The 72,089-nt window shown below is 38.5% G+C and overlaps 2 protein-coding genes, 1 non-coding gene and 1 pseudogene across 3 annotated transcripts; 3 read left to right on the top strand and 1 right to left on the bottom strand.

Annotated features, from left to right (window-relative positions):
• The first annotated feature begins 9,229 nt into the window (after positions 1-9,229).
• LOC122903790 lies at positions 9,230-9,335 on the top strand. The gene has a single exon (XR_006384017.1). It is a non-coding gene; the product is annotated as a U6 spliceosomal RNA (small nuclear RNA).
• A 4,113-nt stretch (positions 9,336-13,448) lies between these two features.
• Positions 13,449-15,637, top strand: LOC122901917 (dynactin-associated protein-like). The gene is made up of 2 exons (XM_044240984.1): positions 13,449-13,652; positions 14,582-15,637. Exons 1-2 carry the CDS (start codon positions 13,629-13,631, stop codon positions 15,050-15,052), a joined length of 495 nt encoding a protein of 164 aa, XP_044096919.1. The 5' UTR covers positions 13,449-13,628; the 3' UTR covers positions 15,053-15,637.
• Positions 15,638-15,778: 141 nt separating this feature from the next.
• On the bottom strand, positions 15,779-15,877 carry LOC122903811 (annotated as a pseudogene).
• A 32,349-nt stretch (positions 15,878-48,226) lies between these two features.
• Positions 48,227-53,341, top strand: LOC122901916 (dynactin-associated protein-like). The gene is made up of 3 exons (XM_044240983.1): positions 48,227-48,656; positions 51,586-51,666; positions 52,488-53,341. Exons 1-3 carry the CDS (start codon positions 48,603-48,605, stop codon positions 52,812-52,814), a joined length of 462 nt encoding a protein of 153 aa, XP_044096918.1. The 5' UTR covers positions 48,227-48,602; the 3' UTR covers positions 52,815-53,341.
• Positions 53,342-72,089: the final 18,748 nt, after the last annotated feature.

The raw sequence follows: 72,089 nt of genomic DNA, 5'->3' as shown, positions 1-72,089 counted from the left end.
GGAAAAAACAAAGTAAATAACACAAAAATTTCCATAATAAACATCTATTGTATAGCTCAAAAACAAAGAAGACCTATAAACTCCAACATACATGTACGTAGGGTGAAAAAAAGTTAAATCAGCAGAATATTTGTTGTACACATGCTAGCAAAATTAGAAGTTTGACAACATGAAGTGTTAGCACTTGTGAAAAAATGAGAATGCTATTATGGGAGTGGGTATTCATACCCACTTTGAAACAATTTTAGGAAGATGTGGTGAAGTTGAAAAAATACATACCTGATGATCCAGGAATTTCACTCTACATTATACATCTTGAAAAAAAATTTTTTTTAAGATTTTATTTTTTTATTTGAGAGAGAGGGAAAGAAAGAGAGAGGGTGGGAGGAAGGAAGAGGAAGGGGAAAGAATTTCAAGCAGACACCAAGCTGAGTGTGGAGCCTGATGTGGGGCTCCATCCCATGACCCTGAGATTTTTACCTGAGCTAAAACCAAGAGTCAGACACTTAACTGACTGAGCCACTCAGATGCCCCTCCACATCCTTTAGAAAAAAAATTTTTTTAGAAAAATTATTATAAATGTTTCTAAGAAGACATATACTAGAATATTCATAACATCATTGTTTATAGTAATGGAACCAAACGCAATTTCTATCTCTAGGAGAACAGAATAATAATTGTGTTATCGTCAATCAATGAAATACTACAAAACAGTGAAAATGAATGGGATAGAGTATCAGTGTCGTTGCATTTTATAAACGTACTCTGGGCCAAAAAAACCCATATTGTCAAAAAACACACTATGATAGGTTTCATATACCTTTTAAAACATGCAAAAAATTACATATTTTTTGGAATATGTTAAAACATAGAAAAATATAAAGGAAATATAAACATCAAATTGAGAAGAGTGGTTACCTCTGGTAGGAAGAAAGGGGACATGGGGATAAAGACAGAGAGATGACCCTAATGAAATATAAAACATTTTTATTTCTGTGATATCATGGGAAGATATTTGTTCTAGAGCTTCCTCAGTCCCATAGAGTCCCCATCTTCATCACCCATTCAACACCATGTAAGGCTGATGACATGAGCAAAGCCCCACCTTGGAACTCTGGGCCTGCTGGTTCTGCCCTGTCCACCGTACTCTGAGTAGGACTATGATGTTCCATCGCTCAGCTCTTAGGTCTTATTCTAATCCCAGGTATAGGGTTGACCCAAAACTTCCATATGTTGTGCCTGAGTTTTCGCGTCCGAGAGACCACCAAGGGGCCAAGCACCGATGCAATCACACGAGGGTTTATTCGACAAGCTTAAGCTTGGGCCCAAGTATACCCGTCACAGCTGAGTAGGGACTTGGACCCCGAGCTTAGTTAAGGCAGGGGTATTTATGGGTTCCTGTTACTAAAGCAGGGTGGGATTCCTGCAACCAAAGCAGGGTGGGGGGGGTCTCTGGAATCAAAGCAGGGCGGGGCTCCCTGGAACCAAAATAGGGTAAGGGTTACTAAAGCAGGGTGGGGGAAAGTTCAGCCGTTGGGCACAGGGGTCTGAGACGGCTGCCAGAGCTAAGATGGCTGTACTTATGCTAAGGCTAAACCTGAGGTGGGATGGCCTTGATTTTCTTGGCCTCCACATTTTCCCCTGAACAATTTTGACCCTTAAATCTTTAAGGTTGTTGAAGGTGGAAGGTCTCCTCTTCTGCGTAACTTCTTCCTGCTGAGTAGGGGCATAGAGTTGTCCCTAATTACTCGGGTCAACATTGATAAGTTGGGGAATGTATAGGGGAGTTATGAAAGACAGAGGCAGCTGAGTCCAGGGGTTTAAATCAATCATTAAAGGAGAGAGGGACTGTTTAAAGTGCTAACCTGAGTAGGTCAGAATCCAAGAAATATTTTGTAATAATCTGGAACATCAAGATGGCTGCACTTATGTCAGGGCTAGACTCGAGATGGGTACAGCCTTGTTTTTCTTGGCCTCCACACATAGGCCCCATTTCTGACAAGGTATGATTCCAGACCTTACAAGTCCCAATTTCTCTCCTTGCCTGACTAGGTAGACCTGAGATTTTCTTAAATTATGATTCTGAGTTCCCACTCTAATAACTGGTCTATTTCTTGCAATTGCTTAATGAAGCCTGGAGCCCTAGGCTGTTCTTTCATGTCCATGCCTGCAGACTGAAGACCTTTTAGTAAACCTCAACTCCTAGGTCCAAGGCCCTGCTGGACATATGTCTGCACAGATGCTAGCAGCTCCCAACTTTGAATCTCTTAGATGCCTGAGTCCGGCTATTTGTCTGATGTTTGGCTAGAATGTGCAGGGTCATGGACATTGAGCTGTGTCTCCACCCTGGGAATTACCAAGTGGTACTTGGAACCTGATTTCCAGCAACTCTATCCTTCTGGGCAGGTCTAATTCCAGATGATAGCACCACCCTGGTGTTGCTTACAGTAAACATCCATATTTCCCTAATTATCTTGACATATGTCACCAGAGTCTCTAAAGGTTCAACAGTTGTATGATCTTCCCAATAAATTTAGCCTCAAATATTCTTTCACCTTTTCTCTGCAACCTTCTTTTGGCACAGTATGGTATATATTAAGCAATCAACAATGGCTATAGATAACAGAAGAATGGGAAGTCTGAGATTCTGAGGTCCACACACTCTAATTTATTTTTTAAGAGATAATGCTTGTGAGCAGAGCGGGTTGGGGGGAGAGGGTGGTACAGAAGGAGAGGGAGAGACAATCTTAAGTAGGCTCCACACTCAGCATGAAGCCCCATGTAGGGGCTTGATCTCATGATCCTAAGATCATGACCTGAGCCGAAATCAAGAGCCTGTTGCTTAACTGACTGAGCCATCCAGGCTCCCCTATACCCTCTAATCTTAACTTGGATTTATAAAAGTTCACTTAAAGCATATGTGTCTCATCAGGAAAGTGAGAATAATAATACCTAATTCTTGTAGGTATTATAAGAATTGGCTATGAGCAGTGTGGTATACCTACTGGAATAGGCATAAATATCCCTGTAACATGAATAATATTATATTAATAAAATCTTATGTCAGGGGCTGTCCAAGATACCATTGCTTGCTGCAGTCCAGCAAAAATTGAAATTTTTAAATTCTTTTATTCATTCTTTTAGTCTTCTCTTCATTTAAAAAAAGTCAGTTACAAGAGTCAGTTTACCAACTGAAGACTTTATAAATTAGTATTTCAGAGCAATAAGAATAAGAAAGGATATATTTGTTATCTTTAAAAAATTATAAAATTTCGGGGCACCTGGGTGGCTCAGTGGGTTAAAGCCTCAGCCTTCGGCTCAGGTCATGGTCCCAGGGTCCTGGGATTGAGTCCCACATCGGGCTCTGCTCAGCGGGAAGCCTGCTTCCTCCTCTCTCTCTGCCTGCCTCTCTGCCTCCTTGTGATCTCTGTCTGTCAAATAAATAAACAAAATTTTTAAAAAAATTATAAAATTTCTACAAGCCACATATATAGTCCCTCATAAGAAGTGCTTAGGTGAGATGTGTTTTATAATTCAGATTTTTAGAAGTCTTATAAAGGCAATATGAAACATTATACAATACCCCCATCAGGACCGTGATAGAAAACCTGCAATAGATATTGATATTTTTGTAATTAAACTTGTGACTTATCATGCCAAATTTATTAAAGGCTAAAAATAGCCTTGTTAGTTTTGATTAACTTTTGCTGCCAAACAAATTAATGCCAAATATTCAAAATAATGTTTTCAAAGGCTTTTCAATTTCGGAATTGTGAATTAAGGATTGCAGACCCATATTTTGAAGAAAGAATGGTTTAATTTTGGGTGTCTCCAGACATAGCAGGACCAGAGTTTAAGGCTGTTGAAGGAATAAGAAAAATTTTGGCTTGGTAAAAAAAGAGAACTTGAGGGGCGCCTGGGTGGCTCAGTGGGTTGGGCCTCTGCCTTCGGCTCGGGTCATGATCCCAGGGTTCTGGGATCGAGCCCCGCATCAGGCTCTCTGCTCAGTGGGGAGCCTGCGTCCCCCTCTCTCTCTGCCTGGTCTCTGCCTAGTTGTGATCTCTTCTTTCTGTCAAATAAATACATAAAATCTTTTTTTTTTTTTTTAAAGATTTTATTTATTTATTTGAGAGAGACAGTGAGAGAGAGCATGAGAGGGGAGAAGGTCAGAGAGCGAAGCAGACTCCCCATGGAGCTGGGAGCCTGATGTGGGACTCAATCCCGGGACTCCAGGATCACGCCCTGAGCCGAAGGCAGTCGTCCAACCAACTGAGCCACCCAGGCGTCCCAAAATACATAAAATCTTAAAAAAAAAAAAAAAAGAGAGAGAGAGAACTTCTGAACCGTGAAGGTCACCATAAAATGGAATACCAGACCTTACAAAAGCCATAAATTCCCAGTCCCTATGGTCAAACAGAGATGCGTTATGCAGTTTCTGTTTACTCTGTAGAAGCTGATGTATTTACTGTGATGGAAACAACATCCCATCATACAAAACACACATATCTTCAAATAAATAAAAAAGAACATTCTTTGTTTAAACAAAGCTATTACAATTTAAATAAAATTGAAAGTTTAAAGCCAAACATTTAATAAATGAAGGGTAGGGGTTCAATAAGGGTCTTTTCTGTCTGAATCAATACTGTCTGGATCCCCACGTTTGAGACATGTGTTAGGTGCTTAATAAACAGTTGGGAATAAGTTAATGAAAGACCATGTTTGTCAGTATAAACATATTTAAAATTTGTAAGTACATTTCAAATCTATAATTAAGAAATTCAGTGGCATGCATTAAAGCATGGTTTTCTCCTGAAGTTTCTATTTTTAAGTAAGGCTAATTATTCTAACTCCATTGTTCTACTGAAATACTTTTTAACTACTTTTGATTCAGGGAAGGAACTTTTGCTATGGAGATTGAGTCAGCTTTGATAACTGTAATAAAGAACACCCTGATAGTGTTATGATCACTATATATAAAACACATTTGCTTAAATTTTCAGTGTTCATTTTTAACTTTAAATGATTGCTTCTGATTGCTTTGATAATAAATATGATAGGGCACTTTGGAAATATATTTTTGTCCCTTTTTTTTTTTACAATGGTCTTTCATACTTTTGAATTATTTGGGTTATATATCTGTATTTTACTTGGGCTTGAAATCCTGCCTGATTGCTTATTTTTTTTTTAAAGATTTTATTTATTTATTTGACAGAGAGAGATCACAAGTAGGCAGAGAGGCAGGCAGAGAGAGAGGAGGAAGCAGGCTCCCTCCTGAGCAGAGAGCCCGATGCAGGACTCGATCCCAGGACCCTGAGATCATGTCCTGAGCCGAACGCAGCGGCTTAACTCACTGAGCCACCCAGGCGCCCTCTGATTGCTTATTTTTAATGCCAACAACAGAATGGAAAACAAAATGTAACAATCCCTTTCCCTAAAATATCCAACATATTGGATCTCGTATTATAAACTGGCCAAAGAAGTAATAATCAAAGCATAGTGAAATTTTAGGCAAGAAAGATTTGTTAGAGTAACATGATTTAAAAAAAATACTTTTGACTTAGACTCTCAGATAACAATGCAATTCACCTATTAGATGAATGAGGAATAGAACTTTCCCCTAAAGATTGGTCAGCTATCAAACAATTCCCTCAACTACTGTCAGTCAGGGAGAATTTCAGGGTTTTTTTTGGCGATAAATCCTGTGAATGAAGACTTTTTATAGGAGATTTTGACAGAATGAGAGATACCCATGCTTTCTTTCTTTATAACAATCCAGATGTGTTTTGTTTTCTTCTGTTGACCTTTGGATGGAGGCATTCATGAGAATTGTTAATAATCCATGCTGAAGAATTGTTTTCCACAAAATAAACAAAATTCTAATATTTACACGGTAAATTTAGCTTTGGGACAATGTGTTGTTAATTTTGTGGCTATTTTAAATAAATTTAATATTTTCTATGTTTTTCTTCCAAACTTTGGAACCGAGCCTTGCTGCTACTCGTAGATAGATTAAAGATTGTGAGCATGAGATCAAGGGATAGAGTAAACTTTCACTCTCTGTGCCATTGCTATAATGTGCAGATGCTGTCCAAAATAATGGAGTTCTTCCTACACCCCAGCTATGTTGCATTAGTACCAAATTAAAGTAAGTGTCTCCTAAGAATATAAGTATAGTGATATTTTGAAGCAAATACAGTCAAGTTTATACCCCTTGTTTGGTAATTTTATCATTCTGATTTTCAAAGAAATCAGTTCACTAGAAGGTCATGTTTAGTATTATTAACATCTTTGACCCAGGTATATCCTTTGTAGTCCATGGCCATACATAGGCATCCTTGGTTTTGTTTCAACAGGAGTAAGAGTAGTCATTATGTTTTTACTCCTCCTTAGAACAAATCCCTTCCCAGCTTTTCAAATCTTTGGTTGTTTTTCTATGATTTCTATGTCTTAAGGTTTGATGCTATGTCATTTCAGATCCTGTAAAGCTACTTAAGCTGAAGGTGTTGAATACGTTTATAAGATAAATTTCAAAGGATCAAAGAATCCAGAATCTAGAAGTGTCAGATACAGAATACACAGTGGTATGGTCTGTTTTGTTTGCTACTCAACCTTTTGTACTAGGAAAAGTCCCTGGCAAACTTTAGAAACTCAGTACTCTCAACTGTTGAGTGAATAAATCAATAAAAGTTCATCCTTTTTCAATTTGAGACAAACTAGATTTCTTGACAAAATGACAACAAAACTCTTCCTCAAGATTTTCAACATTCTATCATTCCTTTGGCATCATTGCCTAGGGTAGGAAGCAGATTTTAATAATTTTTAAATGCATGTTAATTCCTGAGTAACTGCCCAAGTAGACTTCCAGACACCAGCCTTGGGACTGAAAAGGTGAAGCCATCCTAAGGTCATGGGTGACTAAGAGATGGTGCCCACAAAGGCAAGAAAGCATTCATGCGTGGGTAAAGAGAAAACAATGGGAAACTTCCAACTCACAATTTTTTTTCTTTGGTTGGTCCTAAAATAGAAGACATGTCTCTGAAAGACGGGGCCAAAGGGAAGAAAAAAAATTTGATTATGTAAGATTTTCAAAGTTTCTTTCTCTCGTGAGTGTCGTTGAGGGAGTAATCACAGTAGCGCTCAGAGGCTGTATTGGTTTTCTGTGATTAGCACTTCATTTCCTTCTGTAAAGTAGATTCCACTTTAATGCATAACTACTTATTACTTAGTTTAATCCTCACCTGCATTGATGCATCAGAGTTGATTTTCCACTAGTCATTTAAATTATTTCTCAGGTCGCAGATATAAAGAGCTACACAGGAATTGAGATATATCCTTGGAGTTAAGCCTGTGGTGGAAGCACAAGAATGGACAGGAAGCATGGAAAATATATAGTAAATGTTGAACGCTCTGAAAACCAGTCTGTGAGTATTGCTGCCCTATTTTAATACATTGCTTATATTGCCATCTGATTTTCAGTCTTTAGAATCAAGGAAATCTCTTTACTACTACATGGTCAATGTCATAATTTTGCATTATTCTCTAAAATGAAGAGTAGCCATGTATTAAATTCTTCTGTTTCAACTTTACATGTTACATTCTTCTGTGTTTTACTTTAGAAATTGTTTTGTATATTTGCTAATTTAAAGCATTGCCAATGTTTCCATTACCACGTGATACACAAATAAAGCCATCTAACTTTCTGTATTCACCATCGTGGAAACCTGAAGCTCCAGTGATATCTTTGGTTTGGGTTTGAAGTAATATTTTTACAATTTGAATCTTCGCTTTTACAGACTAAACCTGTTAGAACTTAGATATCTAAATATGCTGAAAATCCAGATATTAATCTTGGATCTTGTCATTAGGCCTAAAAAAGAAATCCTCTAAAAATCCTCACTTTGTATAAAAATGTGGTTATATTATCTGTCTTCCAATGTTTTACATCAAGAATCAAGCCTTCGGGCGCCTGGGTGGCTCAGTGGGTTAAGCCGCTGCCTTTGGCTCAGGTCATGATCTCAGGGTCTTGGGATCGAGTCCCACATTGGGCTCTCTGCTCAGCAGGGAGCCTGCTTCCCTCTCTCTCTCTGCCTGCCTCTCTACTTGTGGTCTCTCTCTGTCAAATAAATAAATAAAATCTTTAAAAAAAAAAAAAAGAATCAAGCCTTCACTGTATAGCTGCAAGTGCTTTTCATATCTGAACAAGTAACCTTTGATATGAGAACGAAGGATGGAAGTGTGCTACAAATTAAAAGAGTAAGTTAAAATTCACTGCCTGAAGAATGAATGAAATATTTTTGCTTTGCAATTTGGAGCTATGGCAATTAGCCTGTATTAATTGCCTATAAGATAAGCCAAAGAAGAAAGTCTTGGTTCTGTAAGTGTTAGGTGAACAAAAGACTCCCCTGGAGAATTTCTGGTGTACCAAAAGAAAAGGGGCTTGTCCCTTGAGTCATCATACAGAGGTCTCTCCTGAAGCTGTTCTCCTTGTCACTCGGAGTTTGACACTCTATGATTGGATCTTCAGGATGCCTGAGTACTCAGATGGGAAAAAAGAATCTGTTTCACAGGTACTCATCATCTGCATAGCTTCTCTAGATAAAAACAGACTTGAAGATGTTTACAAATATTATTTTGAGTTGTTTTTAGAGCATATATCTAGATAGGTGGCTATTTCACTTATTATGGATATTTAAAGTACAGTTATAAAAGTATTTTTCCCTTAAGACCAAATTCAGTAATGAAGTTTAAGAATTATTTGAAGATTATAAGCAAAAACAAAATAAATTTTGGTGTTTGGTTTTTCTGTTGGGATATATGAGATCTGAAGTCAGTCCTTATGAAGTCAGGAGGAAAACCCAAAGAACTCTTTTTGTTTACTATAGCTAATTCACTTCAGTTGCCTGTGGCCATTAGCTAATTGCCTGTGGCCATTTAACTAAGGCTGATTATCTGATTAAACATTTGCAGCTCTTTAACTGTTCCAATTTTGTGTAGAGACTCCACCTCTACTAAGAGCCAGAGCAACATAACACAGTAAAAATTATTACTTGGGTTGCAATATTACTGCAAAGCTGAGCCTAGCTCATAGGTTCTCCACCCTAGTATAAACACCACCCATCATTTTTCTTCTTTGAAAGGACTGATTCCATCAGGGCCAGAAAATTCTGGAAAACTGGCCTGGTGAGTGAATTTTACTTTGTTTACAAAGTTCATTAAAACATTTAAGTTTGTGCTCACTTTGGCAGCACATATACTAAAATTGGAACGATACAGAGAAGATTAGCATGGTCCCTGTGCAAGATGACATGCAAATTTGTGAAGCATTCCATATTAAAAAAAAAAAAATATATATATATATATATATATATATATATATATATATTTCAGTTCATCAACCACAGGCAAGCTGGATAATAACTAAGGCATTGGTACTTAGCAAAATAAGCAAGGTTGTTATTAAAGGTAAGTCCAACATTGCTCAAATTTATCTATTGAATAACATGGAGTTTGTTCAGTTTTATTCAGTAACATGTATGGTTGTTTTCTTTATTTCTTTGATATATCAGAAAAATATAACTTTGCAATCTCTTTACTGCCAGAGTGTTCCATCTTACCTACATTTAATAGCAATCATATTTATTTTTTGTGTTGTTCATGGTTGTTCTCAATGGACCAGTACGTGCATAAAATACAATTCTAATCTGACAGTTTTATGGAACTCATGGATTGATGGATCAGCAATTTTTATAGCTATTTAGTAATGGATTATAAATCAACATGACCCAAGACAACTAGTTGTAGCAACAGTAGGAATAAAAATGCTGCTGCTACGACCACCACTACTACCACTGACAGCCAACACTTCCAGAGTACATACAGACATTGCTCTAACCCTCTTCCAGTATCTACTCACTAACCCTCATAGCAAATCTACAGTGGGTAGTTTTAGGTTTTGCCTTTGGAAAATGAACAAGGAGTGGCAGAGATACCCTTGACTCACAACAGAAAGCAACATGATTCTATGAGACGAAGATCCCTCAACAGTCCTATGTAGTTTTTGAGGTGTAAAAAACTCTTGGCCCAGTTCCATAATTCCTGAGCTTAATCCTCTCCCATTGTTGTTTCACCTTGTTCTTTCCCTTTCTAAAACACCTCTTCCCCCAAATCTTTCCTACTGAGCTCAACCCATTTTTGATCCTTATTGCCCCCTTTCTCAACAATATTTTGCAATTGTTATGCCTCCCTGTTATATTAGCATATAAACTTCCTAAGAGTAGAGACATTTTTGTTGTTGTTGAGAACTGCATTTATACAACTATATGTTCAAGAGGAAGTCAGCATAAACATATCACAAACTGACAAATAATTTGTCTTCTGTCTTTGTCATGGGCATACAGGTTCCATTGCATAGATGGAAGGAGTCTTTTTGTTTGAGAATTTTTCATTAGTATAGTGTAGATTAGTAATCACTATATTAATATCTTGCCATAGTTTGGTATAATAACATACTATATGCAATAGAGTGGAGTGGAAAGCACACTGGACTTAAGACTGGAAAGTTTGAGCTCCGATGCTCACTATTATGTCATTATGGGATGATAGTGATGATAATAATAATAATAATAATAACCTCACCTCTTTTGGCTCTAATATTTTCATTTCCCAAATGACCTAAACAGGTTGTACCTGATAAACTGCAAGAATTTGGCTCTAACATTCTATTCCTTATAGGAATAGAGGCTTCCTAATATATGCTTCACCTACAGCAGCTTACAACATGAGGGCATTTAATAATGCAAATAATATTGTAGAGAAGACGGGATGACATACATTCCTGATCTGGAACATTGGTAATGTTTTTATAATGCAACATGTAATAATCTGTCTAGATTTTTTTGGTCTTCAGAATATAAGAAGAAAACATTCCTCTTAAAAGTTTTGTTATGCTTTATCCCTTTTAAAAGTGATACTCTTGATTATGTTTGATAGAAGAATTTACTTTAGAAATGCAACACCATGGCTTCCTATTCCCTTGTGCTTTATTTCTCTAGCCAATCACATGTTCAGATGACCAAGAGGCTCACAGCTCTGCATGCTGGCACCGACCTTCAAATGACACAACCGGTCATGTCTCTTCCAACTTAACTGGACTGTATGTGAGCCCAGGAGTCCTTGTACACTCACGATGCCCACACATAGAATTATCCAATACACAGGTATTGTTTGATATAGCAGCTTCTACCCAGGTTGGAATGTGTTCTATACAGGGACGTATTAGTTCTATTCTTTCTCAGGAAATATATTCGATCATTTAATTCACCTGCATTCATGTTAAGCATCTGCTGTATTCTCAATATCATTATAAGTCACTGTGAGGCAACTTATAAGAATAGTAATATTCGATATTCCTGTTTTCTAAGAGCTAATGTTCTAGTTGGGGACTCAGATATTTGCACAGATAGAAAATATATGACAAAAGAGCATAAATGTGAAGTATAAATGTAGGTGGGGAGAGGCAGAGGAGCATATATGCTGGCAATGTAGGGTTTATACACAAACTAGAGTGTGATGGGAGATTGTGTCATATTCAGAGTTTCAAGGGTCTTTCTCAGTTGGGGATCTCCTTATTTTCTTCTGCTATTCTAGCCTCCAGATCTGTATGTTGCACATTCTATAAGTTTCTTTAATCTGACCTCTGATGCACTTGACCTTAACATAGAAACCTGACTCTGTTCTCTAGATACCTTCCCCTAGCTTTGGAGACTAGATCCAGCTCTCTTTGGCTCCTGACCTTATCCATTGGCTGAATTAACTTTACCTCAGGACTTCAATCCTGTTATAGAAATTTGACCTCGACTATAAATTACGTATTCTACTTGAAAGTTTGTTTGGGTTTCCCTGAGTCTGGAATTGTACCCTCTGTTGCTTAATCTTGCCGTAGAGAGTCTGAACCTTGTTTCGTGATTCTGGATAAAAATATAAACTCTTGGGCGCCTGGGTGGCTCAGTGGGTTAAAGCCTCTGCCTTCAGTTCAGGTCATGATCCCAGGGTCCTGGGATCGAGCCCCACATTGGGCTCTCTGCTCGGCAGGGAGCCTGCTTCCCCCTCTCTCTGACTGCCTCTCTGCCTACTTGTGATCTCTCTCTGTGTGTCAAGTAAATAATTAAAATCTTTAAAACATATATAAACTGTTCATACTGTTGCTGAGACAATGTACAAGAATGGATGAGCTCAGTAAGATGGAGTTAGAACATGTTCCTTCTTATTGGCAGAGGCAAACTAATTTATGTAATCATAGTATTGAGAAGTCTTAAATAACATCTAGTCTGCTACCTTTTAACCCCAGCTGCATTTTAGAGTTTTTTAAGAACTACCAATGCCTGAGCTCCACTCATTTGGTTAATGTCTATGGCTGCTTTAAGACTCCATTGACAGGTTGCAGTAATTGTGACCAAAATTGTATGGCTCACAAAGATGAAACTATGCACTATCTGGCCCTTTTGCTGACCCTAAACCTAGAGTAAAAGAGACAAGGACCTGGGAATGTGAACAATAAAAGCTGAGCATGGATATTGAGTCTATACAAGAAACTGGGAAGATTCTGGTGGGGGGTGGGCGGGGGTTAGGAAGAAACCAACGAGAATGGAATATCATAGAAGCCAAAGAAGGAGACTATTCAAGACAGGAAGGATGGTCTTCAGAGGCAAATGTTACTGAGGGCTTGCATATGGTGCAGGCTAAAATATGTCAGTTAGATCTGAGTGAATGAATGTCATCGGTGACTTTAGTAAGAGGTATTTCAGTGGCATGGCAGAGGCAGAAGCCAGAGAGGATTGGGTTGAAAGGTATGCAATGGAGATATTGCATTTAGATGAGTCTCAAGAAATTTCATTTTCCAGAGAAAGAGAAGTGGAAGAAGCTAGAGAGGAATTTGGAATCAAAGGAAATTTTTTGTTTGAGATGGAAGAGATTTGACTGTATATAAATGTTAAAAGGAAGAAGCCATTTAATAGGAAAGTGGTGAAGTATTTAGTCCCAGAGGAAGAATGAAAAAAAAATGTTGCTGATAAGAGTGGAGATGGAGGGCTGAGGGTGGGCAGAGGATGGGGAGGGGCGGGATCCAAGGACAGATTGGTAGATCTGCTTTAGGCAGGAGGATGGGACAGCTCCTCTGTGTCAGTCAGGGAGGGAAGAGAGGTGGGGCCCAGGCATACTTAGATTTGCAGATTTGGTACCTAGTGGGGCTTTCAGAGACTTTCCATTTGATGGTTTCAATGAAGTAGAAAAGAGGTGAAGTCATTTAATGGGAACGAAGGGGTCAATTTGTGTGCAAGGGTTGGTGAGTGGAGGTTATAAGTTTGAAGAGAGAGAAGATTGAGAAAGATTTATGATACAAGAGAGTATCTTAGATAAATGTAATAGGATGATGGAGCCAGTAGAGAAAATCTATTCAAGAATGGTAATCATACATTTATTTTGACTCTGATTTGCCCAGGTACTTGACTTTCCCTGACAGTGTGGCTGCTCAAGGCAAGTCCAGAGAAAACAATCATTTATTTGCCAGATGGAGGAATGATGAGGGAAGTGCAAGAGATTTTAGGGAATTAGTGGTATTGAAATAATGGACTATGGAACAAAAGGTGGATAAGGAGGTATGTGAGTGAAACAAGATCTGCTGGGCCAATATTTTTGAGTTATTACTAACGATTGTATTTATTTATTTTAGAGAGAGAAAGAGACAATGAATGCGAGCAGAGGGAGGGGCAGAGAGAGAGGGAGAGAGAGGAAGAAAATCCTCAAGCAGACTCCTTGGTGAGTGTGCAGCCCAATGTGGGGCTCTATCCCAGGACTTTGAGATCATGACCTGAGCTAAACCAAGAGTCAGACTTTTTTTTTTTTTTTTTTTGACAGACGGAGATCACAAGCAGACAGAGAGGCAGGCAGAGAGAGAGAGGGAAGCAGGCTCCCGGCTGAGCAGAGAGCCTGATGTGGGGCTCGATCCCAGGACCCTGGGATCATGACCTGAGCCGAAGGCAGAGGCTTTAACCCACTGAGCCACCCAGGTGCCCCCAAGAGTCAGACGTTTAACCAGCTGAGCCACCCACTTGCCCTGACCAATGATTTTAATGAGAAGAAAGGTTGCTATAGGACTAATTGAATAAATAAGTTGGAAGGAGAAGAGATGATGGTGAGAGCATAGGATTCTTGAGAGATTGAGTTTGGAAGTGGAAAAGTTTGGGGTAATGACAATATCCAGTGAAGGACTGGGTATATGACAGAGAATTCACCATTGGAGTGTTGTTCTGCTTATGTGAAAAGATAACACTCTCTCCTTGCATCACTGGAAACTGGAATAAAAGAAGATGAGATATTGATACATATTGATTTATTCTAATGTTAGAGAAAGGATGCAATTACTTTCACCTGGATAAAGACTTGGACTTTAAGCTTAAATTTCTTCAGCGATATAGAGGGATTCTAATCATGTTAATGCACTAAGGTATAAAGAACACAAAAGAAATGAAAAATCAGAAGCATTTTTGTTTTTCATTACTGATACTGCCATTTACACTCTTCTTAGGTAAAAGGAAATTGCTGTAATAGCTGGTCTCTGTGGGAAGTCTTTTTGGCTTGTCTCTTAGCCTCTGTGATAACAACAGCAATTGGAGTACTCATAATATGCCTGGTGAGCAATAGAGGAAGTGACAATTCTCCCATTACTAGCCAGCTACCCTCCAACAATGACATTCCCAGAATGACATCTACTACTACCAAACCTGCAGTGACCACCACTTCAACTGAACCTACAACTATAACCACTTCCATGGAATCTACAACCACTGCAATGTCCACTGAATCTACAACCTCCACAGCCCCCACCACCACTACAACAGGACCCACAACCTTGACAGACCTCACAGTCACTACAGCAGAATCTACAACCTTGGCAGGTGCCACCGTCACTACAACAGGATCTACAGCCTCAACAGGTGCCACCACCACAGCAACAGGTTCTACAGCCTCAACAGGTGTCACCAACACCACAACATGACTGACAACCATCACCACCACTACAACCAGACTTACAAACACAACCTCAATCACCCCTTAAAAGAAACCCACAGGTACAACAGCTACCACTATCACTTCAACTGAACATATAACCACAAAAGCTACAACCACCACTTCAAGTGAAACCCCAGCCGATGCCACTTTAACAGAATCTACAACTGTTGCAACTTCAGTAACAACAAATGCCATTATAACTTAATCTTAGTGAACAGCCAAATCAGTTACTACATCTACCATCTCTCTGGCTGAACCCACAGCATGACTTACTTCAGCTGAATCTACAACTGCCATCCTTCTACTTCCCCTACAACTACTGTAACTGTCACTTAGTTTAGACTAACACTAACAGTGTTCATTGCTCTCCTTCAGCCATCTATAATCTTCACTATTCACCTAAAGTACAAATGGCAACCATTTTCACTTTACTAGAGTTACCATCATTTGTCAAAATGTTCTCTTCTGTGACAAGTTATGCTTTCGTTATGATCACTACAACAGCCTACAACCATTCTCCTCACTGGCTTTTCTCCCAAATAGTAGCTGCCTCTTCTCCAATATCTGCTGAATCTATACCTACTGCCATCACTCCATTATACTCATGGCAGATACCATGGTGCCTGTTGAATAACAATAACTTAGTGTGCAATGGAATAATTATCTGAACTTTCACTAAATCAACTTTAGGAGTTCCAAAAGTTTTTTTTTTTTAAATATGGAACATTTCATGAATTTGCATGTCATCCTTGTACAGGGCCATGCTAATCTCTGTATCATTCCAATTTTAGTTCATGTGCTGCCAAAGCAAGCATGGAGTTTCAAAAGTCTTAATACTGATTTTATTTTTAAAGATCTGAACATTTATGCCATACAGATCTGCTTTTGTTTCTATATTTCAAAATAATATAATTTCTATGGACAAGGTAACCCAATTTATTGAGAAAATCTTTTAAGAAATTTTATATAAAACTTCAGAGTAAAATTAGTCATTTGGATTTTAATATATATTGGTTTCTATTCAGAACATAGCATTTTTAATACACAAATTACATGCATAATGATGAACAAATTTTATATGTGAAGATTTAAACAAACATGTAGAGAAAATGTTAGAATTTAGAAATTTTTGTTATGGTGAAGTTTATGTTTCTGCAGTTTCTCTTTAGATTATAATTACCCTGTAAGAAACCATATTTAGTTTGCATTAATCTTAGTGAAAGTGCATTTGAATCTCTATTAAAAATTTTTTTTGCAAAAATCTTTTACAAAAATTATTTAATGCAAAAAAATTTTTTGAATTAATATTAGTGAAAGTACATTTGAATCTCTATTAAAAATTTTTTTTGCAAAAATTTATTTGTAATCAAATACATATCTTAAGTCCCAACTATGTACTAAAGTTTGGAAGATACAGAAGAAATTGTAACAATGCAAATAAGTAGTAAATTCATTAATTTACACCCTGTTACTATTGAATTCATAATAATTGTAGCAGGTTTAAATTATAATTGCTGATACCCCAATTATAATTGCTGATCTTAATCAGGGCCATTTGATTGCAACTAGTAATCTATTACTTAAAAAACTTAACAGGTGTTTGTGACGTCGGGGCAGGTTTGAGAATCACCGGTTCAAAGATCATAGTATAGGAATGACATTAGTTAGTGTGATACATATTTTAATTAAAAAAATTAAATATCAGTATCATGTTCAAGGCATGCAAAAAAAAAAAGAATTGTAAACCTAGTTATGTGCAAAAAAACCTTAGTCAATTATATATATGATCAATAGGGGAATGTTTTATTTACTACATTATATAAAAAATATTTTCAAGAAAAACATATTATAACTTCTAGACAAAGTAAATTATTTAAAATTTCTTAAAATTGGACCACAGTGGGGGAATCTGGGTGGCTCAGTAAGTTAAGCATCTGCCTCAGCTCAACTTATGGTCTCAGGGTCCTGGGATTGAGCCCCATGTTAGGCTCCCTGCTTAGGGGAGTCTGCTTCTCCCTCTCCCTCTGTCTCTCTCCCGACACTCATGCTCTCTCTCTTACTCTTTCTCAAATGAATAAATAAAATCTTAAAACAAATTGGACCAAAGTGAATACTCATTGTTAATTCTTAGTAGATGTTATTGTCATTATAGGTGCTTAGAAGTAATGACACTCTAGTAAATACATTAATTGAGATTCTTTTTTAAGATTTTATTTGTTTATTTGACAGAGATCACAAGTAGGCAGAGAGGCGGGCAGAGAGAGGATGGGAAGCAGGCTCCTGCTGAGCAGAGAGCCCGACTCAATCCCAGGACCCTGGGATCATGACCTGAGCCAAAGGCGGAGGCTTTAACCCACTGAGCCACCCAAGCGCCCCATTAATTGAGATTCTTAATAATGCACATTGGCCTTTCCCCCACTTCTTGCTGTTTTATGAGCTCTTTAAATCTTTGGATGAGATATTTAAAACATCGCTGATTAGACCATTCAGTTTCTGACTTGGAGTTACATTTTGTGATTCTGTAACAGGTTTGATAGTTATCAGAATGATAAATGATCCAAAGTTTAGTCGCACTTGTAAATTGATACATCTACAGATTATTTGATAAAGAATGTTAACATTATCTTGGGCTGCAACATAATTGGTTCGTAAGATATACACATTGAATAAAGAGATAAATAGTAGCTGGCTTGTGCTACACAAGAACCATGAAAATAAACCCTCTGTGTCACTTATTATTCCATCCCTCTAGCATTTTAGTAGACCCCAATAGATATTTATTCTAAATTTCAAATAATTATATTTGGTTTAACTCTTAAATGTTAGTATTAAAACATTTTAGCCCATTTTTATTTGGGTTGAATCATTCTAATTCTTTTAATCTTTTTTTTTTTTCCTGCAAGATGTACTTTCTACCTTTTAATAGTACACTTGATTATTTTCTGAATGTTCACAGTTTCCATAAATTTGGAGTTCATGTGTTCTTAGAGTACCACTGACCTCAGGTCTCTGTTGATCATTGGATGGTGGCAGAAACTGGGGGAAACTATGGTAATTACTAATAAATTACAGTATACCAAGCAAAGATTATAAAGGATTTTATTACATTCAGCTCATACTTGTGTTTCCCATTATGTGATTTTTACCCAATGGTCCGAGGGTAATCCACCATATGCCCCAGTACCTCTCCTATTCTGAGAAATATCCACAACCAGAGAATATTCTATGTTCAACACCTCTATTTGTTTTTCTTCTCAGCATTACTACAGCATTACTACATTATTTGGAAGTTTCCTCTCTGTTTAAACTATTTGGAGATGGTCATATTGGTTTATCATCTTAACATTCCTAGAGCCATCTAAAGGGAAGGGTGATCAAGGGACACAGACAAGGGGCTCTTATGCAAACAGGAGGAACATCACTTTTATTCAGTTATAAGTCACCAGTCATTTACAAGATTGAATCCCACTCACCAGCTTTTATCCAGGTAAATCAATGGTGTAGGTCAAATGACAAAACATTCCCTAGCCAAGCTGTGTGGCACAACTCTTTGGGAAGAGTGAGAAGTGAACTCAGGCGCAATCTGGGGAGAGCAGAAAACATGCTGATTCTACATTAATTGCCCACTGAATGCATCTTCTTCCTGTGACCTAAGGGACCAGATCTGGTGCTTCTACGGACTCAAACCGCGCATGAGTGATGATTCACAGGCGCTTCTGCTGAGGTCTGCGCTCCTCCACTATAGCTGGGCTCAGCTCTGTGCTTGAGGGGAGGAAGATATGGACTCTGACCTCAAGGGGCTTATTCCCTAGTAGAGGATTTAATGCATACAGGTGCAAAATACTAGCTGCTAGCAAGCCTTTGAACTCAATTAGGAACTCTTCTGAACCTACTTCATAATAACAGGGTTTGGAGTGAAGTTTTTCTGGTTTGTAGTTTTGCCATTTTTCGTACATTGATTCTATTGTTTGTTCATTTCAGTTTATTCCTTCAACAAATATTTCTTCAGTACCTATTGCATGTCAGGTTCTAGAAATATAGCTGTAAATAAGAACAAGGTTTTAGCTATCAGAGTTTACCTTATAATAGAAATAGGCAATAAACATGCAAATGCATAAATGAGTTAATTTCCTGTATTTAATAAATGTCATAGGGTCATGGAAAATACTAAGTAACTGGAGTGAAGGTGGTGATCATCGATAGGAGATTTTTATAATCTCAACACTATGACAGTTTGGGTCATATTCTTGTTCCGTGTGATGCGAACATGTTTAGAAGCAGCTCTGCCTGCTTCCAACTAGATGCCAGTGCCACCTGCCCCCTTGTGGGACGACCAAAAATGTCTTTAGGTGTTACCAAATATCTCCTGAGGGGAGGAGGAAACATTATCTACTGCTTAAGATGCAGTAATTCTGAAGAAGACGTTTAGGAAAGATGTCCAAGTAGTAGGTCCCAAACCACCTTTGCTGCAGCCGAGAGGGGCATGATGGCCCACTGTGGACCTTTGGTTTCTGCAAGAGTCTGAAGTTAGAGCTGTCTCTGCAGCAGAATACTAAGGCAGGTTTGCTGGCAAAAGTGTAGGAGATTCCTCCTCCAATTCCCTACTGCAGACCTGGCTGCGGGTTCAACGTGCTCACTGGCCTCTATTCTGATCTCTTATTCTCACATCCTAGGTTTCCCACAATCCTCTTACTGGGCCGGGAATCTCTGCCTGTTTTTGTTTTTGTTTTTGCTTTGTCTGCCCGTCTAGTGATGGGCGTCTCCTCTCTGAACCACAGCCCCCCTGGCTTGGACCTCGTCACCCTTGGCCGTGTGTGCTATAAGGCCTGGCTGCTGGTTGACTTTTCAGCCTGCCGTCCTGATCACTTGCCCCGGACACCTGCTAGGAGGACTGCCTTTCTGGTCTGGCAGCTCTAGGACTGATTTGCCAGAGTCTTGCCCGGAGATGCCAGGGACTGCTTGGCAGAGACTCACCTCTTCCCATTGGCCTGTGCTCTCATTCACAACTCCCAGCAATTCCTTCTCCACAGGGCAGGTCTGGTTCCTGGCTTGAGAGCCTTTCTGAAATGTTTTCCCACTCTTTACCTACTGAAACTTTATACAACTTGCTCTCTACATTTATTTCCTTGTCATTTCCAGATCTCAGCAGTTTCATTGAAACTTTGTAGTACATTTTCCCTTCCCTAACATATTACATGAATTTGAAACCTTTATGTGGATACATCACAGACAATACCTCCTATGATTTTAGCTACCTGCCAGGCAGCATTTCTGAATACAGCTGCTTTCAGGCAGATAAAGCACTGTTTCCCAGATAAAGGCTATCTATATACCAAACATTATAAACTGCGGTCAAACCCTCTCTACTTGACTTCAAGACCACACCTGGCGGACTCTGATCTTTATTTTTAGCTTCAGTTCTCCAGGATGCTGCCTTATCTCTTTTTTCTTTAGCTGATTTGGCACAGTGTTCTTGTTTTCTCATTTGGGTTAGTGCTACTGGCAACAGGCTTTGATTTTCTTGGAGTGTTCCTCTTTTATTTCCCTTTGAGATTTGGATTGGCTTCTACCCCTCTTAATCTTGGCCCACAAATTGAAACTCCTTCCCATTTATTAATTTAAGATGACTTCTGGGTGCCTGGTTAGCTCAGTCAGTTAAATGTCAGCCTTCGGTTCCGGTCATGATCTCGGGGTCCTAGGATCGTCCTGCGTCCCGCTCTCTGCTCAGCTGGGGTCTGCTTCTTCCCCTGTCTCTGTCCCTCCCCCTGCTTGTGCTCTCTCTCTCTAAAACAAGCAAACAAACAAATAAAATCTTTTTAAAAAATTTCGGCCATTGGACTGAGAAGAGATAGAGAGCCATTAGAACTTGGCAATCTAGGATTCTGTTTTGAACAGCATTGCTGTTCCCTCTGTAGTATAAAATATGGGGCCACTTGCAGCGAAGCTGAAGATATCAGACCGTTTATTTCAGACTGTCATTGCTAAAGTCACTGCGATTTCATCTACATCAGGACAAAAGGTTGCTCAGCAGCTACCATGAATTTTTTTTCTCAAAGCCAGTATTAAAGGTCTACTTCTAGAAAATGGATGTGGAAAACAGTTTCAAGTAAAGATAAGAACAGTCACTTCCTGGGCCATTGCCGAGGCTGGCTGACATTCAGATGTTCTGAAACAGCTCCATGTGGCCAAGGGATCCTTTTCAAATGCTCAGATTTCATCCCAGAGAAAAACAACAACTCTTAACACACTTCTCAAGATCTATTTTCATCAATTCGGCCTTTTGCTAAGATTCAGTCACTTTAAGAGAAACAAGGAAGGCCCTTCTAACTCTGATTTTAATTTTGAGGAATAGGTTTTTGAATAGTTCACCCGTTTGAACAATGAGTACTGGGGCTCAGCTCTGAGCTGCTGGGAGCCGGAGCCCCATAGGCCTTGCAGGAAAGTTTCATCTTTTGCTGTCCTTATTTTCTTTGAGATACCAAAAAAATTCCTCCAAGGAACAAGACTTGTCCTCCTATAGCTGCGATTCCTTGGAATTTGAGGGATAGTCATAACCTTGGGAGTAAGCAGATGTATACTCTGTCCCCTGAAGAGAGACATATGTAGGCTTAAAGATAATTACACTTTCAGAAAATCACTCTGTTCTCTTCAATTATCTGTACAAATGATGTTAACAAATAGTATGAACAAGCAAAATAATAATTCAGGAATTAAAAAAACACTTCAATATGAATAATTTTAAAAAAATAACAAATATTTTTTTAAAAAGGGTTTTGGGAATCAAATACATGGTGATGTGCATGAAATGACATAGACAGTCTTTTACTGTGTGGATGGCACTATTTATCAGTCCAAATGTACTGAGGGGAAAAAAACCTGACAATGTGTGTTGAAAACTTTAAAATGTTATACCCTTTGTCAGAGTAAGTCTCATTATTGGAATCTATGCTAAAGAAATCTGAAATACAGAAAAATAAGTGCTTTATGGTACAGATAATTTTTGTATTTTGCTTACAAATGCAAAATATTGTAAAAATATGCAAAAGCAGAGGGATTACATAATGAAATGTAATATAGTCATGATATTTCCAAACATCTTGAAAATGTAGTAAAGAAGTAGATTATAAAATACATGGTGTCATTTTAAAATAAAAAAAAAGACAGGAATATACTAAAAGATGGTTCTCTCAAATAGTGATGCATCAGGCAGTTTCGAGGGGTTGATTATACCTTCCTGTATTTTCCACATCTTCTGTTATATTCTTACTAAAGAAAATTGGATTATCTTTTTCGGCAAATACAGATCACCTATCTAACATACTTTCTTCACTTTTGAAAATAGTTTTATGAATTTTGTAAATGACACCACAGGAGCATGTTGGGAAGAGACCTCTGCCTGGGGCAGTGATGAGGAAAGATGGTATTTTTTTTTAAAAAAAATAATTAATTAATTAGAGAGAGAGAGATCACAAGTAGGCAGGGAGGCAGGCAAAGAGAAAGGGGGAAGGAGGCTTCCTGCTGAGCAGAGAGCCCGATGTGGGGCTCGATCCCAGGACCCTGAGACCATGACCTGAGCCTAAGGCAGAGGCTTAACCCACTGAGCCACCCAGGTGCCCTAGAAAGATAGTCTTGAGTGGAGTGGTTTAGGCTGTTCATGCATCCATGTGGTGACGGGAATCTGGGAGCAGATGGCAGAGGAACCGGGTCTGTGAGGGCCAGAAAGTTAACAGTATCCCTGCTTCATTGAGTACCTTTTCCATGGTCCTGACTTTTCATTCTTTGAGGCAGAGTGGAAACTTAATTTATCATTTCATTCTGAAATGGGGACTGCTTCTATACATGATTTGCCATTGCCCTGAATCTTCCCCACCTTGTCATGCCCTCGTGAAGAGTACCATGAAGACCAGGCTGGAGTAATATCCAGCCCAGTTCTTATTAGTGCCTAATATCCAATGAGAGATAAATGAACCAATGAAGTGAATGAAAGGCAAAAGAAATCCCAGGATTCCCATATTATGTGAGACTGATTTTAATCAGGTGCACTGGTTACAATCTTGTGATCCCTGTCACCTCCAGCAACCATTTTAATCTTGGGAAGATTGAAAACCGGTGTTGAAACAAGTTCTATGAAAGGGACATTAAAATCGCTAATGAGTCATTGAAGTGTATAGAAGAAACATGACTCATGAGACAGAGAGTCAATGAGTCCCTAATAAACACCGGTGGGTAATTTAAGGGTAGAAAGACATTTAATAAGCACCTATTACAGAACAGGTGCTTTACATTTCAGAAAATTCTAAGGACAATTCAATGGGTGAAGTGCTGGTGTCCTTATTTCATAAAGGAGAAAATTATGATTCAGAGTAGTTAAGGAAGTTAACTAAAACACCAGTGTCCTAAGATGTAGGAAGCTGAAAAGGGCATCTATTTTACCCTAACTTGAGGAAGCTGGATAATCTACAATGTCACAACAGTTTTTAACCCACCAGATAATTGACAGCATAGGGACGTCTACCAGCCTAAAATTCAAGTAAAGACAGATGCCTCCAAAGAAAGGTGGGATCCAGGTACTGACTCACCTCCGACAGAAAACAAGAACAGGCTTTTGTGAATATATATACTTATTTCATGTTTATACAAGCTTAGAACCCTCAATCAGCTGCTTAGATGTACCAGTGGGTATTTTCAGCTATTAGCGTAATGTAGGTAATCACAAAAGCTATACTTTGAAATCCTGTTAGCTGAAATTTTAGATGTTGGGTTCACCTAACATTGATTTTGTATCTTTACTATTTCTCAAAATTGATTTTTCGTCTCAATTGCCAGTCTGGGTTCTCCGTCTCTCTTCTTGCCTTTCAACTTAACTCTCCCTGCTTCAGCTAGAGGAGCTTTCAAAAATACTGACTCTATTTTGTTACTCACAAAATTAAGTGAATCCTATGGTTTCAAATAGCCTTTAGAACAAAATCTAGTTGCCCATATGACATCTACCTTCTTGTTTCTTTCCAACCTGCTCCTGATGAACTTGTCTCTTCATAGGCTGTTGGCTCTGCCTGGAGCACTCTTCTTTCTTCACCCGAATGACTTCTTACCGTCCTTTAAAGCCCAGGTTGGTGGCTAAACCCTACAGAATGACTTCCCTAATATTACCAGTGGGGTTATGTGGTTTGGCACCTTCCTTTGAGTACTAAAGCTGTTTTCAACTATACTTTGCTGAATCCCTCTTTACTAATGGATAGCAGAGTCCTTAGCAAACACCTTTTCTAAAGAGCAGTTTCCTTCCTCTTCTCCAAGCGTATGTCATCAAGGCAATTTCTCTGATCTCCTGCACTGTCCTCAATCTTTCCTATGAGCACCCAGTGTCAATCCATGGAGAAGATTCTGTTACCGGCTCAAAGGTCACTTTCTGCTCTGGCTCCCACTCTTTCTGTATTCTTATACTAGCTCACACTTGGCCTTTAGCAATTTATAAATATTTCATTTGAATTCTTACCTGCTTGCAAGGTGACCCCATTTTGCTCTTGTGTTGTGCCACATGTTTTCTTGTTACTAATTAGTGCCATTTCTTTTCAGCTTAAAGCAGTCCCTTTAACATTTCTTGCAAGGATTATTTAGTAATGATGAACTCCCTAAGCTTTTGCTTATCTAGAAAACTCTTTATCTCTCCTTCAATTTTTTTTTTTTTTTTGTACAGGTCTGTGAATCGCCAGGTTTACACATTTCATAGCACTCATCATAGCACATACCCTCCCCAATGTCCATATCCCCACCACCCTCTCCCATCCACCCTCCCCCCAGCAACCCTCAGTCTGTTTTTTTGAGATTGAGTCTTTTATGGCTTGTCTCCTCCCAATCCCATCTTCTTTCATTTTTTCTTTTCCTACCATCCCAACCTTCCCCCACATTGCATCTCCACTTCCTCATATCAGAGGGATCATATGATAGTTGTCTTTCTTCCATTGACTAATTTCGCTAACCATAATACCCTCTAATTCCATCCACGTCATCACAAATGGCAAGATTTCATTTCTTTTGATGGCTGCATAGTATTCCATTGTGTATATATATACCACATCTTCTTTATCCATTTATCTGTTGATGGACATCTAGGTTCTTTCCATAGTTTAGCTATTGTGGACATTGCTGCTGTGGACATTCGGGTGCACGTGCTGCTTTGGAGTACCACGTTTGTATCTTTAGGATATATACCCAGTAGTGCAATCGCTGGGTCATAGGGTAGCTCTATTTTCAGTTTTTTGAGGAACCTCCACACTGTTTTCCAGAGTGGTTGCACTGGCTTGCATTCCCACCAACAGTGTAGGAGGGTTCCCCTTTCTCCACATCCTAGCCAGCATCTGTCATTTCTTGACTTGTTAATTTTAGCCATTCTGACTGGTGTGAGGTGGTATCTCATTGTGGTTTTGATTTGTATTTCCCTGATGCCAAGTGATGTGGAGCATTTTTTCATGTGTCTTTGGCCATCTGGATGTCTTCTTTGCAGAAATGTCTGTTCCTGCCCTCTGCCCATTTCTTGATTGGATTATTGTTCTTTGGGTGTTGAGTTTGCTAAGTTCTTTATAGATTTTGGATACGCCCTTTATCTGATATGTCGTTTGCAAATATCTTGTCCCATTCTGTCAGTTGTCTTTTGGTTTTGTTAACTGTTTCCTTTGCTGTGCAAAAGCTTTTGATCTTGATGAAATCCCAATAGTTCATTTTTGCCCTTGCATCTGTTGCCTTTGGCGATGTTCCTAGGAAGAAGTTGCTGCAGTTGAGGTCAAAGAGGTTGCTGCCTGTGTTCTCCTCAAGGATTTTGATGGATTCCTTTCTCACATTGAGGTCCTTCATCGATTTTGAGTCTATTTTTGTGTGTGGTGTAAGGAAATAGTCCAGTTTCATTTTTCTGCATGTGGCTGTCCAATTTTCCCAGCACCATTTGTTGAAAAGGATGTCTTTTTTCCATTGGACATTCCTTCCTGCTTTGTTGAAGATTAGTTGACCACAGAGTTGAGGGTCTATTTCTGGGCTCTCTATTCTGTTCCATTGATCTATATGTCTATTTTTGTGCCAGTACCATACTGTCTTGATGATGACAACTTTCTAATAGAGCTTGAAGTCCAGAATTGTGATGCCACCAACTTTGGCTTTCTTTTTCAATATTCCTTTCGCTATTCGAGGTCTTTTCTGGTTCCATATAAATTTTAGGATTATTTGTTCCATTTCTTTGAAAAAAAAATGGATGGGATTTTGATAGGAATTGCATTAAATGTGTGGATTGCTTTAGGTAGAATAGACATTTTCACAATATTTGCTCTTCCAATCCATGAGCATGGAACATTTTTCCATTTCTTTGTGTCTTCCTCCATTTCTTTCATGAGTACTTTATAGTTTTCTGAGTATAGATTCTTTGCCTCTTTGGTTAGGTTTATTCTTAGGTATCTTATGGTTTTGGGTGCAATTGTAAATGGGACTGACTCCTCAATTTCTCTTTCTTCTGTCTTGTTGTTGGTGTAGAGAAATGCAACTGATTTCTGTGCATTGACTTTATATCCTGACACTTTACTGAATTCTTGTACAAGTTCTAGCAGTTTTGGAGTGGAGTCTTTTGGGTTTTCCACGTATAGTATCATATCATCTGCAAAGAGTGATAGTTTGAATTCTTTGCCAATTTGGATGCCTTTAATTTCTTTTTGTTGTCTGATTGCTGAGGCTAGTACTTCTAGTACTATGTTGAACAGCAGTGGTGATATGAGACATCCTTGCCGTGTTCCTGACCTTAGCGGAAAAGCTTTCAATTTTTCTCTGTTGAGAATGATATTTGCAGTGGGTTTTTCATAGATGGCTTTGATGATATTGAGGTATGTGCCCTCTATCCCTACACTTTGAAGAGTTTTAATCAGGAAGGGATGCTGTACTTTGTCAAATGCTTTTTCAGCACCTATTGAGAGTATCATATGGTTCTTAGTCTTTCTTTTATTAATGTATTGTATCACATTGATTGATTTACGGGTGTTGAACCAACCTTGCAGCCCTGGAATAAATCCCACTTGGTCGTGGTGAATAATCCTTTTAATGTACTGTTGGATCCTATTGGCCAGTATTTTGGTGAGAATTTTCGCATCTGTGTTCATCAAGGATATTAGTCTGTGATTCTCTTTTTTGATGGGATCTTTGTCTGGTTTTGGGATCAGGGTGATGCTGGCCTCATAAAATGAGTTTGGAAGTTTTCCTTCCATTTCTATTTTTTGGAGCAGTTTCAGGATACTAGGTATTAATTCTTCTTTAAATGTTTGGTAGAATTCCCCTGGGAAGCCATCTGGTCCTGGGCTTTTGTTTGTTTGGAGATTTTTGATGACTGTTTCAATCTCCTTACTGGTTATGGGTCTGTTGAGGTTTTCTATTTCTTCCTGGTTCAGTTGTGGTCATTTATATGTCTCTAGAAATGTATCCATTTCTTCCAGATTGTCAAATTTGTTGGCGTAGAGTTGCTCATAGTATGTTCTTATAATTGTATGTATTTCTTCGGTGTTAGTTGTAATCTCTCCTCTTTCATTCATGATTTTATTTATTTGGGGCCTTTCTCTTTTCTTTTTGATAAGTCTAGCCAGGGGTTTGTCAATCTTATTAATTCTTTCAGAGAACCAGCTCCTAGTTTTATTGATTTGTTCTATTGTTTTTTTAGTTTCTATTTCATTGATTTCTGCTCTGATCTTTATGATTTCTCTTCTCCTGCTGGGTTTAGGGTTTCTTTCTTGTTCTTTCTCCAGCTCTTTTAGGTGTAGGGTTAGGTTGGGTATTTGAGACCTTTCTTGTTTCTTGAGAAAGGTTTGTACTGCTATATATTTTCCTCTCAGGACTGCCTTTGTTGTGTCCCACAGATTTTGAACCATTGTGTTTTCATTATCATTTGTTTCCATGAAATTTTGCAATTCTTTTTTAATTTCCTGGTTGACCCATTTATTCTTTAGAAGGATGCTGATGCTGTTTAGTCTCCATGTATTTGGGTTCTTTCCAGATTTCCTCCTGTGATTGAGTTCTAGCTTCAGAGCATTGTGGTCTGAAAATATGAAGGGAATGATCCCAATCTCTTGATACAAGTTGAGACCTGATTTAGGACCCAGAATGTGATCTGTTCTGTAGAATGTTCCATGTGCACTAGAGAAGAATGTGTATTCTGTTGCTTTGGGATGGAATGTTCTGAATATATCTGTGATGTCCATCTAGGTCCAGTTTGTCATTTAAGGCCTTTATTTCCTTGTTGATCTTTAGATGATCTGTTCATTTCAGTGAGGGGAGTGTTAGAGTCCCTTACTATTATTGTATTACTGTTGATATATTTCTCTGATTTTGTTATAAATTGGTTTATATAGTTGGCTGCTCCCAAGTTAGGGACATAGATATTTAAGATTTTTAGGTCTTCTTGTTGGACAGACCCTTTGAGTATGATCTAGTGTCCTTCCTCATCTCTTATTATAGTCTTTGGCTTAAAATCTAGTTGATCTGATATAAGGATTGCCACCCCAGCTTTCTTCTGATGTCCATTAGCAAGGTAAGTTGTTTTCCACCCCCTTACTTTAAATCTGGAGGTGTCTTTGGGTCTAAAATGAGTTTCTTGTAGGCAGCATATTGATGGCTTTTGTTTTTTATCCATTCTGATACCCTTTGTCTTTTGATTGGGGCATTTAGCCCATTAACATTCAGGGTAACTATTGAGAGATGTGAATTTAGTGCCATTCTATTGCCTGTAAGGTGACTGTTACTGTATATTGTCTCTGTTTCTTTTTTATCTACTACTTTTAGGTTCTCTCTTGGCTTAGAGGACTCCTTTCAATATTTCCTGTAGAGCTGGTTTGGTGTTTGCAAATTCTTTCAGCTTTTGTTTGTCCTGGAAGCTTTTTTTTTTTTTTTTTTAAAGATTTTATTTATTTATTTGACAGATCACAAGTAGGCGGAGAGGCAGGCAGAGAGAGAGAGAGGAGGAAGCAGGCTCCCTGCTGAGCAGAGAGCCCGACGCGGGGCTCGATCCGAGGACTCAGAGTTCATGATCTGAGCTGAAGGCAGCTGTAACCCGCTGAGCCACCCAGGCGCCCCTGTCCTGGAAGCTTTTTTATCTCTCCTTCTATTTTCAATGATAGCCTAACTGGATATAGTATTCTTGGCTGCATGTTTTTCTCGTTTAGTGCTCTGAATATATCAGGCCAGGTCTTTCTGGCCTGCCAGGTCTCTGTGGATAAGTATGTTGCCAATCTAATATTTTTACCATTGTATGTTACAGACTTCTTTTCCTGGAATGCTTTCAGGATTTTCTCTTTGTCGCTAAGACTTGTAATTTTTTACCATCAGGTGACGAGGTGTGGACCTATTTCTATTAATTTTGAGGGGCGTTCTTAGTATCTCCTGGTTTTTGATGTTTATTCCCTTTGCCATATTAGGAAAATTCTCTCCAATAATTCTCTCCAATATACCTTCTGCTCCCCTCTCTCTTTCTTCTTCTTCTGGAATCCCAATTATTCTGATGTTGTGTCATCTTATGGTGTCGCTTATCTCTCAAATTCTCTCTTCGTGGTCCAGTATTTGTTTGTCTCTCTTTTGCGCAGCTTCTTTATTCTCTGTCATTTGGTCTTCTATGTCACTAATTCTTTCTTCTGCCTCATTAGCCTAGCAGTAAGAGCTTCCATTTTTTATTATACTTCATTAATAGCTTTTTTGATTTCAACTTGGTTAGATTTTAGTTCTTTTATTTGTCCAGAAAGGGCTTTTATCTCTCCGGAGAGGGTTTCTCTAATATCTTCCATGCCTTTTTTGAGCCCAGCTAGAACCTTGAGAATTGTCATTCTGAACTCTAGATCTGTCATATTACCAAGGTCCATATTGATTAGGTCCCCAGCCTTCGGTACTGCCGCTTGTTCTTTTTTTTTGTGGTGAGTTTTTCCGCCTTGTCATTTTGTCCAGATAAGATTTGCTTTCTCCTCCTCTGGAATTCTACTGTTCTTTGTGAGTCTCTCCTTCAATTCTGAGTGATAACCTTGCTGAGTAGAGTATTTTGGGTTGGGAGTTTTTTTTCCTTTCAGCACATTGAATATGTCCTGCCACTTTCTTTTGGTCTGCAGAGTTTCTGCTGAGAAACCTTCTGATAGCTTACTGAGTTTCCTTTGCATGACACAATTTGGTTTTCTCTTGCTACTTTTAGGATTCTCTCGTTACACTTAACTTATGACATTTTAATTGTAATGGTCTTGGTGTGGCTCTTCGGGTTCATCTTATTTGGAATTCTCTGGGTTTCCTAGACCAGGTTTTCAGCCATTACTTCTTTTCAGCCATAATTTCTGCCCCTGATTCTCTCTCTTCTCCTCCTGGGACCCTTAAATGGGAAGATTTTCTGCTTGGTCTTGTCCCATAGGTCCCTTATCTTCATTTTTGGAAATTCTTCTTCTTTTTTTTTAATATAAAGCTACAGATAGGCAGAGAGAGAGAGAGGAGGAAGCAGACTCCCCGCTGAGCAGAGAGCCCGATGCGGGACTTGATCCCAGGACCCTGAGATCATGACCTGAGCCGAAGGCAGCTGCTTAAACCACTGAACCACCCAGGCGCCCAAAAATTCTTTTTTTGTTTTGCAGCTTTGTCCGGGTTAATTCCATTGCATTGTCTTCCAGCTCACCAATCTGTCTTTCTGCTTCATCCAGTCTGCTATTGAGTCCCTCTAGTGCATTCTCAGTTCAGTTATACTCTTCAGTTCTGTGACTTCTGTTTGATGCTTTCTTATAGTTCCTATTTCTTTGTTGAAGTTCTCACATTTTCATCCATTCTTCTCCTGAGTTTGGTGAGCACTTTCATGACCATTATTTTGAACTCCCTATCAAGTAGGTTATTCCTTCTGTATCATTAAGGTATTTTTTCTGGGTTTTTGTCTTACTCTTTCTTTGGAACACATGTTTCTATTTTTTCAACTTGCTGGACTCTCTGTGTCTGTTTCTGTGTATTAGGTCAAATAGCTACCTTTCTTGGTCTTGAAAGAGTGGTCTTGTGTAGGTAATGAATCTTTTCACAGGATCTCACCCTAGCTCTTACTTGTCTTTCAAACTTTTGTAATTGCTTAAACCTCTTGATTTATTCTTGATAGGTCTTGTTGTTCAGATGGTTGATTGTCCTTTAGTAATGAACCAAAGTTTTTTCAACTAAGTCACCTCTGGTGAAAAATGTTACAGAACAAACTGTTAAGCAAGATGGACATAAAATGTCAAATCCTCAAGTTAAAAAAGAACTCTTCATTTGTTCAGTTATTATAAATATGAGCTAGAAAGTGAAATCATCAGGGAATAAACTCACAATAGTAGATTCTTTATTAGCTCACAAGGGAATTTTAGTGGAAACTGTGGATCTTGATTTTAAATTCAAGGAAGAACTTGGATTTTCTTGACTCATAAAGAGTTAAACACTAATATAACATGCTTGGTGGAATTTATTTATACAATATACATCGTCCAACTTTCCTAGCCAGACTACTTCCAACTGGGGAGAGGATTCTTCCTCCTGCTTGTCTTTCTATTTCATTTTAGATAAGTTGCTTCTCAGTTCATTCTGATCATTTTTATTTTCCAGCTTGGTTACTTGTTTATAACTTCTCCAAGAAATGAGGACTTCTGACTTAGTGAACTTTTAAAACAAAACCGAAGGACAGAAATTGTGAATTATGAGTTGGGTTGTCAGCAGACCTCTGTTTTGTAGCAAATCTGCAAATATGTTCAAAGAGTAAATGGGGCAAGATAATTTCTTTGGTCCTTTAAATTTTATGTTTCAGGTAAAGAAAATAGTTGAGTGATTACATAAGTTGACAATAGGCTAGAGGCATAGTTTTAAGTAGGAGATTGATAGGTAAGCTAGAAGTTTGCCTTTTTTTTTCCCTCCCCAGTAGGACATAATTGACACCATTACCCAGCAATATTTTGGAGCTGAGAAAAAAATCTAGAGCTTAAAGTGTTTTGGGAAGTTGCCAATAGTTCTTGAATAATTACACAAAGGGATTTAGAATTTTGCCACAACGAATGTTCTGTTTTGTTTGGGAATAGGGATAGAGGGAGACAAAGAAAGGGAATCTTAATTAGGTGACACATTCAACATGAAGCCAGACATGGGGCTTGATCTCACCATCCAGAGATCATGACTTGAACCAAAATCAAGAACTGGATGCTTAACTGACTAAGCCACCCAGGAGCCCCAATATGATATGTTGATGGAAGAAATTTTATACTGGATTTCATGGTAATTTTCTTGCTAGGAAGTCTCAGAAAAGAGTATTTATATTTTTTTGGCTAAATATTAGCATGGTTAATACAGTTTTACAGACTATAAATGCTTCAAATATTCTATCCTAAAAGGTATAGCACACATATGAAATCATAATTATTGAATTGAATCCACACCTGTGTAGATGTATCATAGTTAAGTTAGTGTCAATTAAGTCCAGTATTTCCTGAAATCTGCAACTATAAAAGGTATTGAACAAAATGACAAATATTTCTAGAGCTGAGATTGTGAAATTTGTTGCTGTAGAATCAGTGGAAGCAATGGAATGCAAACAAAATACAAGACATACTTAGGGATGTTGAACAACTTCAAATACAAACTGAATAATGGAACTTATACTTCTTTTTTTTTTTTTTTTAAAGATTTTATTCATTCATTTGACAGAGAGAGATTACAAGTAGGCAGAGAGGCAGGCAGAGAGAGAGAGGAGGAAGCAGGCTCCCTGCTGAGCGGAGAGCCCGATGCGGGACTCGATCCCAAGACCCTGAGATCATGACCTGAGCTGAAGGCAGCGGCTTAACCCACTGAGCCACCCAGGCGCCCTGGAACTTATACTTCTAAGTCTTCTCTTTAACTTACACTTGAGCTATCTACCTGTCATGAAATATCTAGCTTTCTATTGGTAAGTCAATATGCTTTTATTTCACTTACGTTAAGACAAGCACAATGTTATGGGTAAGGAAGTTTCTAATATATGGATGTCTTGTATATTTAAATGGTAATCATTTAGATATATGATTAAATTGCTTTTATATTTACACCATTTGAAAGACCAATTTCTGCACATACAGATTCAGTGTCACATTTCTACATTATTAACTATGGAGGCATACCAGGGTAAAAGAATACATAATCTCAGAGAACAATTTTTAGATAGTTCTTTAGGCCTTAGCTGAGTTCTTAAATCATAGTCTCGAATTGAAGATGGTTTTTGATTCCTAAACAGAAAACTTAAAAGAAATAATTGGTTTACTACCATTTTATTACAAAAAGTGCCACATGCAATTTATACTCTGAAAAACCACTGGTTTTTCTACATTTTTCTCTGGGAGTAGCAGAGCAGATTTGTGCTTGTTAGCAAAAATAATGAAACTGGAGTGGAAGGAATTTTGTTCTCCAAGAGTGGAAATAAGATCATGTGAGGAAAGGAGTTCACTACCATGGTTTATCAGTGGACTTTCTACAACACCTTCCTCCCTTTTTTTCTGAACCCTTTTCTTTTCTTTCTTTGTTTCATTGTTTCTTCTTCTTTTTTTTTTTTTTTTTTTTAGATTTTATTTATTTATTTGAGAGAGAGAGAGAAAGAGAGAGAGAGAGAGAAGCATGAGCAGGGTGAGGGGCAGAGGGAGAAGCAGGCTCCCCGCTAAGCAGGGAGCCCAATGTGGGGCTCAATCCTGGGACTCTGGGATCATGTCCTGAGTTGAAGGCAGACATTCAATCAACTGAACTACCCAGGCGCCCCTCTGGACCCTTTCCTACAGCCTATTTATGAGAACCAAACCTCCAATAGGACAGGGAGAATCTACAAAATAGGCAGGCTGAGAGAGTCTGAGTTTTTTTTGTTCATTCCTTTATTTTTTCAGTTTCCACCTCTGGGCAAATTGAATAATCTCTAAAGATTGGAAATAAAATCAAAGGGGAGGTTAGCAGTTGTGTTTCGTGAGCATGTTGGGACTATAAACTAATTGTGCTTATAGTTCTAAAGTTGAGCTACACAAATGTTTAATCCCTAGTGCTTAGTGCCAAGTTCGTCATACATAGTTAAGAAATGTTTCCTGAATGACTTGAATTAGACCTTGACTCACTCTGTCAACATCTTACCATTAGAAACCATGAAACATCAGCACTTGGATTGTATTGTACTGAAACTGCTTTAACCAGCATGTCCCTGGGACATTGAGAATCTGAATTTGACCTGGCCTCTGACCCAAGTAGAAATAAGTCCTTATCACTAGTCTTTGGGGTGACTCCCATCCCATCTTGCTACTTCCTTTCTTCTAGTTCACCCTTCAATTCTGTCTTCCTAATCTTTTCCACTGTGCCCCATGGAATCCCTGTTGCTAAGTATACACATTCATCTACTTTTTAGTGTCTTTAAACAATGATTCCAGTATCTTTTTGTCTTTTTTCATAGGATAATGTTTTCTTTTGTCTTCTTTAATGACCATTTCTCATTACTTGCTATCATTGATAGCACGTTTTGGGCAGATTGGGGGTGGCATTGAGGGGACAAGGAGAAGGTGAACATTTTAGTTTCCTATCTGCTGGCAAATCATCCCTTATCTGTGCACACTGACATGCACATTAATTTAAAACTCTTTCACATTTTTGTCCTCCCTGTTACAGTAGTCATTCGGCTCCTGGGCACTCTTATTTGACACCAGCTCAGTCCTTTTCTCTACTTAATTCCTGCCCCATCATAAGTCTCTTACTGCTTTAATACCGTGACCACTGCTTTATGTAGTTAATGACCATTCAGCTTCCGATACCTGATAGCTTCACCCTAGACCCTGTCATCTACAGGAACAGTACCTCCACTGTAAGTTTAATCTTCAGTTGTGTACCCTGACCACAAACACCTCCTTTTCTGGATATTCCATTTCTGGACTTCCATTACAGCTTTTTTGGACTTCCTTGGGATTGCTAATGCTTCTGTTTTCCCCAATAAATCACTCTCCTTCAAGCATTGTCACCTCCTTGCCTCTCTGTTTGAGATCAGTAGCCTCACTTTCTAGGCATAACTGGATCCCCTCCCTTTCTTCCATCCTTCTCTCCTAGAAAGCCACAATTCAGGTTAGGTCAAACAGTTTGTCTTCTGTACTCTTCCTCCTCCTCCCAGTGAGTGTGCTTGGAGAAGAGTACATAAACAGGCATATTAAGGTTAATCCAAGTCCCTGAGCCTCAGTCCCAGCCAGATCCACCCAGTGAATGTTGAGATGTTTTTAGGACATGCGACAAAAGAGAAAAATTTAGTAGAAGCCAGACATACAGACTCCAGATAAAGTCCAGGGCAGGATGTAATGGTTTTGGAATTATACTCTCCACTAGATTCACTCCTTTTGCTCCCTAGTGAGCAGTGCCACCGCCATGAGGTCACAAGCCAGAAAACTGGAAGTCACCCTTCATTTTCTCCTCTCCTTTAATCATGACACCAATGGATCAATAATTCTTCCATTTAACCTATGAACTGTTTCTTGAATCCATTCCATCTTTCTTAACTCTACTGGTGAGATTTTACTTCACTTGTCACATGTATTAGTGTTACAGCTCCTATCAGGCTTTCCAGCTTCTGCTCACACACACTCTCCCCTATTGATGGCTTCTAGAGAGTCTTTTTAAGATGAAAGAGTGCATGTGAGCTTTTCTCAACTCAAATAGAAAAATCTGTATTAGTTTTTAGATTTTTTTGCCTCTGCATAGCCTACAAGGCCCAGTATGGTCTCAAACCTACATTCATCTCACCTCTTTCCCCTTTTTCTTCCCATGTACTCTGCTGCTCCATCCCACGGGCCTTTAGTGACTCCCCAGATGTCACTCACATGTCTTCTCCTGCCTCTGCTTCACAACACATGTGCTCCATCTGCCTGGAGGGCCGCCTCTCTCCCCTCTTCTATTCAATATCTCTTGGGTACCTTGCCTTTGTGTTCAACCCAACAGAACATTATGCCATACAGTTATGCCAACATTAGCCCAGTGTTTCTATTTGCGGAAAGTCTATTTTTTAAAAATTTATTTATTTATTTGTCATTGAAAGAGAGAGAGTGAACACAAGCAAGGGGAGTGGCAGGTAGAGCAGGCAGAGGGAGGAGCCTGATGCAGGACTCGATTCCAGGACCCCAGGATCATGACCTGAGCTGAAGACAGATGCTTAACCAACTGAGCCACCCAGGCATCTCTGCAGAATGTCTATTGACAACCAAAATGCGAACAACTTCCCTAATATTGATGTGGTATATTGGCTTTTAAAAAGTCTTTTCTTTGGCAGCGACAATATTCCATATCAAGAAACCTGATAGGACCATTAAACTTTCAAAGAAAATGACCATTCAATTCAATAACCTTTTTAGCTCCAAAACTGACAAGGGAAGCCCCCTCTCTGGCAGTCCCCCAGACTCTGGGATACCATGCTCCTTTTTTCTTCATGTTCCCCTTCTTCTCATTTTGTGCTTTGGAGAGGCTTCTCCCCAAGCTTGAGCCAGACCTCCCTAATGTCATCCTGAAACAGACCCAGGGAAAGGTTCTGGGGTAGAGTGTGGAATGAGGAAGAGTCTTATTAGGGTAGAATTTCCTGCTTCCCACTACCAGCCTACTTGTTTCTCCTACTAAACAAGATCCAAGACCCTGGGAACCCCAGAGAGAGGTGAGGTGGATAATTGGCTCGCCTTGGTAAAATCCATGGTGCAGCCTTTAGCTCTCCGTCCTTGCAGAGAACCTCACAGAAGACTTTTTATTTAGGTGCTCCCTTCCAAGGGTTGCTGGCATGGATCTTTCTCATTCCTGTTGTAAACTCTGAGGGTATGTTCCCTCACTCATCCATTCACTCATCTACTGAACAAACACTTCAGAGCAGAGCTTCTGTGTGCCAGACCCTGTTCCAAGTGCACACTAGTAATCCAGATAGACAGAGTCCTTGACTCGGGGATGTTACATGCTAGTGAAGTAAGCAGAAAATGCAAATAAATTCCACAGTTCTAGACAGAGGCACCTTAGCGGATGGAAAATATAGGATTAGAGTTAGTCTGCCCTAGCTCTCATTTGCCAGTGCTAACTTTGTGATCTTGACTGTGTTATTGATCTCCTCTGCAAAATGGTGGTCATCATTTGTCTTGTTTGGTTGTTTTCAGGAGCGAAGCACTTGGAGCCCTGAGAAAGAGTTGTGTAGGCACAAAAAAAGACACAGGAAAAAGCTTGGTGTATTCAGTGCGACAAGTGTCATGTGACTGGAGCTAGATAGTGGAAGAAGATGAATTTGGAAAGGAGGTGGTAGCCCCATTATGCTGGAGCTTTGTAGATTTCATTCTTGAGAAATGTAAAGTCATTAAAAAAAATATTTGCTTTGTGCTTTGAAATGATGGCACTAAGTTCTTTGAGAAAATGCTTACTAACTATACGTAGCTCAATGTGAGCTATGTAATTGGGTATTTAAACCTTAGGAATGAATGAAGGTCAAATTCCTGTTTCCTAGTTCCATTTAGTATCAATTTGTTTGGGTTTCTCTGGTTTGGTTAATTAGCTAAAGAGCCAAATGTGGAATCTCTGATAAATGGCTGTTGAGTTCAATCCATACTGAAGTACTTCATTATTAATTTATATTTGCTTACTGATCCTACTTAAACACTTTCAAAACCTCCTTCTATTTTGCAAAAGACATAGATACCTTCTTAGATATTTGGGGGTGGTATACAGATCATCTATAATGAATTTAAAAACAGGGCAACGCATTTCAAGCATCGAGGGACCCGTGAGCAAGCATGTGTGTGTTTACCAATTGGTAGGGTTGTGAGACAATTTCACCCTAAAATGGAACTGGGGGTAAAAAATGGAAAACTCGTACTTATGCTCTCAGAATCACAAAACTTAAGGAGTAAGAGACTGATTTTCTGAAAAGGCCTGATTTACAGAAAACTCATAATATTGGAATTTTCTTCTTTTTTGGGGATTAAGGGGCAGAGGGAGAGAGAGGTAGAGAGAATCCTAAGCCGGCTCCATGCACAGCTCAGAGCCCAGCGTGGGGCTTGATTTCACAACCTGAAATCATGACCTGAGCCGAAATCAAGAGTGGGACGCTTAACTGACTGAGCTACCCAGGTGCTTCAATATTGAAATTTTCTTAAACAATTGGAAATTTGTTGTCTCACATCAACCTTGGAAAATTTTGCTGATGGTTTCTAGAAGCATGAACAAGAAATGACCCAGGTAGTGTTGGTTTAGCAAAATAAACTGACTTGAGCTCTGTTTGTATGACTGGATTAACTGTGATGGTTCAGGGAATTTTCAAAACTGGTCCCATTTCTTTTTTATTTTAACAGACTCCAACACAGACTCCAACTGAGCTCTCTTTACACACCCTGCCTGTAAATACAGCTCACCCCAAACCCTCAAGATGCACACCCGTAGCTCGCTACAGTTTGTGTGTCTCAAATTGCAAGACTTAGGCTATTCCTGAATAAACTCATCCTTTTGAGCTGGTCTCAGTTTCCCTCTTTATTTAGGTCAACAAAGTCTACTTTAAAAAATAGGATTTTCCGGGACGCCTGGGTGGCGCAGTTGGTTGGACGACTGCCTTCGGCTCAGGGCGTGATCCTGGAGTCCCAGGATCGAGTCCCACATCAGGCTCCCAGCTCCATGGGGAGTCTGCTTCACTCTCTGACCTTCTCCTTGCTCATGCTCTTTCTCACTGTCTCTCAAATAAATAAATAAAATCTTTAAAAAAAAAAAATAGGATTTTCCTGTCTAAGGGAGCCTCCGTCTTTTTGGTTTGCCAGATGAATCAGCACGCATTACTGAATGCTAGTATTTTCAAGACATTATGCTAAGCATGATCTTTTAACAGGAAATACTTCTAGTATTATTCACCCTATTCCACAAACACGTATGAGATATTTCCCTAGTACCCAGCATTGTGCTAAATGCTGGGAATTCAAGGGGAAGGGGTTAGGATGGACTATTCTAACACTGTGTGATAAAGGCTGTGGTAGAACAAAGTCCAGCCTGCTGTGGAGACCCACAGACAAGCAGGTAGCAGATAGGGAAGCTGGCAATCTAACTTAGTTTTCGTTGTTATTGATTATCAGGCTTGCTTTTCACCAAACTGACTGTAGAAACACATTCTCTTCAATCCCAATAATATTAGCAGGTTTCTTTTCCCTCACCAGGTAGTGAAGTTTTAGTGCCTCTTGCAGCAGGTTGAATGAGGACCCCTTCCAGATATGTCCACATCTTAAACGCTGGAGCCTGTGAATGTGACTCACATGGCAAAAGAGATTTTGTGGATATGATTTACTTAAAGGTCTTGCAATGGGAAGATTATCTTGGATCAGTGTGCCTAAATAATTATAAGGTTCCTTATAGGAGGGAGGTAGGCGGTCATACTTAGTACTAAGAGATGAGATGACAGAAGCAAGAGGTGAGGAAGGGCCATGAGTCAAGGAACACAGATGGCCTCCAGGAGCAGAAAAGAGGCAAGGAAAAGAGTCTCAGTCACACCCACCAAGCCTCCAGAAGGAACGTGTTCCTTGTTAGTGAAATTCCTGCTTTAGGGAATCCCGGAAACTACAAATCTTACATTTTATTTCTACAAACCATACACTGTTATTCTTTAGAGTGAGAAGCTATCTCTGGTTTAGTTCATGGTTCTCATGAAGGATTGATAAATTATTGTGAACCATTTGATCCCCCAGCTTGTCCTGAACGTGGTAACTCAGGGAAGTGACATGGCATTTCTGTGTCTCTCAGGCATCAGAACCATCCTGGTTGGGGGAACCTCCCAAGCCCTACCCGGCCCAAAGATGTAAGGAAATATAAGTGGCCAATAAACATGTCAGCATACAGACAATCAGCTACATTAATTGCCAGAGAAGCTACACTGAGGATTAGATTGGAAAATGTTTTGTAAAAGTCTGAAAATCCAAGCATTGACAACAATCTAGAAAAATGGGTAATTTCTGCTTGTAGGTATACAGAATAGTGCAAACGCTTAGGAAAATATCTTGGCATTTTCAATTAAGTTTAAATTCTCCATACCCTGTAACATAATAACTCTATTCCAAGACAAGTGCCAGGAAGCATGGATGAGATTCCCATAGCAGCATTGTTAATCTTAATGAAAAACCTTAAAAGTAAAAGTAAATAAATGGAAGTCCAGAAGCATACAATTTGTACCTTTATCACTTACATTTCTAAAGTTATATAGATGTGGAGTCTAACTATAAAGAAAAACAAGGGAATGACAAACAAGTAATTTTGGGTGTTGGCTATTTGTGGGGGAAGGGAATATTATCTGGGAAGTTTATAATAAGCCTTTAAATGTATTCACAATTTCCACTTATTGTGATGGGCAGTGGATATATAGGTAGGTGTCTGTATTTTCTTTGTGTATTTTTTATTGTTAAATACATATTTTTTTGGCAAATGTCTGGAAAAATCTCATGTTAACAAAGGTAATTGCTCTTCTACCTCTCCCAACTTTTCCCAAATGGTTTTAGGAGGTAGTTGCTGTTGTAGCAATGGACACAAATATCTTAGGTTCCTTTCTCATTGGGACTTTAGCCTCCATTTGCTGCTGATCAGAACAAAAAGAAGGATATACTAACACATAGCTATGTAAGAGAATGAAGGATTGAAAGTTTCTATTAAGATAATCAAAATGGAGGGCACCTGGGTGGCTCAGTCAGTTGAGCAACCGACTCTTGCTTTTGGCTCTGGTCATGATCTCAGGGTCATGGGATGGAGCCTGGTGTGAGGCTCCATGCTCAGTGCAGAGCCTGCTTGTCCCGCTCCCTCTGCTCCTCCCCCCACCCCCACTCTGTCTCTCAAATAAATAAATGAAATTCTTTAAAAAAAAAAAGAGATAATCAAAATAGGAACTTGGAAATCTCCATTATATTTAAACATTGTGCACCATGAATAGAATTCTCAGACTAGGAAATAGGAAACCCAATACTTGTGTGCACTAATTAACTCATGACCTTCAAGTCTGTTGGGTGTCATGTATTCACAAACAAGAGACTCTAGTAATTACAAATTACTATGTATATTTATGGAATTTTGTAACCACAAAACAGTAAGTTGTCAGTTAGTCACCCAATATTGATTAAGTTCTTAGACATTGTGCAGTTGGGTACTAACCATTCAGGAAACTCATTTAAAAAAATAGGCCCGGTCCCCCGCCCTTGAGGAACTGATGTTATAATATATTTAATTACAATAGTTTGTGCTCAGTCTTATTGCAGAGCTAAATTGGAACAATGATATCTGTAGAGAGAGAATTAAGAGTCACAGGATAAAAATGCAGAAATACAAGGGCACCTGGGTGGCTCAGTCAGTTAAGCATCTGACTCTTGGTATTGGCTCAGATTACGATCTCAGGGTCCTGAGATGGAGGCCCCATTGGGCACTATGCTCAGTACAGAGTCTACTTGAGAATTCTCTCTCTTTCTCTCTCTTCCTTTTCCCTCCCTCTGCTTGTGCACACATGCTCTTCTCTCCTTCTCAAATAAATAAATAAATCTTTAAAAAATGCATAAATACAGAAGGTAATTGAAGGGAGGGAGTGTTTTCAGAAAAAGATGATGTCAAGAGAATGGACACCTGTCCAATGTCAAGTGTCCATGCTAGTCAATGAGAATCAAGAAAATGGTTATGGAACAGAAAGAGCAGGATGTCACCTGATATCAACTAGATATTTAACCAATTATTAACATGCTTCTAAACTGCAACATGTGTAGACCAGTTTCCTAAAGCTCAAATAAAGGATAAAGTTGGGATCTCCAAGTCATATTTGTCAAAATATTTACTCCCTGTATGTGATAGACAGAGTCTCCAACAAACAACATTTCATTGTCCTGAGCTCTTGATTAAATAATTAAATTTGTTATAATCATTTATAAGAACTTGAGCAAAATCATCTCCAATGGAAAAATTCATGTATCATAAATTGGAAGGGAAGGAAATTTTATAAAATAAATGTTCTGAGAAAACTGGCTAAACAGGAACAAAGGAATTTAAATGTATTAAAGAATTACATGTTGAAATAAAAATACAAAAATCAGACAAAATTAGCTTAGCCTTCTAAGTTTTAAAAACTTTTGTAAGTCAAAGAAATCATCTTTTTTTTCTTGTTTGAGGCTTGAATTGGCTTATTAACAGAAGGAAAAAAGGAAACTAATCTGAGAAGACGTAGAGCAAGGGTATGCCGAGATTACATGTTTATGGACATTATAAACAACAGACTTGCCCTGTTTGACAAAAGGCAATTTGGTACAAAGCCTACAAAGACGTTTTCATTGTGTCTAACTTTGAATTAAAACAAAGGGTCCAAATATTATTCTACAAAGCCCTAACTGTGCTGAAATGATTATTTGTAAAAACATTGTGGTTAAAGGAAAAGCTTAGAAGTCTGTGGATGTGGCATTTAAAAAGAATGTCCTCTTCAGTACTTATTGTTTATACTTCAGAGCTTTGAAAATTGAAGTTCATAATTATTATTTGGTAATAAATCTGTAGTAAGTTAATGTTGAAATTCCACTGAGGAAAAAACACAATATGCCTGTATATTTGGGTTCCTATGATTTATCTGTCTACTTTGATTTCTCATAACTTTATTTAAGTATTTTCTCCCTTCCTTCTATTCTTTGATTTGATCAAATCAAGTTCCTGCTGTTTCATTCCACAATGGTTGTACCTACACTTAAAAAGACAGAAGAAAATAAAACCAGACACTTATAGACAGGTTTATGTGATGAAAAAGAACAGTTTTCCAGAGTAATACAACAGTTTTTGCTTCTAAAACCAGTTAGGCAAGTCTCTGGGGATTCTTAAAAATAGACACTGTGATATAAAAAATACAGCTTGACCACATTCTGTAAGACAGACAATGCTGAGTGTTATTTGTACCCCTTCAAAGAAATCATTCTTAAAGAAAAAATAGGAAAAGTAAAGTGCTGGAAAATATTTGCAACACATGGGGTAAAAAGCCATTGGTATCTTGATACATATAATGTTCACTAGAAAAAGAGTACTGAACCATGAAGCTGAATTGCCTGAAACATGAATATGAATAAACATAAATGTGAACATGATTAAACACATATGGATATATGAATATTAATGTTTTATAAATATGAATACTGAATAATATGTAAATGGTCATTAATATCTTTAATATTAGAGTTATGAAACAAAGGAAATGTCAACACCCCCTCCACACACATTTTTTTCTGACCTGATTACCAAAACTGAAGAAATGGTTAAGCAAGGAAAAGGTAGTGAGTAGGGCAATCTTGTGACTTTTTTTTTTTTTAATAGTATTGATTAATTTCAGAGAGAGATAGAAAGAGAGCATGATGCCAGGGAGGGTCAGAGGGAGGGGGAGAGAACTCCCAAGCAGAGTTCGTGCTGATCGTGGAGCCAGATATGGGGCTGGATCCCAAGACCCTAAGACCATGACCTGACCTGAAATCAAGGGTTGGATGCTTAACTGACTGAGCCATCCAGTCATCCCCGTCTTGTGACATTGTTAGTGACAATGTAATCTGGTATTATTTTCTTTGACAATTTGTCAATTTTTATTGAGTTCTGATCTAATTCCACTTCTAGGTTGCAACCTAAAAAAAAAAAATCACAAACTTTGAAAAAACTCTTTTTCATAATGGAATATCATACTGAGTCAGTAAAATCGAAACAATCTGAATTCTTCAGCAATGGAAATGTGGCTAGGTAAACTCTTACTTTCATGTAAAGGACTGTTATGTGACCAATAAGACACACAAAACCAAACAAAAAGGAATAAGTATCTTTAGATATGTATTGAAAAAGTCTGTATGGAATCCATCACATTTCAGTAGTGGATAAACAATTATTTTCTAATTTTCTGAGCTATCTTCAAAATGTATATTTGTATTAAATATTTATATTCCTTTTTATATTTATTTTATACTTTATATTACATTTATATTTTATTACTTTTATATTTATATCACTTTTATTTAAATATTTAGTTTTATATTACTTTTCTAACTGGAAAACATACATAAGTCAGATGTTTCATAACCTAATGGAAAAAATGATAAGAGAAGCAAGATAGTAAATTGAGGGGAGTGAGTAATGGAGACTGAAGTTAATGGATTTATAACGGAAGGATGAATCTCGTCTGTGTGGATGCTTGTTTGTTTGTTTGTTTGTTTTCAAATAGACATAGAACATTGTTTAAAATTGAAAGAAAATAAAATAAAGAAAATTTAAAAGAAACCCAAAAAATCGTAAGTGAATGCAGTTCATGTATGTTACTTCATATCTTATTTACTTCAGAGTCTTCATCAACTAAGTGATTTGTTTATTCGATTTCCATCTGAAGAATCAATTTTCTGGTTCTAAATGAGTTTTTGACTTAGATTCAGGACTGAATTTCTGCTCTACAGCAACTATTGGTTTTGCAATTTGAAGGACATTTCTTAAATGCCTTGAGGGTTGGTTTCCTCATCTGTAATATGGGCACAATGCTTTTTCACAGGGCATTTTTTTTTTTAAGATTTTATTTATTTATTTGAGAGAGAGACAGTGAGAGAGAACATGAGCGAGGAGAAGGTCAGAGGGAGAAACAGACTTCCCATGGAGCTGGGAGCCTGATGTGGGACTCGATCCTCGGACTCCAGGATCATGACCTGAGCCGAAGGCAGTCGTCCAACCAACTGAGCCACCCAGGCACCCTCACAGGGCATTTTTGAAGGTTGAAGTACTTTATCATACCTATCATAGTTCTATCATAGTCCTGGACACATAGTATTTGCTTTTATTGATTAGAGAAAAATGTTTTCACAAGGAAGCACTGAATTTTGTGTATTTTAGTATATATGAACACTTATATCCATATATGTTGTACATATATTTATATATAATATATGGTTTATATATGTTTATATATAAAATATTAGTATATATGTGTATTTATATACATATATACACAGTACATACATGTTTTAGAATATACATATAATATACGTATCACAAAACTTCATTTATGGGGCACCCGGGGGGCTCATCCAGTTTCTGGTCTGCCTCAGGTTGTGATCTCAGGGTTCTGGAATCAAGCCCCACTTGGGGCTGGCTCCCTGCTCAGCGGGGCGTCAGCTTCTCTCTCTCCCACTGCCCTTACCCCCCTGCTCATGTTCAATCTCTCTTTCTCTCTCTCTCAAATAAATAAATAAATAAATAAATAAAATCTTTAAAAACAACAACAACCACCACAAAATTTCATTTATTTTAGGGTGTTTTAACTTCTGTTATTTCGGGCTATCAATTTTTTTTTTTTTTTCATACTCTACTGAGCTAGATCACTTTCTCAAAATTCTACATTTTCTTATTGGGGATTCCATAGCAACGGAAGAGAATCAGAAATTGATCTTCTTTATTATTTATTTATTTATTTATTTCTACCTGATCTTCAGAGCCAAGAAAAAGCACTAATGTCAATTAGCATTGACATAGGAATCAAGTTTCGTTTCAGAGATATTTACAACAGTACCCAGAAACAATCTCTTCAGTTCTTCTAAGGATTCTGAACAATTGCCTCTCTCTTTCTCTTTGGTGGATAGATCAAAGTAAGCCCAAGAAGTGCCAGCTGAAATTCAGATGCAGGTTGGCTGCTTCGTGCTAGTGCTTTGTGGTCTTGGCTGATTAACCAGCTTTCAGTAGCTGGGGAAAGGGAATAGTGCTGTGCTCCTCCTGCTCCTTTCTCTGGGGAGTAATAGTTCCATCTTTAGCGGTCAAGGTGGAGATCAAACTTAAAGGATAGGATAAAATGGCTTACGTCATGAATGCTTAGACCAGACCATAAAATTGAAGGTTTAGATTCAAGTCTGAGTATCAGTAGTAATTCATGTACTTGTAGAACCAACAAACAAACAGAGCAGAGGATGTGCATGAACTCACTGGTACACCATGATTAACACCAAGAATGTGGTGCCCGGTAGTGACCTTGTTCCCTGCTGAGAGGCACAAGGTTCAGTCCCTGCCCCAGCACCTTTCAGGAAGTGAGGCATTAAACCCCAGGGTGAGAAGCTCTTTAGGCTTCTTAGCTTAGGTGTTGAAAGAAGGCACCATTATTAAGCAAACATCAACTTTAATTACCTTAAAGCAACTGGATTTTTTTTTTTCTTTAACCAGGCCACAGGTACAGCAACTCGTTTATTTTGTGGTTGACTTCTGACTGTGCCATCAGACCTTAAAACTGGAGATTTCAGTGCTTCAAGCCTAACCAAAATGCAAATGGATGTTCCCCGTTACTTGTTACTTGTCAGGGAGCTGCCATCAACACAGAGGAAAGAGAAAGTACTGAAAGAAATCAGAATGAATTATATTAGAGCTCACCCATGTACCTCAATAACTACTTACTTTTAACTTGTACATAGAAAAATTGTCACGTGTGGTGGATATTTGTAAGATGAACTCCCATGTGATCACACTCAGGTCAAAAATAGGATACTTCCTGGGGCGCCTGAGTGGCTCAGTTGGTTGGGGGTCTTCATTCAATTTAGGTCATAATCCCAGAGTCCTAGGATCGAGTCCCACTTTGGGCTCAGCCTACCTCTCCCTCTCCCTCTGCCTGCTGCTCTGCCTACTTGTGCTCTCTCTCTGTCAAATAAATAGTAAAAATCTTAAAAAAAAAAAAAATAGGATACTTCTAGCTCCTCGAGTCCCTCCACATTGTATCCAGCCCCAATTCTGCTTTTCTCCCTCCCTTGAGAGGTAACTACTATTAATCATTTCTTCATTCTTTAAAAAATGGACGTATCACTTATGAATGTATCTTTACAAAAGACGATTTAGTTTAATGTCTGTTATTGTCCCACTGCATATTTGTCAGAATCATAGATCTGATGTATTTAGTAATAGTTTATTCATTTTCATTGGTGAAAGTATTTTATTGTACAAATATATTACAACTTACTTATCTGTTCTGCTGTTGATGTGAATTTGGGACATTTCAAAAAAACTGATAAATAATGCTTCTATACATGTTCATGTGTGCATTTGTGTGTGTGTTTCCTCAGGGAACATACTGGAGGTGGAATGGTTAGATCATATAGTATATGAATATCTTCAAATTTACTAGATAGTATCAAATACTTTTCAAGTTGTTTTACCAATTTATGTTGCTGCCAGCTGTATATTTATTTAGGATTTCATTAAAGATTTACTCATTTAAATTTCATAATTTTTTTCCATTTGAAAGTAGTAACACCTCTATTAGTAAATTTATTTCTAGATACTTGAAAATGTTCTTTAAATATCTCTTTTTTAGTTTTCTGAGTATTTGTTGCTGACATACAAAACTATGAAAGTTACTTATACAAAACAAACATAACATAAATGTAATTGTGTCATTTAAGATTTGTTTAATGTGAAGTCTAGAAGTTTGGAATTAGTTACACACATTTTTTTCCATGAATCTACTTATCACACAATAAGAAGACATGTCTCCTTTTGAATTAGGATATGTGTAAATTTATTAATAGTTTGGAAATTCATGTCATTAGCCTCCCTGCTGGAAGTTGTTGGCTTCCGGGAAATGCATGACTAAAAAGGATCTTTAGAGTCATTTTTTCTCCATTCCATACTGCGTGCCACGTTGTCAAAGGCCCTGGGAGTATCAGTTCTCAGGTTGATGTAAAACACCACCGCAATTTTGCATGCTGTATCATGTGAACTTTTCCTTGGGAGAGATGCAAAAGTACCAGAGACACTCTTGCTCATTAAAAAGATTGGGATTCATGAGAAGCGGTGACATCATTACATAGCCTAAAGCAACACAAATTTACACAGAAGCAGATCAGATGTACCGTGGATAATCCTTGAGTCATACAATCAGAAGCTTCTGACGTATACTTATTTCCTATTTTCATCTGTATTTTTGGGTAAAACCATTTTTTACTTCCCTTGTCCATCTCAGTATAGCCACTGATTTCAACAACGCCATAGATTTTATTCACCATCCCCCTACATCTATCCTGACCCTGTAACCTCAATATTATTTTATTTCTGAAAAGTTTTGAAATTAGTCATTGCCATAATCCCTCTGCCTAACTACAGAATATCCTGCAAATGTTCATAATCAAGGAGTGGCTCTGTGAGGTTTTTTTAAGAAACAACAACTAAATTCCTAACCCATGAGAAATCAAGTTTTCATGATTTAAATGAATTATGTGAAATAAGGAAGGCAAGGTTTATATCTTCTCAGAATCCTGGAGTCTTTCTTACAGCTGAGATAACTTTCTGCCCGTTGTTTTTCCGAAGGGAGCAAGTTTTTCTATTTGTTTTTCCTTAGCAAGCATACATCGTGTACTTTGGGGTTGAATTTGGAATTTTTTTTTTTTTTTTTTGGAAACTAGATGACTATTGTCTTACATAATCCAGATTGAATAAATACAATTATTAATTTAACATAAACCTGGGATTTTCCAACTTCTCACCCACAAAGCGAGTATAGACATCCCTGGAGTTGCAGCCCCGTCAGAATGCACGGCGACCGGCATCACGCTGAGGATATTGAACAAAGTCCAGTAGAGCTGGTGAGTACAAACGCCTTTTAGCTGCTCTCTCGGCTCGTAGTCTTGCTTTCAACATTGAACATGTAACACTTCAAGAAAGTTAGCTTGCATTTTTCTGATTTTGCTATTGTAGGGTGAATGGAATCTGAGATGTTATTACCAGCAATCACAAGTGTCCAGAGGGGTTATTTAATATGCCAGATACTGCTTTTCATATCATTGGGAACTATGCATTAGACTTTTTGCCTAAATTTTGATATTTTGCTGAATTTTGACATTTATATATAAGGTACCTCTAGATAAAAGTTTTAGTAAATTATTTGGAATGTTGTTTATAGCACATATTAATATTTATTGATATTTATGTTTATTTTATATTGTTTATGTTATTATTTATTACGATATATTTTGATCCAATGAAAATACCTATTTTCATTGACCTATTTATATGTATTTAAAGTAGTAATTTATAGAAAATGTCTCACAGGGAGACTTATGCTGAAAATAGAGTAATCTAGTAATCTAGTAATATAAAAATCATATTTTTCGGAATGTGTATGGGGTCTCACTCCTCATTCAAACAAATCTTTTCATTTTGCATATGGGGGAATTGAAACATTAAGAGTCCACTTAGCTAGGGCGCCTGGGTGGCTCAGTTGTAAAGCGGTCTGCCTTCGGTTCAAGTCATGATCCCAGGGTCCTGGCATTGAGCCCCGCATCAGACTCCCTGCTCAGCTGGAAGCCTGCATTCCCACTCCTGCTTGTGCTCCTTTTCTTGCTGTGTTTCTCTCTGTCAAATAAATAAATAAACTCTTTTTAAAAAAAGAAGAGTCCACTTAGCTATTGGCAGAATCAGAAATAGAACTCACATTTCTCATTTAATCTCATTTTTTTAAATTATTTTTTTTAACCTCATTTTTTGTTAAAGATTTTATTTATTTGAGAGAGGGAGTGAGCAAGTGAAAGAGAGAGCGAGATCATGAACAGAAGGAGAGAGAAAAGCAGACTCCCCACTGAGCAAGGAGCCTGATGCGGGGCTCAATCCCAGGACCCTGAGATCATTATCTGAGCCAAAGGCAGATGCTTAACCAAATGAGCCACTCAGGCACCCTACAATCTCAATATAAGGAATTACTTTTCAGAAAACTTTACTACTATGTTCATGATAAAGAAAAACGAATTTTATTTATTTATTTTTAAAGATTTTGTTTATTTGACAGAGATCACAAGTAGGCAGAGAGGCAGGCAGAGGAGAGAGGGGAAGCAGGCTCCCTGCTGAACAGAGAGCCCGACATGGGGCTTGATCCCAGGAGCCTGGGATCATGACCTGAGCCGAAGGCAATGGCTTTAACCCACTGAGCCACCCAGGCGCCCCAGAAAAACGAATTTTAAATCAACTTGAGATTGTAGAACCAAGAGATGAATCAGAAGAAATAAATAGAAAGATAGGCTTTGATAAAAGAATTGTTTCGCCACATGAAGGTTATATTTGTGACCAGTCTCGGGATTCAGCAACTAGACTGTCATAAACTTATTTTAGAGGATGACTCATATTTCAAGGAAGTTACAAAATGTCATCGCTTTACTATCATATATACATCATTTTATTTCCTTCTCCTTTTCATTATATATTAGGTATGAATTATGTTATTTCCCCACATGCCAAAATCTATGCAATTTATTCCATTAAGTCAAATGAATAGATAATCTACCTTAAAAAAAAAATCAAGCAAACAAACAAAAAAAACCCAAAAAAGAAACAAACAAAAAAACCCAAATAGTGAAACTGACTTCTGAAACCACGAAAGGAATGTTTGGAGTGCCCCCTCCCGCTTTTTTTGTAATCTGACAGTCTATAACTTCTTAAGTGCCCAAAAACAACAAGTAGAAAAAATTTTTTTTACAATTGCTATGAGTTTATTTGCCCATTTTAGAGCCCTTGGAAAATACAGACAATAACAAAGAAAAAAGAAAAAACCACCCATGATCCCTCCCAGAAAAAAAGATCACTGCCAATATTCTACTTCCTGTCCCCTCTCCCATCCAATCTAATTTTATTCTTACAAATGTTTTATTTTGCCATGTGAAATTTTTGTCAATTTACCTGTTTTTCCTCCAAAAAGCCCATAAAGATATTAATTAAAACTCAGAGAATTGAGAGCTTATACTGCTGAAATGTTTTTATAACAGGATGTTTATCCAAGTTGTCTTTTTGTGCCTCAGTAAAGGGTTGTGGTTTTCTTTATTTAAGTCCTATAGCATTTGAAATGCTTTGCCATTTTATATTGCTTTATTACTGCGAACAGCAATGCGCACACACACACACACACACAAACAAGTGCTGTTTCATATACTTTTCATCTTTTTATAATCAGCCAACTCAATGAGTTCTTATTCCTTTTGAGAAATTGTATGGTTGATTATTTGAGATCCTGTTTGTAAGCAGTCATATGATGTAGAAAAAAAAGTTAATTTTATATTCCCATTTCCATTATTCACACACACTGATGAGAACTAGAAAAACATGACCTAATATTGGTGGTAGGAGACGTTCTTCACTCCTCCTGACTTTAAAGAAATGTGCCGAATGTTTCACAGTTAAATACAGTGTCAGTCTATTTTATTTGTAGTTCTTGAGATTTGTATTGTCTGCCTTTGTCAAGACTGAATGCTGAAATTTGTGAAAATGCTCCTTGGGCATCTGTTTAATCAATCATTTTATTTTTCATTGATCATTTGATGTGAAAAGTGTATCTGTACAATTCATATCATCCTACCATTTATTAGAGTTTCAGATTCTTCTAGAACTTGGTTGGTTCTTCCTTTAACACATGTTGGATTCACATTATTTATATGAGCTTCATTTGTTTATGTTCCCAGATAAAACTTTCTTCATCTTTAACAATGACTTGTTTGTTTATTTATTTATTTAAAAATTATTTCTCTGCAGTTGCCCAGAAATCCATACTGTTCGAATGAAGGAACCCACTGTGGTTGTAGATTGCCCACGGGGACCCTCCAGCCGCAGTGGGTAAGATTTGGGGACTGGGGGGAGGTGGGGTGTCTTTAGCAGTCCTGGAGCACCGGGACTCTGCTCCACAGACTCCCTGCAGGGCTCTTGAGTCCTCTAACCCCGTGTTGGCCCCATGCCCTTTGACTGCTCTGCACTTCTCCTGTGCTGCCAGTCCACAAGCTCCTGGTGACAACAGGGACCCACGGCCCCCAACAGTTTATCAGGGTTTCATTCTATTCCTTGAAGACCCTACCCCATACCAGCGCTAATACGTGTTCTATTTTGATATCTTTCCAAGCTCAGTGAAAGGTCTCTTATGTATAAGACATAAAAATTATTTTAAAAATATTTTTCTAAATATAAAATTTCAGTATGTAATATGAAAATAGGAGCTAACAATGAGCAAAAGAACACCTGCAATTTTCCGTCACTCAAAGGTAACCAATCTGAATGTTTTGATATACATTTTCATCACTTTTTTTTAGCAATGAGGACTAACTAGATAATTTAATTTATATTGTGATGTTAGTAGCTGATCATAACTTAACAGTAATATATTCCAGAGGCAATCTATTTGCATATGAGATGATGCCTTATTGCTTTAGTACAAAGGTGTAATTCAGAGGGAACACTTTGTCCTCATGGATTTGTGGACAAGTCGTGTCTGTGTGTGAGACAGAGAGAGAGAGGGAGGGAATGAAAGAGACAGCTAATAAACTGTAACTGAAATTATAGAATTTGGAGTAATGAAACAGATTAGCCTTATTCTAACTGAAATCAGCTGCCTATGTCACTACTATCTCATTTGCTGAAATATTCACTTTCATAATTCATTACAGGTTACAGCAAAACCATGGTCACTCTGGAAAACATTTCTGGTGTGTCTCCTGGCCTGTCTAATTGCCACAACACTTGTGGTTCTGGTCTTATATTTTGTCCACTTCAGCAAGCCCGTCAACGGTACAACCATCATCATTCACGCAGATGGAAAGTCAAATCGTGTCACCTGCCTCCCTGGTTCTACCCCATCTCCTGCCTTATCAACCCTGCCTGGATCTCCTACCCCTTTGCCCAACCAAAGCTCCCCTGCCAAGGTGTCTCCATCCCCCATGGAGACCACTAAAACAACACTGGAGCATGAAATCATCATTGAAGACAAACAATGACATTTTTGAGCCCTCAGCATTCCTCCAGCGAGATCAGCACCCTCCCCCTGGAGGACGCATGTCCAGGGGTCCTCTCTTCCCTGCCAAGAGGTGACAAAGCATTTGGTTTCATGAGAGCTTGCCCTTTTTGCTCCAATCATTGGCTGAATTCCCATATCACAATGACTCAGTCTTAGGCCCTCCCATGTTCAAATGATTGCAAAAAGATTTTTTTTTTCCAACTGAGCCAGATTCATTTAGGCTGGGGCCCAGAACTTCCTTTTTAATCCCTCTTATACAACCAACTTTATTCTTCACAAATGGTTTCCACTGAGGAAGAGGATCCCACTTCACTTTGTTCCCTGCCTGTTGGCTCCTAAGCCAGTGTTTACCATCTAGCTATTGCTTCTTTTGTAATCTCATATACTTCACTATATCCAGCATTTGTATTCCAGTGGGAAGAAGGAAATGTTCAATTAAAGTACTTAACAAGCGGGTGGGAGGTTGGGGGAACCAGGTGGTGGGTATTGGAGAGGGCATGGATTGCATGGAGCACTGGATGTGGTACAAAAACAATGAGTACTGTTACGCTGAAAATAAATTTAAAAAATTTTTTAAAAAAAGTACTTAACGAGCAAGAGTTTTTAAAATACCTGTCGGGTATTAGAGACTCATTTCTCTTGTTGGGAAATTCAGAAAAGAGATTAGTGAAGTTAGGAATAATCAAGGAAGATTTTGGAGAGAAACTAAGAGTTGAAAAAGGATGAAAAATTGGATTTAGGTAGAGGTAATTAAAATAGAAAATGAGGGGCGCCTGGGTGGCTCAGTGGGTTGAGCCGCTGTCTTCGGCTCAGGTCATGATCTCAGGGTCCTGGGATCGAGTCCCGCATCGGGCTCTCTGCTAGGCAGGGAGCCTGCTTCCCTCTCTCTCTCTCTGCCTGCCTCTCCATCTACTTGTGATTTCTCTCTGTCAAATAAATAAAATCTTTAAAAAAAAGTTAAAAAAATAAAATAGAAAATGAGAGGGTGAAAAAAGAATTAATAGATTTAAAATCAAAAGACACTTAGAAACACTTAGACACATTCAAATGTAATGTATTTTATATATTTACATTTTTTCAGTGATATTGTCAACATCATTTTCCACATTTGATATTTTCCTTAATATCTAAAATTCCAGAAACTACTCCTTACAAAATTTGAGCTCTAAAATTGTTTTGTATTTTGTACTATAATTTTGAGGGCACATTGCTTGCGATTTGCTACACACAAGATGTGTTCAATATTTATATTGAGTGTTTAATATTCACTAAAAGCATATACATTTCATTCTGGGAGAGACTTTAGAGTTAAATGAACCTTTCCATTCCACTCCCAACCTCTAAACTCTATAAAAATGGGAGACTGTCTCAGACAAGGAGCTTTCCTACCCAGACTCGGCCGCAGGAGAGGACACTAAAGCCTTGGTATCCAGGTTCCAACTTCTGATTGTCTTTTGCTCACCATTAGAGGTTCTTTGTTTTCCTAAAGCAAAAGACTTTGTGTTCTATATAATTTTAGGTTGATTTACTGCAGTCAATAATAGGCTATGTGAATTGGAATAATAGACTGAGACCTTATTGAACACTTAAGACTCCACAAAAAAAAGGATCGGAAATATGGTCATTCCTTACAAAATTGTTTTATATGGGCAGCTAGTTTTTATTTGTCAGACACCATGAGATGTACAAATTTGAGTCTTTAAAGAATAATTTTTATACCACAAATATCATTAAACTTAAGAACTTATTAATCTTAAGAATGATGAAAGTTGTTATATACATTTTAGAAAAGAAAGATCAGAAAGTTCTAGATAAGGTTAATAAACACAAGGGAGTAAATGTGTATGCATGTTCCCCTAGTATGATCCTAAATTATTCACTTCTACTATTGTTTTTATTTAAATGCCTGGGAAGAAGAAAGACTAAATTTGTTAGGTTCAAATGTATTTCCTAATATAATTTAAATTTCACTTTGTGGTTTAAAAGTAAAAAAAGCTTTTAAAAAAAGAGATACTATAGATGTGATATGGTAACATGGTAACATACCCCTTTATGTTTAAGGAGAATCTTAGCAATGAGTTTCCTACATTAAATTTTGGGTTGGAGGATATTGTAATTAAGTCATCTGACATCATCAGATTTTTGTGCTTTGTAAAATAGAGATGTAAATGAGCTCTTGGATTCTCTGTTCTGCTTTAGACTTTTATGGTTTAATAAAATTTTCAAATAGTAAACAGGGTTGTGGAAAATATGTTCACAGTTAAAATACATCACTTGAACAAAAATTTTATGAAGTACTATGTAAATACTAAGTGAAGTATGTATAGACAATAAATAAGTAATCACCCAGTTTTAATGACTTATTCAGCAAATATTAAAACCATATATAAGCACTAATATTTATTGTTTCAAAATTCATTCACTCCACTTGATTGGTAGTAATATATTTTAAATTAGTCAGGAAGCTTCTCTATTTAAAACATCTGCTACACAGCCTTTTGTGAGTCTCTCTCATTCATTCTTTTTTTTTTTTTTAACGATTTTATTTATTTGTCAGAGAGAGAGGGAGAGAGAACGAGCACAGGCAGACAGAATGGCAGGCAGAGGCAGAGGGAGAAGCAGGTTCCCCAACGAGCAAGGAGCCTGATGTGGGACTCGATCCCAGGACACTGGGATCATGACCTGAGCCGAAGGCAGCCGCTTAACCAACTGAGCCACCCAGGCGTCCCTCTCTCATTCATTCTTAAGCACAAAGTAACTTTATGTAGGATTAGAGGCTAAGTTTACAAATTTGCTTCACCAAATGAGAGTGTAACTAACTTCCTTAGAGGCTTTACTGGAAAATGTCCTAGCGGGCATTTTGCTTCTCCCAAAGTTCATTTATCTATACTGAAAATCTGCTGTAATGGGTAGCCCAGCTCCAAGATGGGATAAACCACTCGCTCTCAGAATGTGCAGTTTCCAAAGTTTTTCAACTTTGAAACTACAGCTGACAGCCCTGACTCCATCTTTGGCCCTTCATCTTGGTCACACCTGTGCAGTGACCTACAAGTCCCATGCCCGAGGAGGTTAAGCCATGCCCTGTGGGAAGGCTAGTTGTGATCTCGAGCTTCCTGAATGTGGCACACAGAAAGTTCCACTTTAGATACTAGTAGAGATTCTCTGGTGCACCCAGATGGCGCCCCTTCAGGAAACTACCCTCTGGCTACACCGCCCAACCACTTGCTCTATAAAAGCTGGGGATTACGGTCCAGACTTGGGGGAGAAGATCTTTGTGTTTGCTGTGGACCATTCTCCGCGGGATCCCCACTGTCAGTAAGTTACCCTGAATAAAACTCCGTGTAAATGGTATAGAGAGGCTTGCTTTGTTTTTCAGTCTCAAAGTGCCTTCTTTTTGCTTTACTGACCTTCCTCCACCTTCTGACAATTGGCAAGTCGGCCGGGAGATGGAAAACAAAACAAGTGTGGGGGAAGGGCCTCCTCGTTTGTGGGAAAAATCCCAGCTTGGCCAGCCACCTCCATGTGGAGGGACTCGCCAAGGTTTTGGACCACTTCAGACTAATGCATGAATACAGAGACGCTCCCCACCCCCTGTAAAGAAAAAAAAAAAAAAAAAAGCCCAAGGGATTGTTGGATACCCTATCTGAAACAGCAGACAAAGGAAATGGAGAAGGGAAAATGGCCAAGCTATCGTGGTCGTAGCTTGGCTGTTGATCTGTGCATATGAGACACCACGGAAAAGCAGTTACTAGTAAGGAGAGAACCGGAACAAACCAGGGAAGCGTGTTTTTAGAAGTGTGGCTTTAGAAAAGAATATAGGAGCCTGTGGGATTCTCCAGACATTCTACGAGGGAAAGTGCATAGCAATAAATTCACAGAAAACAAAGATCTCAAATAAACCACCTAACTTGATACCTGAAGGAAATATAAAAGGAAACTAAGCCCAAACGTAGCAGATGGAAGTAAATAACAAAGATTGGAGCAGAAATGGCCCCCAACAATGAAAATGAGTCAGCCACTGATACATACCACATGATAAATCTCAAAGTAATTATGCTGAAAGTGGGCAAACAGAAGAGTAACACTATATGATCCCATTAATAAAAAAAATTCTGAAAAATTTACACTATTTGATAGTGACAGAAACAGACCATTGGTTACCCAAGGGCAAGAACTGGAGTGGGCATATATGGGGCAAAGAAATTACAAAGGGGTATAAGGAAAATTGTGAGGGTGATGACTATGTTCATTATTTTGATGGTGGTGATGTTTCCGTGGGTTAAAACTTATGAAATTATATGATTCCAATATGTACAACTTGTTGTATGTCAATTACACCTTAGTAAAGCTACTTCAAAAAAAGAGACCAGTAAAATAATAGAAAAGATGAATGAAACTAAGAGTTGGTTATTTGAAAAAAAAAAAATTGACACACTTTTAGCTAGACAAACTAAGAAAAAAGAAGAGTAAAAAAAAACATTACAAATGGAAAAGGAGACATTACAACTGATACCACAGATCCAGAAAGATCTGAAGAGTTTATTGTGAACGATTGTACACCAACAAATTGGATAACCTAGACGAAATGGACAACTTTCTAGAAACCTACAACCTGACAAGATTGAGTCATGAATATACAGAAAATCAAACAGATCAATATGAGTAAGGTGAATGAATCTGTGATCAAAATTTTCTAAACTTTTAGAAAAGCTCAGGATCAGATGGTTTCACTGGTGAATTCTACCAAATATTTAAAGAAGAATTAATGCCAATCTTTTTCAAAGTGTTCCAAAAAATTGATGAGAAGGGAATATCCCCAATCCTTTTAGAAGGGTAGCATTACCCTGATACTGAAGCCAGATAAGGACACTTGAAGAAAACAAAACTATAGGTCCATATCTCTAAAGAATGTAGGCGCAAAAATTCTCAACAAAATATTAGCAAACTAAGTTGAATCATATATTAAAAGGATAATATACCATGATCAAACTATAAAGTTTCTGCACAGCAAAGGAATCCATCAACAAAATACAACCTGCGGAATGGAGAAAATCTTTGCAAATCATATCATCTGATAAGGAGTTAATATCTAAAATCTATAAAAAACTCCTAACTTAATGGGAGAAAACCATTCAATTTAAAAATGAGTCGAGGAGGAGCACCTGGGTGGCTCAGGTCATGATCCCAGGGTCCTGGGATCGAGCCCTGCATCGGGCTCCCTGCTCAGCAGGAATCCGCTTCTCCCTCTCTCTCCCCACTGTCTGCCCTGCTTGTGCTCTCTCACTCTCTGTCAAATAAATAAATAAAAATCTTTAAAAAAATAAAAATAAAAATGAGTAGAGGAACAGGATAAACATTTTCCCAAAGAGGATATACACATACTTGGCTAGAAGCTACATGAAAAGGTATTCAAAATCGTCAATCAGGAATATGCGAGTGAAAACCACAATAAGCTATCACCTCACACCTGTTAGAATGGCTATCAACAAGAAGCTGGGAGGAAAAGTTTTGGCAAAGCTATGCAAAAAGGGAAAACCTGTACTGGTTGGGATGTTTAAATAGGTGCAGCCACTACAGAAAACAGTACGGAGGTTCCTCAAGGAATTGAAAATAGAACTGTCACATGATCTAGCAATTGCACTTCTTGTTATACTTACGATGCAAATAAAAACAGGATCTGGAGGAGAGATCTGTACTCCCATGTTCCTTGCAGCATTATTCACAATAGTCAAGATATGGAAAAAACGTGTCAACAGATGAATAGATAAAGAAGATGGGGAAAAAAATTCAGCCACCAGAAAGAAGGAAATTTGCCATTTGTGATAACATGAATGGAAACTGTGGACATTATGCTAAGTGAAATAAGCCAGAGAGTGCGAAATACTGTATGATATGATTTGTAGGTGGGACCTAAGAAAGCTAAAATCCTAGAAACTGTATAAACATAGAAAGTTTCTTTTTCACAGAGAAAAGACTGAAGGTAGCTGGTACAGAGCTGGAGAAAGTAATTTCATGGTCCTCAGAGATCTGGACTCCTTTATTTCATTGCTCCAAGTAATCAGCAACTGGCTTCTATTCCATGATTCAGAATGGCTGCTTAAGCTCCTGTCATTATGTCTATATTCCAACCAGCAGAAAGGAAGAGGCCTGAAAGGATTGATCCTTCCGTCTAAGGATATTTCTCAGAAATTGCATGCAACAGGGGTGCCTGGGTGGCTCAGTGGGTTAAGGCCTCTGCCTTCGGCTCTGGTCGTGATCCCAGGGTCCTGGGATCGAGCCCCGCATCGGGCTCTCTGCTCTGTGGGGAGCCTGCTTCCTCCCCTCTCTCTCTGCCTGCCTCTCTGCCTACTTGTAATCTCTGTCTGTCAAATAAATAAATAAAATCTTAAAAAAAAAAAAAAAGAAATTGCATGCAACAATTATATTATATCCCATCACCAAGATTAGTCCTATAGACACACCTATCTGTAAGGAAGGCTGGAGAATGTCTTATTATTCTGGATGTTTGTGTGAGCAGTTAAAATTAATGGTTCTATTTATCAGGAGAACAAAGAAAAGGCTATTGTGGGACAGTTCCAAGTGTCTGGCATAACAATTAATTCCAAAATTTTTTAGAGGAAAGTAGTAAGCATTTTATCCCAATTTCCTCATCCTTTTATGAGCACCCCCCCACCGGCCCGTACTCTTTAAAACCCTTTCATAAACACTCTGACGGCAGCAAAATTCTAACCGTGTCTCATAATCGTGAGTCAGATGTGCCGTCTGTGTGACACTACAGTGGCGAGGTTGCTGGGGGCAGGAGCCGATCACACCGTCTGAGGACTTAGGTGTGCAGGAGTGTCCCCTGTTACTGGCGATCACCAGTGCCCCTCCCGGGAGGAGGGGAGTCATGCCTCGTGCTTTTGTGTATCCCCATGGAACCCAACCGGCACCTGGCTTAGAGAAACTACAAAGCCAGGGCTTGATGTATTAAGGCACTGACCACCTCCCAGAAGCATCCAGCAGTAAGAGATTGTGGAGATTATCAAGTCCAAAGGCCACTTTTTTTTTTTTTGAAAGTTCTGTAAAGCTTTATTCTATGCCAAGCATTAGAAGTCAGACTGACTGGCCAGGACCACCTCCGCAGAGAGCGACAACCCCTTCGTCTTACAGGCTAGTTTTATAGGGCACAACTGCAGCCCTCTACATTTGTGGCTTGGCTGATTGGATGTTTCCACCTGTCTGGACTTGTTTTAGGTGTGTGTTTTAGCAACAGTTACCTGGAACTGATATCAATAATTGTTGAGGCATTTATTAAACAAAATGGCCTTGTTTTAGGTGTGTGTTTTAGCAACAGTTACCTGGAACTGATATCAGTAACTGCTGTGGCATTTATTAAACAACAAAATGTCTACCTAGGCAACATGGGGTCACTATGGCTAAGTAGGCTCGGGCAGGTCCTAGGGGTTTAACAGGTTTTAATGTGGAATTGGCCCAATAACCACAAAGCTGTCACTACACTTTTTCGTTACTGGTTATTTTGCAAATTTACAAATTCAGCTGCTTTTCCATAGCTTTCTCACACATCATAGATGTTACTTTCTAGAGTGGCCTCAGGTACAGACTGGAGACTTTCCTCTCCCATTATCTCCCAATATGCATCATATTGTTAATTTATTAACATTGAACTCACTGCCACCAGCCCTGTAACTCCTGCCCGAATGGAGCTGATCTAACACACGTGTTTTCTCTGTAAGGCACATCCCAGCCTTCCCTCTCTTAAAAACACCAGATAATCTCTGTCAAATAAATAAAATCTTAAAAAAACAAAACAAAACAAAACAAAAAACCACCAGATAACACTTCAGCATTGTGCTGGGGGTACATTCCAAACAGCAAACTCACCAACAAAAAGCACAAAAATGAGAAACACGTGGCATGATACAGACTGCTGAAAGAATACTTATGTACAGTATGAGAGCGGAAACAAGAAGACAGACTGTAGTCTGGTTTCACCTCCGCTGAGACCGTGCTCATTAGGCCACTCAAATGTTTTCTTTCTTTGTGCATTTTCTTTTTTTTTTAATTTTTAAAAATTTTTAATAAACATATAATGTATTTTTATCCCCAGGGGTACAAGTCTGCAAACCACCAGGTTTACACACTTCACAGCACTCACCATAGCACATACCCTCCCCAATGTCCATAACCCCACCCCCCTTCTCCCTATCCCCCCCTCCCCCCAGCAACCCTCAGTTTGTTTTGTGAGATTAAGAGTCACTTATGGTTTGTCTCCCTCCCAATCCCATCTTTTTTTTTTTTTAATTTATTTATTTGACAGAGATCACAAGTAGGCAGAGAGGCAGGCAGAGACAGGGGAAGCAGGCTCCCCACTGAGCAGAGAGCTCGATGTGGGGCTCAGTCCCAGGACTCCGAGATCATGACTGGAGCTGAAGGCAGAGGCTTAACCCACTGAGCCACCCAGGTGCCCCTCTCCCAATCCTATCTTGTTTCATTTATTCTTTTCCTACCCCCCAAACCCCCCACGTTGCATCTCCACTTCCTCATATCAGGGCAATCACATGATAGTTGTCTTTCTCCGAATGACTTATTTCGCTAAGCATGATACCCTCTAGTTCCATCCACGTCATCACAAATGGCAAGATTTCATTTCTTTTGATGGCTGCATATTCCATTGTATATATATATATATATATGACTTCTTTTTTATCCATTCATCTGTTGATGAACATCTAGGTTCTGTCCATAGTTGGGCTATTGTGGACATTGCTGCTATAAACATTCGGGTGCACGTGCCCCTTCGGATCACTACATTTGTATCTTTAGGGTAAATACCCAGTAGTGCGATTGCTGGGTCGTAGGGTAGCTCTAGTTTCTACTTTTTGAGGAACCTCCATTCTGTTTTCCAGAGTGGCTGCACCAGGTTGCATTCCCACCAACAATGTAGGAGGGTTCCCCTTTCTCCACATCCTCGCCAGCATCTGTCATTTCTTGACTTGTTAATTTAGCCATTCTGACTGGTGTGAGGTGGTATCTCATTGTGGTTTTGATTTGTATTTCCCTGATGCCAAGTGATGTGGAGCACTTTTTCATGTCTGTTGGCCATCTGGATGTCTTCTTTGCAGAAATGTCTGTTCATGTCCTCTGCCCATTTCTTGATTGGATTATTTGTTCTTTGGGTGTTGAGTTTGCTAAGCTCTTTATAGATTTTGGATACTAGCCCTTTATCTGATATGTCGTTTGCAAATATCTTGTCCCATTCTGTCAGTTGTCTTTTGGTTCTGTTAACTGTTTCCTTTGCTGTATAAAAGCTTTTAATCTTGATGAAGTCCCAATAGTTCATTTTCGCCCTTGCTTCTCTTGCCTTTGGCGATGTTCCCAGGAAGAAGTTGCTGCGGCTGAGATCAAAGAGGCACCTGCCTGTGTTCTCCTCAAGGATTTTGATGGATTCCTTTCTCACATTGAGGTCCTTCATCCGTTTAGAGTCTATTTTTGTGTGTGGTGTAAGGAAATGATCCAATTTCATTTTTCTGCATGTGGCTGTCCAATTTTCCCAGCACCATTTGTTGAAGAGGATGTCTTTTTTCCATTGGACATTCCTTCCTGCTTTGTTGAAGATTAGTTGACCACAGAGTTGAGGGTCTATTTCTGGGCTCTCTATTCTGTTCCATTGATCTATATGTCCATTTTTGTGCCAGTACCATACTGTCTTGATGATGACAGCTTTGTAGTAGAGCTTGAAGTCTGGAATTGAGATGACACCAACTTTGGCTTTTTTTTTTTTCAATATTCCTTTGGCTATTTGAGGCCTTTTCTGGTTCCATATAAATTTTAGGATTATTTGTTCCATTTCTTTGAAAAAAAATGGATGGGATTTTGATAGGGATTGCATTAAATGTGTAGATTGCTTTAGGTGGAATAGACATTTTCATAATATTTGCTCTTCCAATCCATGAGCATGGAACATTTTTCCATTTCTTTGTGTCTTCCTCCATTTCTTTCATGAGTACTTTATAGTTTTCTGAGTATAGATTCTTTGCCTCTTTGGTTAGGTTTATTCCTAGGTATCTTATGGTTTTGGGTGCAATTGTAAATGGGACTGACTCCTCAATTTCTCTTTCTTCTGTCTTGTTGTTGGTGTAGAGAAATGCAACTGATTACTGTGCATTGATTTTATATACTGACACTTTACTGAATTCTTGTACATGTTCTAGCAGTTTTGGAATGGAGTCTTTTGGGTTTTCCACATAAAGTATCATATCATCTGCAAAGAGTGAGAGTTTGACTTCTTCTTTGTTGATTTGGATGCCTTTAATTTCTTTTTGTTGTCTGATTGCTGAGGCTAGGACTTCTGATACTATGTTGAATAGCAGTGGTGATAATGGACATCCCTGCTGTGTCTCTGACCTTAGCGAAAAAGCTTTCAGTTTTTCTCCATTGAGAATGATAATTGCAGTGGGTTTTTCATAGATGGCTTTGATAATATTGGGGTATGTGCCCTCTATCCCTACACTTTGAAGAGTTTTGATCAGGAAAGGATGCTGTACTTTGTCAAATGATTTTTCAGCATCTATTCAGAGTATCAGATGGTTCTTGTTCTTTATTTTATTAATGTATTGTATCACACTGATTGATTTGCAGATGTTGAACCAACCTTGCAGTCCTGGAATAAATCCCACTTGGTCGTGGTGAATAATCCTTTTCATGTACTGTTGGATCCTATTGGCTAGTACTTTGGTGAGAATTTTCACATCTGTGTTCATCAAGGATATTGGTCTGTAATTCTCTCTCTTTTTTTTTAAGATTTTTATTTATTTATTTGAGAGAGAGAGACAGTGAGAGAGAGCATGAGCAAGGAGAATGTCAGAGAGCGAAGCAGACTCCCCATGGAGCTGGGAGCCTGATGTGGGACTCGATCCCAGGACTCCAGGATCACGCCCTGAGCCGAAGGCAGTCGTCCAACCAACTGAGCCACCCAGGCGTCTGGTTTTGGGATCAAGGTGATGCTGGCCTCATAAAATGAGTTTGGAAGTTTTCCTTCCATTTCTATTTTTGGGAACAGTTTCAGGAGAATAGGTATTAATTCTTCTTTAAATGCTTGGTAGAATTCCACTGGGAAGCTATCTGGCCCTGGGCTTTTGTTTGGAGTTTTTTGATGACTGTTTCAATCTCCTTACTGGTTATGAGTCTGTTGAGGTTTTCTATTTCTTCCTGGTTAAGTTGTGGTAGTTTTTATGTCTCTAGGAATGTATCCATTTCTTCCACATTGTCAAATTTGTTGGCATATAGTTGCTCATAGTATGTTCTTATAATTGCTTGTATTTCTTTGGTTTTGGTTGTGATCTCTCTTTCATTCATGATTTTATTTATTTGGGTCCTTTCTCTTTTCTTTTTGATAAGTTTGGCCAGGGTTTTATCAATCTTATTAATTCTTTCAAAGAACTAGCTCCTAGTTTCGTTGATTTGTTCTATTGTTTTTTTGGTTTCTATTTCATTGATTTTCATTGATTTTCATGTGACCTATTCTGGAGAATGTTCCATGTGCACTAGAGAAGAATGTGTATTCTGTTGCTTTGGGATGAAATGTTCTGAATATATCTGTGATGTCCATCTGGTCCAGTGTGTCATTTAAGGCCTTTATTTCCTTGTTGATCTTTTGTTTGGATGATCTGTCCATTTCAGTGAGGGGACTGTTAAAGTACCCTACTATTATTGTATTATTGTCAATGTGTTTCTTTGATTTTGTTATTAATTGGTTTATATAGTTGGCTGCTCCCATGTTAGGGGCATAGATATTTAAAATTGTTAGATCTTCTTGTTGTACAGACCCTTTGAGTATGATATAGTGTCCTTCATCATCTCTTGTTATAGTCTTTGGCTTGAAGTCTAATTGATCTGATATAAGGATTGCTACCCCAGGCTTCTTCTGATGTCCATTAGCATGGTAAGTTGTTTTCCACCCCCTCACTTTAGACCCCCCTCGGGTCTAAAGTGAGTTTCTTGTAGGCAGCATATTGATTTTTTTTTTTTATCCATTCTGATACCCTTTGTCTTTTGATTGGGGCATTTAGCCCATTAACATTCAGGGTTACTATTGAGAGAGATGAATTTAGTGCCATTCTATTGCCTGTAAGGTGACTGTTACTGTATATTGTCTCTGTTCCTTTCTGATCTACTTTTAGGGTCTCTCTTTGCTTAGAGGACCCCTTTCAATATTTCCTGTAGAGCTGGTTTGGTGTTTGCAAATTCTTTCAGTTTTTGTTTGTCCTGGAAGCTTTTTAACTCTCCTATTTTCAATGATAGCCTAGCTGGATATAGTATACTTGGCTGCATGTTTTTCTTGTTTAGTGCTCTGAATATATCATGCCAGTTCTTTCTGGCCTGCCAGCTCTCTGTGGATAAGTCTGTTGCCAATCTAATATTTTTACCATTGTATGTTACAGACTTCTTTTCTTGGGTGCTTTCAGGATTTTCTCTTTGTCACTAAGACTTGTAAATTTTACAATTAGGTGATGGGGTGTGGACTTATTCTTGTTGATTTTGAGGGGGGTTCTCTGTGCCTCCTGGATTTTGATGCTTATTCCCTTTTCCATATTAGGGAAATTCTCTACATTAATTCTCTCCAATATACCTTCTACTCCCTTCTCTCTTTCCTCTTCTTCTGGAATCCCAATTATTCTAATGTTGTTTCATCTTATGGTGTCACTTATCTCTTGAATTCTCCCCTTGTGGTCCAGTAGCTGTTTGTCTTTCTTTTGCTCAGCTTCTTTATTCTCTGTCATTTGGTCTTCTATATCACTAATTCTCTCTTCTGCCTCATTTATCCTAGCAGTAAGAGCCTCCATTTTTGATTGCACCTCATTAATAGCTTTTTTTATTTCAACTTGGTTAGATTTTGTTCTTTTATTTCTCCAGAAAGGGCTTTTATCTCTCCTGAGAGGGTTTCTCTAACATCTTCCATGCCTTTTTCGAGCCCCACTAGAACCTTGAGAATCGTCATTCTGAACTCTAGTTCTGACATATTACCAATGTCTGTATTGATTAGGTCTCTAGCCTTTGGTATTGCCTCTTGTTCTTTTTTTTTGTGGTGAGTTTTGACGCCTTGTCATTTTGTCCAGATAAGAATATATGAAGAAGAGGAAAAAAAAATACTGAAAGGGTGGCAAAGAGCCTAGGAAAATGTGCTTTAACCAAATCAGAAGAGACCCAAATCTTGGGGTGGAGAAAGGGGATAAAGAGAAGTCCAGAAAAAAAATTTTTAAAAAAGAAAACAAATTTTTAAAAATATAAAAAAGAAAAAAAGTATATATATTAGCCTGGTGACTAGAACAGGGGCAACCACTTAATTCTGGGAGTATTTTGGTCTCTTAGAAGAAACTACCTCCCAAAATTTTAAAGAATGAAAAACATATATAAGGGGAAACACAATGAAGGGATGGACTATGCCTATAAAGATGAAAAATATATATATTTTTTAATTTCTAAAAAAGGAACTGATAAAGTAAGTTGGCTGGGAGAATAAAGAAAAAGAAAGTGGAGAGATTTTGCTCAGACTGGAGACTAGTAAAAGCTTGGAGCTAGATTTAGGGTATATTTTGATCTATTAGAAGAAGTTGTACCCCAAATTTTTTAGAAGAAAAAACCCTATATATATACAAAAAATAAAGTTAGATACAGTAAGGATAAAATATGACTATAATAATGAAGGTTCAAAAAATATTATTATTATTATTTTTTATGAAAGGTATTCTTAAGATAATCTAGTTAAAAAAACATTAAAAGAGGAAAGGGTAAAAGTTAAAAAAAATTAGAAGAGGAAGAAAAAAAAAGAAAATTAAAAAAATTAAATTAACTGCAAGACTAAAGAATCATGAGGAAAAAGCCATGAATACCATGCTTCGCTTTCTCCTGGGTATGTGAACTTGGTCCTGGATGGATTTCTTGTTGATCTTTTGGGGGAGGGGTCTGTTGTAGTGATTCTCAAGTGTCTTTGCCCCAGGCGGAATTGTACCCCCCTTACCAGGGGCCGGGCTGAGTAATCCGCTTGGGTTTGACTTTGGGGGCTTTTGTTCCTTGAAGGCTTTCTGTAGAGTTCCGGAGGACGGGAATGAAGGTGGTGGCCTCCCGATCTCCGGCTGGAGGAGCCTAGAGCCCGGGGCCCCACTCCTCAGGGCGCTCTCAGAGAACAGCGCCCAATTGCTCCCATCTCCGTGGCCAAGCCTGTGACCGGTAAGCCCGAGTTGAGAGAGCTGAGAGCTCACTCCTCAGCTCTGTCTCTGTAGCCGGCTTCCCCGCTCTAATACCTATGAGCTCTGCGACACTCAGACACCCCCGATCCTCCTGTGACCCTGTGGGGCCTGGGGCCACGCTGGCCTCATGGGCTTCACCCTGGTTTAGCCTCTGGAGCAATGTCCCTCAGTGGAACAGACTTTTAAAGGTCCTGATTTTGTGCTCCATTGCTCCGCCGCTTGCGGGGAGCCACCTCCCGCCCCCCCCCCCCCCGGTCTATCTTCCTGTCGCTTTGGATTCACTTCTCCACCATCCTACCTTTCAGAAAGTGGTTGATTTTCTGTTTCTAGAATTGTTGCTCTTCTTCTCTTCGGTTTCCTGTTGGATTTGTAGGAGTTTGCAATGGATTGATAAGCTATCTAGCTGATCTCCTCCCAAATGGCACTTTTGAGAGGCAGGACCGGAAGCTGGAATAAACCCTGAAGCGCTGGCTCTGCACGTGCGCAGTGTCCAGGACTCCGACCCTGTGACCTTGCCTGAGAGCCCATGGGTCGTAACGCCCAGTATACACGAACCCAGATCTCAGGCTCTGCACTAACCTCTCATTTTACATTTCCTGGCTTACATCCTGAACTTTTTCTGCGTGGCTTGAGTTTGACTCACATTTGCTGAATGGCTACCCCATTTCAAGGTATTTTTTTTTCAGTTGACAGAAAATCCTGTTCCTTTTATATTGTCTCCATCTCCAATTTTGCTTTTCATTTTCTCTGAGAAACAGGTGTTCTGTTTTTAGGTCCGGAAGGGTCTAATGTTTGTGTCCCAATCTAGTTTGTAGAGTGAAGCCAACACAGTCTAAGACCGGGTAGCCAGGACTTGAAACCTAGTTCTCTCCCTTTCCATGTGAGCTTTGGCAAATTCCCTGATCTTTCTGTGCCCTAGTTTTCTCAACTAAGAAATGGAGATTGAAAACCCCACTTCATGCATCTATTGTGAAGAGTGGATAGATTAATATATATATCAGTCAGCCTGGCCTCTGACAAATGTTCAGCAAACGTTATCTGAGGATAATGGTGAATTCTTAGGTCAAGGATGCTCTTCCCTTGCTACCTAGCATGTTTCTGGCCACTTCTCCTCCTTTTATAATTTACAAGTATTCATAAAATCACAGCTCATTGACATTCAACTTAAAAAGATCACAGGAGAGTTGAAGCTTCTCAGACACAATTTTCATATTGGTACCTCAAAGCTGAATAGAGATTAGGTCATGGTGGAATTAAAAAGTACACGTGGAAAGACACTGCAATGATTAGAGGTGAAGGTTGAGTAGGAGATGAAAGGATTAATTCATCTTTCCTCCTGCAGGAAGAACAGAGTGAGTGTACTCTTAGCTGGCTTAGCCAGGTCAAGAGAATTACACTATGCTCAAAGTGAGAAGTAGCCTTAAACTAAATTTATTTTTTATTATTGGGAACTAGTGAGGACCACCATAGTTCAGAAAACTAAGATTTAAATATTTAAAAGCTGTTTCAGTGAATGAAATATATTTTTGTATATATTAGTTTTATATGGTACTTTAGTTTATATGGTACTTCAGATTCTCATAGTCCCCTTCCTCAAGGATATCTTAATGACAAATATGCATGGAAACCAACTTCTCTTGACAAATGGGCTAGATTAGTCTGGTCCTGGGGTTGACTCAGGGCAGGAAGGTAAATTCAAATACTTCGGCAGGTCTCTCTTTCCTCTGGGAAAGTGTTCTTACCACACACACCAGAATTTCTTTCAATAAAATGGCCGCATCTCTACAGAAAACATGGCTCATCACCATTTTCTGCCTAAACTAGCATCAGCAGCTCGTGGAAGCCACATAAGGAAACATGGGGACTAGATGAAGAGCATGCCTCCACCACTTACTCATTTGTGTATCCTTGAGAGAATCTTTTTCAAGTTATTGGGAATCAGCTTCTTCATCTATAAAATGGGGTGTTCGAACTTACTTCTAAAGTTATTTTTAAGATAATCTGACGTCATGAGCCTGAAAATACTTTGCAGCTATAAAAGATCATAACAATAAAGACTGGTGTTATTATTTCTCCTTTTAGAGATGAAGAACTACTTGATTTTTTTTAATGTTAGGTGAAGGATGCTTTTATTATTCTAGATGATGGAAACTGTGATCCACTGTGGTTAGCAATAGGGGCTTTTTGAGGAGAGAGTCTTCGGTTTTAATCCCAAGTGTAATAAATTGTGACTTCATGAAGGCCCTTAACTTCTCCAAATCTTGGTTTCCTCATCTATAAGTTGGAGATAATAGTTGTATATAATCTATAGAATTTATAAGATTAAATGGACAAATGTTCTTCGGTAGAATACAGGCATTACCTTGGAGATATGCCACATCTGGCTCCAGGCCACCACAGTAAAGACGATACTGCAGTTAAGTGAGTCAACTTAACTTCTTGGTTTTCCAGTACAAATAAAAGTGATGGAAGCTATGCCAGGTCTATGGTGTCAATTCCAAACACTCAACAGTTACTCAACAGAGGTACCATGATGGCCATAATTGGTCAGTGATACCAACAAAAATCTAAATACACTGATAAAATTTCTTCTTTGCAACTTTTCATAGTTAAAAAGGAAAGTGGTAGGAAGCTTGACGAAAGAAAGCTTTTTTGAGAAGACAATATGGAGGGATAGGTTGTTTTTATGAATTTCGTGGTTGTGTCGTTTTAAACAGATGATGGGAAATATTTCCTGAGTGTTCACCATGAGCAAAACACTGAAATGAAATTTGAAATGAATGTCACTAAATAAATAGTTTGTAACTTGGCTCAGAAGTTTTAAGAATAGTGCTGGAACCATCTGTGTTCTATGAGTGGCTTCTCCCTTTGGATGAAATACGATCATCCAAAGAAGGAAGATGAAAACTATTGATTAATTTTGGGACAGAATGTTGGGAAAATGTAAAATATCATAAGTACTAAGTTGACAGTTGAAAGCTTTGAAGACTGTATTAAAGTTAAACGCCCTCTTTAGCAGTACAAACTTCTAGCCCGTTTACTAGCCTTCAGAACTAGTAATTCTTCCAAAATTCCAGGAGTCTCTCCCAAAGAGTCTTTAGTGAAATAATAACATTTGTTTGTGAAAAGCACCTGAAGGAAAAGAATAACCCTACTGAGTGGCACAGGTAACCAAATCACAGAATTGTAAATAGAGCCAGAGCCTTCCTAGACATAGAAACAAATGCTAATCAATGTGACTTGGCAGTAATTTCAAATCTGGTAATGAAGTGTGGGGGCCAACCATTCATCAAGGGCATCACTAAAAAGATCTGGCCAGGTTGCCAAAAATTTGGCTAGATTTTCTGAGAAATAATAAATCTTGAACAACAAAATGAAAAGCTAAAGAATTTGTAGTACTCACTGGCCCCTCCTGGACTTGACTTTCATCCCTGTTGTTAAGGAGCTCTAGTTAGGAGGAGGTTGCTGCTTCCTTTTTTCCTTTCTTCTTTTTCTCCCCAGCTATATATTATCCATGATCGTTGGCTTCTTCTCAAAGTATAATTTGTTCCTTAAAGACCATTACCACAAAGAACTTTACACAGCCTGTTGGAAAAAAAAATACATATTTGTGTTGGAAAAAAAGCAAAAAACAAAAAGCAAAACAAAATAAAACACCTCTATTTGTACTCTCTGATTTTGATATGGGTGCAAGGTCATGTTCATTCTTTTCTTTCCCCACTGTGCACAGAACTGAAAAAAAAAAGTTAATCAGCTATTTTGTGATGTCTTCCCATATTAAAATCCCTTTGCTATACTTAAGAGCTTGGTGCCCGAAAGGACTAAACTTAGGACCACTTGAAATGAACCAGTGAAAGCAATGCCGTTCTCTGGTGGAAGAAACCAAGGAAGGCAAGAAGCAGCCATTCTGACTCTGAGACGGAGTCTGAAAGACAGAGGACCACCGAGCTGGCTTTTGCCTCATGGTGCTTCCCTTGGAGGGGGAGTCTTAGACTTCTTCAGGGGACTGAGGCTCCCCTTCAGGACTCTCCATCTCCTGCCCCACCCCAGCTGTCCTCCACCCCCGAGCTACCAGAGAACCTCGGGGCTCCCAGGAAACAAAGCAGATCTTGCCAAACTGTGTCATACCTCCATGTCTCAATTTATTTAATAGTCCTGAATTACCACAGAGATGATTAGATGAAAACCTACTGATGGAGCAAGATCTTTCAACTAGAATGTGCCTGCTCGTCAGTAATCTTCCCTCAGCCTTTCAATGGAGTCATTTTGATGTGAAGATCAAAAGAATTGTTAAGACCAGTTGGCAAGTGTGGTCATCAGACATTCCAGCCCAACCCTCTATTTGTGGAAACAGAAGTCCTACTCCTTCCCTGGGAAAGACACATCTCCAAATGGGATAGAGAAAGTAAAGAGAGAGCAGACTCCTTCCCCCAGAGACACTATCCTGCCCCATTGGAAAGAAGAGGAAATCTCACCTCCTTTAAACACTTCTCTAAGCTCCAAAGCAGTCTGGATCAGTCTCAGGCTGAAGTTAGTTGAATTTACCATTTATCAGTTCAAGTGTATGTTAGGCTTAGTGCTGCTGTACTTTAATAGTATTTTTTATTTTTTTAAATGTATTTATTTATTCCAGAAACAGAGTGGGCACACAAGCAGGGGGAGGAGCAGAGGAAGAGGAAGGAAATTTCAATCAGGCCCCTACTCCCTGCTGAGCACAGAGCCTGATGTGGGGCTTGATCTTGAGATCATTAAATGTGTAGATTGCTTTAGGTAGCATAGACATTTTCACAATATTTGTTCTTCCAATCCATGAGCATGGAACATTTTTCCATTTCTTTGTGTCTTCCTCAATTTCTTTCATGACTACTTTATAGTTTCCTGAGTATAGATTCTTTGCCTCTTAGGTTAGGTTCGTTCCTAGGTATCTTATGATTTTGGGTGCAATTGTAAATGGGATTGACTCCTTAATTTCTCTTTCTTCTGTATTTCTATTGGTGTATAGAAAT

The sequence above is a fragment of the Neovison vison genome, chromosome 3 (assembly GCF_020171115.1).
Source record: "Neovison vison isolate M4711 chromosome 3, ASM_NN_V1, whole genome shotgun sequence".
Lineage (NCBI taxonomy): Eukaryota > Metazoa > Chordata > Mammalia > Carnivora > Mustelidae > Neogale > Neogale vison.
This window is presented reverse-complemented; position numbering and strand designations above follow the sequence as displayed.

What these genes read in the sequence shown, in the direction of transcription:
- LOC122901916 (XM_044240983.1), top strand. Translation starts at nt 48,603, where the DNA reads ATGCACGGCGACCGGCATCACGCTGAGGATATTGAACAAAGTCCAGTA. An exon ending in AACAAAGTCCAGTAGAGCTG is followed by an intron (nt 48,657 to 51,585) that starts GTGAGTACAAAC and finishes ATTTCTCTGCAG; the next exon opens with TTGCCCAGAAATCCATACTG. An exon ending in GGACCCTCCAGCCGCAGTGG is followed by an intron (nt 51,667 to 52,487) that starts GTAAGATTTGGG and finishes AATTCATTACAG; the next exon opens with GTTACAGCAAAACCATGGTC.
- LOC122901917 (XM_044240984.1), top strand. Translation starts at nt 13,629, where the DNA reads ATGGAACAAAAGGTGGATAAGGAG. An exon ending in AACAAAAGGTGGATAAGGAG is followed by an intron (nt 13,653 to 14,581) that starts GTATGTGAGTGA and finishes CACTCTTCTTAG; the next exon opens with GTAAAAGGAAATTGCTGTAA.